This window comes from Nesoenas mayeri, assembly GCF_963082525.1.
Source record: "Nesoenas mayeri genome assembly, chromosome: 23".
Taxonomy (NCBI): domain Eukaryota; kingdom Metazoa; phylum Chordata; class Aves; order Columbiformes; family Columbidae; genus Nesoenas; species Nesoenas mayeri.
In genome coordinates, this window is record NC_137574.1 from 2674080 (window position 1) to 2743972 (window position 69893).

Genomic DNA, 69893 nt, shown 5'->3' on the forward strand with positions numbered 1-69893 from the left:
AGGAGCACCCCAGGCTCCATCCCAGCCCCGCACAGCATTTCTGCACCCAACGATTTATGCACTGCTAACTCACGTATTATACTTCCCTGCTGCATAATTCATACCCTTTTCTTTTTCTTTAGCAGAAGATACAAACTTCACAACTGCTAATGTGCAAGCGTGTATTAACGCGGCGGCTGCCAGACAGAGCCTGGATTTGGAAGGAGCTCTTGAGAAAGAGCCAAAGTCCCTCCTCTGTAAGCAGATTTATACATTTTGAAAGCGATTGCCTGGTCGGTAACAGGCTCCATGCGATTCTCCGGTGTTTGCTGCTTCATCTCAGGACCCCTGAAGAACTTGGAGCACCGCAGAAGCAGAAATAAATAAACAGATGATTTCCTTTATGTGAGGCTGGGCTGGATGTGCTGTATTGTTCATGTTCCACTCCTGCACAGAGCAGTAAACCGAGCACAGAAAGGAGGAGATAAGAGCGTTCATTCCCACGAGGAGCACGGATAGGATGAAAAACAAGTTTTTTAAGTCATGCTTTGTGCAAGGTTGTTTATAATGCCTGTAGCTATTTTTAAACCTGGGAAATGAAGAGCTGCAAGCTGCAGAGAGCCCTTGAGGGTGGGTGCTTTGTGTTATACATCACTGTTGGGTGAACAGGAGCGGACACGCGGTACCCAGCACGGGGACGTCACGACTCCATCCCTCCCCTTCCCCAGCAGGAGCTGTGGGGGTGACCCCAACCTTCACAGGGACAACGTCACTGCAAAAACCCTTTCCAAAGACATTGCTTGGGGAAAATGCATTTCAGGAGCTAAAGAAGGGCTGGACCTGGGACATGGGGATGGGGAGTGTGTGGGAAATGGGAAACGTAGAGATGCTTGGGCTCCTTCAGCAGGTGGAGGGGGGCAGGACAGCCAGCCAGCCCCTTCCCACCTCCCACCCCGTCACCGGCACTCGTTAACACTGGGATGCTGCCAGCAGCTATTTTGAACAGTCTGTGACATGTGGAAAGTGAGAAATCAATTTCCAGAGCATGAATTTCTCTCTCTAGTGTTATGGAGAGATTCGAGGCCAGCCAGGCTCCTGCTGCAGGACATCCCTGTGGTGCCCTGACCGGGCTGTACCTCTGCGGAGAGCCTCCCGCTGCCCCTGCGAGCACCATCCCCGCCACCAAAATCACAGAAGCCTTTCTGTTGGAAGAGATCTTCAAGCTCATTGAGTCCAACCATTCCGCCACATCCCACATCCCTGAGACCCTCATGTCCGTCTGTCCAGCCCTCCAGGGATGGTGACTCCAGCACTGCCCTGGGCAGCCTATTCCAATGCCCCACAGCCCTTTGGGGAAGAAGTTGTTCCTAATCTCCCATCTAAATCTAATCCAATTTAAGTGCAGCACTTTGCCATGGCACAGCTCAGCTCCCTAAGGCTCAGTCCTGGCTTACCTGGGGATCTGCTCTGCCGTTTCCTGGCGGCTTCATATGTGTTCATCAAAGTGAAAGGGATTAAAAAAGAAATGAATGATAAATACCTTAAATGAGTTGGATCTATAACCGCTTCCCTGGTACCACTAGCACACTGTCAATATATATAACATTACCGAAATAATAAGTTAACAACTTTTGCCTGTAAATTAAAATCTTATTGAAATAGATGCTGATTACAAGGCAAACATCTTTGTTCTAATTATCTTAATTACAGGCTTTTAATGGCAAGAAGTTGTAGAAATAAAAACAGATGTAAGTGACAGCTTATAATGGTGATAGCCGCACCTGCTAGCACTTCTGCTGTGTTGTCAGGGTAATTAATGCACTGATTCCTGTTGGAGGCGAGGAGAGCGGAGGGTTTGGAGGCAGGCTGGCCGAGGGGTGTATATGCACACGACTGTCGCGTGAAGTGATGGTGGCAGCTTGGCCAAGCTCAGCATCCCTGTTTATACAGTGCAAGACCTGGAGATTTGCTGCAGCGAGCAGAGAGCGGCTGCTTTGCAGGAACGTGTGCTGGTGCGATCTGCCAGGCAACATGGCACACGGAGTCATAGAATCATTTCTGTTGGAAGAGATCTTCAGGGTCATGGAGTTCAACCATTAACCCACCCCTGGCACTGCCCCATGTCCTGAGAACCTCATGTCCGTCTGTCCAACCCTCCAGGGATGGTGACTCCAGCACTGCCCTGGGCAGCCTGTTCCAATGCCCCACAGCCCTCTGGGGAAGAAATTGTTCCTAAATCCAACCTCAACCTTCCCTGGCACAACTTAAGTCCATTTCCTCTGGTCCCATCAAACGTTGATGTCTCCATAGCCGGTGATCTCCCTGCTCTGCCTGTCTATTTCTACCATCCCCTACGCTCCCCCAAGCAAACACCTCGGACGGAGTCAGATCTGGTGCCCACCGATCCCAAGCAAGACAGGCCAGGTCAGTGCTGCAGCATAATTAGCTAATTAATTCCTCATCATTTTGTCCTACCTGGCAGGAGCGCTGAGGCCAGCGCCGCAGCCCCGTGTGGGGTTTGCCATTGGCAGCTTGCAGGGAGCCCTGTCCGCAGCCCCTGCTCTGACAGAGGCTCAATGAGGCAGAGGGGTCCCCAGCCATGGGTTCCAACCTGTCACCTCCCCGCAGGGACACGGAGCTCAGTCCCCAGGCGCTGGGACGCTGGGCAGAGCAGGGGGACCGGAGCAGGTCTCTGCTTCCCAGCGGACGGGCAGCAGTTCTCTCTTCTGCAAAGAAACACAAAGAAGGAGAATTAATTTCCATTTGCTCTGGTTCAGCACCAGCAATTGCATTCAGCCTTTTGGGCTCACAGCTCCACTCCCATTGCCTGTGCCTGACAGACTAATGAATTTCCTTTGATTACTTGTCTGCGCTGTGCCTGCTACCTTCATTTTATTCTCATTTTAGCTCCTTATCTTTCTTCACACTCTCTTAACTTCAGCCTGTGAATGGCTTCATCCTCTCTAAGTGAGGCTGTGCTGCCTCTCAGGCTCCTTATCATCTCTGAGAGCACAAAAAGTAATTCACCCGCTTCGTCCTATTGCTGGATGCCACGCAGCCCTCTCAGAGAGATGGGATTGAACTCACTGCAGAATAATACCTGGCTGATTAGCGGGTAGAAAAAGCCCTGGCAATGGTGGGCTGATGCCTGCTGGCCTTCCTCGCTGCATCCTCATCCTCAGCCGCTCCGTCCTCGGGGCTCCCGCATCAGGACACGGTGGGTGGGTGGGAGAGTCGTGACATTCACTGCATGGGGAGCTTCTTTTCCAGCGCTGTCCTGGCCCACTTTAGGTTTAGTCTGGAACTACCAAAGATACTTCAAATAATTCAGTCAATCCCAGTGCTACCTGTTTACGCTCAGCTGAAGAGGGACATTATTTTTCCTGGTGAGGTATTTGGGCAGTGCCTGAAATCAAACATACAGAAGGCTACGTCTATTATTAAAAACAAAACCAACCAACCAACCAGAAAACAAACCCAAACCCCATTGTGTTGAAACAAATGCAGCAATAACACTCATGGCCTGGGGAGCCACAGGTTTTGCCCTCAAGATGAATATGACAAACCTTTCAGGAGGTTCCTACAGGTCATTTATCAATGTCACATCCTAGGAAAGAGCTTCCCAGCACTTGTCCTCAAGCTCTTCGGCTGTCGCTGGCAGCAGGAGCAGGACCAGGGCTGGGACACCAGCAGTCGGTACCCACCTGCATTGGGCCATCGTGCCCATGGACCACGTGCTGGTGCCAGCAAGGAGGTGCAATCTGGCCTTTGTCTTTCTTTTCTGTCCATCTGGACATACGGATACAGGACATTTTTGGACACCCTGAAGAGGAAAAGTGCATCCCTTTGAATTCCTAAACCAGCAGCATCTCTAAGAATAGGCTCCGAAGGGAGAGGGAGGATGAGCGACACAAGGAGTTCAGCACCTTTTCTCACTGTGCTGCATCTTGAAATTTAAAAAAGTAAAATACCATGCAGAATGGAGGAGAAGGGGAGCAGCCAGTCACGCTGAGGACATTTGGAGGAGTGTGCTATTATATAAAGCAAGGCAGGGAAAGGTTAGCAAATACCACTCCTTCCCTGGGGAGCCCTTCTCTTGCAGGAGTCATTAGTGCACTGGCAGGATAACAGATCCTCTCCGCTAATTCTCTAGGTCATAAGCAAATTAAGACAGAAAAGCCGATCCGCTATCAATCTACATTAGGCACGGCTGACCAGCTCACCTGTCTGGTAGCCGCTCTTTCACAGAAAGGTTAGGACTGGAAATATCAAAGTCGTGTCCTTAAGCCGAGCAGGTTTTCTGGCAAAGGAGGTGCCAGGGCTGCAGGGTCCGGCTTTGAGAAAGGGTCTCTCTGACAAAGCCCACAGCTCCTGCTCAGCTCCAAAACACGTTGCTGGCTCATGCTGGTGCGGCTTGTGATTTGGAAAAGGACAGAGCAGGAAAATGTCATCCACGGGACAGCAGGAGCTCCGTCCTTGGGCAGGAGCAGCAGAGGGAGGGCGCTGGGGAGGCAGAGGCTGCCCTGGGAGCAGCTGAGTCTCTCCCAGCGTGGGCGCAAAGCGCTTTTAATAACCTAAAACATAAACTGCTCGGTGAGATTAAAGCAACCCACTCCCGGGGAGGATTAAACGCAGGTCTGGGGTCCCGGCGGGGAGGAGGCGCTGGAGAAGCCTCGTGCCGGTGCTTTGCTGCGCGGCTGCTTTTACGAGAAGACGCGTTCTCTTCCAACCTTGGGCTCCACGGTCCATCTCGTGTTGAAGCCGTGGCAGGACAGTGAACCTCACAGAGCCGACTTCAAACAGAAACGCTGCCTGCGAAACCTCCGGAGTCACATTTGCAGCGAACAAAACCCCCCGCCCGCACGCAACACGGCGTTTCAAATCCTGCCTTTAATCTCAGGTTCCAGTAACAACCTTCTCCCCATCCAATTACTTGTCTTACAATTGACATCGCAATATTAAATTCCTGAGAACTAAAGCGCTTTGAAAATATAACCTACTTTAAAGCAGACAAGATTTATAGCGGAGGTATTTACTTTCTAGTCCTTGGCGCTATCAAAGTCGCTGATGCCTGATCAGCAGCCCCTCAAATGAGGACTCAGAACACACGTGGTCCGGTTGGCGTTTGCCTGGCACTGTTTGCAGGCAGCAGCCCCAACAGAGCCGGGCATGAGGCTTCGGTGTTGGGTTTGGCCGGGCTGTGATTTTGGTGCTTGTGAGCAGGTGAATGGCAGAAAATGCCTTTGCTGGTGCAGGAAAAAGAGGTTGATCGGCCATCCCGATCACAGCAAGAGCTGCAGAGGGAGGACAGAGAAGGGAACAGAGCTGCTGAGGGGCTGGAGCACAAGTGTGATGGAGCGGCTGAGGGACCTGGGGGGTTCAGCTGGAGAACAGGAGCTGAGGGGAGACCTTCTGATCTCTGAACTGCCTGAAAGGAGCTTGGAGCCAGGGGGGTCGGGCTCTGCTCCCCAGGAACAAGCGCCAGGAGCAGAGGAAACGGCCTCAAGTTGCGCCAGGGGAGGCTGAGGTTGGATTTAGGAACAATTTCTTCCCCAAAGGGCTGTGGGGCATTGGAACAGGCTGTCCAGGGCGGTGCTGGAGTCACCAGCCCTGGAGGGCTGGACAGACGGACATGAGGTTCTCAGGACATGGGGCAGTGCCAGGGGTGGGGAACGGTTGGACTCCATGATCTTGAGGGTCTCTTCCAACCGAAATGATGCTGTGATTCTGTGACAGCCAAACACGGGGGCACGGGTACAATCAGTTTGCTCAAACTATCTAAAAGTAAAGAACCACCAGCCATACGTTAAAGCTGCCATAGCAGGAGACTTGGCCAGCAGCTCTCGCCACACAGTGACCTGGCCCAGAGGGGTCTCCCTGTGCCGACCCCACCCAGCAGTGACATCCAGCCCCATCTGCTTCTCTGGTGGCACCAGAGCGGGTCCTGAGCCCCGTCACCACATCCCATCTGGCTGTTGGTTCCGGTTGACTCTGTGTGTGCCCTTGACTCCCCTGTCCCGCTGTCACCACTGTCACCTGCAGCCACCGAGGCTGCCGCATGCGGCTTCAGCTCGTTACTACGCAGCTGCAGCAGCCACGAGCAGCTCAGATGTAAAATGGGAAAACCTTTCCAGCAGTGCAGGCAGCAATTCTCAAGGCAGGCAGGCAGGCAGTGGTACTCCTGGTACACGTTTCTGCCTGGCCTCATCTCTAATCATAAATTTCTGCTCTAACCTAAATGGAGAGGCATTAACTTTCGCTCCTGAAACAAGGTGCAATTAGCTGGGCATAAAAGAACACTGAAGTGATGCTAATTACCCTCTAAAAGATGAATAGAATTGAGTCAGAGAAGCAGAAAATTACCTTTGTGGGAAAACAGTTTCAGAGTTTAAACGGAATCAGCGGCGGTGGCTGGATGGGCACCGCAAGGTTCAGCGCTGCTTCTCCTCCTCTTCCTCCTCCCTGGTTCCAGCTGTGCCATGAGCCTCCGCGCCAGCCAGGCAGGACCCTGGGCACCGCAGCAGGGTCTGCATCCCACCTGTGTCACCCTGTGTCCATTGGTTTGGGTCTGCATTCCACCACATCACCTTATGTCCACTGGCTTGGGTCTGCACCCCAACCGTGTCACCCTATGTCCATTGGCTTGGGTCTGCACGCCACCACATCACACTGTGTCCATTGGCTTGGGTCTGCATCCCACCATGTCACCCTATGTCCATTGGCTTGGGTCTGCATCCCACCATGTCACCCTATGTCCATCGGCTGGGGTCTGCATCCCACCATGTCACCCTACGTCCATTGTCTTGGGTCTGCATCCCACCACATCACCCTATGTCCATTGGCTTGGGTCTGCATGCACGTCACCCTGTGGCCACCATCTGGGCCACGAGCACCCGCTGGTGCTGCCCTGGCACAAGGACGAAGGATGTGGGATGCTCTGCAGCTGCTGCTGCGTCAGCTCAACCCCTACGGCGAAGAACTTGTCTTTTAACACCAGCTCGCAAGCACCTTGGCTATCCCATTATGTTTATCCCTGGAAACCCTCCAGGTTTTTAATTAGTCCTTCCCATTTAGCAGTATTCAAGGAATCTATCGTGCTACTTTCACATCCATCCCGCGGGCTCCTCCGCGCTGCCCCGCGGCACTTTGCTGATCGGTAATTGCTTCCAATAACAGCGCATTATTCATCACCGACAAACTCTCCTCCCAGCCTGCTCCAAGATGGGCAGCAGCTCTGCGGATGGGCCAAACCCCCATTATTTGCCCTCCTGCAAAGCTGCGGCTCCTCCAGAGCATCACACCAAACCCCAAGCCCGTGTGGGTTTGCCAAGGTGCTGCCCTGTGCCACTGGGTCCCCAGCACACATGGTGGTGACAGCACTGACACAGCAAACTGGGTTCTGCCGCAGCCACAAGGAATTCTGTCCGTACGCCGCTCGAGTCCAGGCCACTTTCTGACTTTAAATCTTCAGGTTTGCTCCATGGCTGCGTGTGCCCAAAGCAACCGCAGGCTGGAACCCAAACGGCACAGCTGCAGGGCTTTATGCGAGCGACACGTGCGGCAGCGACGTGCCGCGGACAGCCCGGTGACAGCGCCCTGCGCCGGTGCTTGCTCTGACTTCCAGGGCTGAGCGGCCAAGGTGAGGCGATGCTCATGCCCTTCAGATCGCAGCAGCGGGGCTCCCAGCTGCACCCAGCACTGCCGGGGGGCTCCAGTGCTCAGCCCAGACCTCCCTAGTTCATCCCACTCAGGACTGGGTTTCCCCAAGAAAGAGCTGGGGATCGCGGGGGGTTTTATCCATCGCAAAACCACCTGCATCCAAGACCTCAAGGAGCTTCAAGCCCATCTGTTCCACGCAGGCAGGCAGCACGTGGTACCGTGTAGCTCCAGGGACTTTTAATAGTAATTAACAATCTGTTCCACTCAAATCTCGGTGGTGAGGACTCGGGGAAGCCGTTTGCTGGGCTCTGGAGCGAGACACCCACCGGGACGGCTCTGACACAGCTGCAAATGCTCCCAGAGCAGCGAGGGGGACGGCTGACACCTCCTGCTCCGGTTCATACACAGAAAACCTTTATCTTCCCATCAAAGCTACTCCTGGGTTTACACTTATGGGAAAATCTCATGGAATAGGTTGTGGGAAATAAAGATTTTAAAAGGCAATTTGAAAAGGAGTCCGGGAGGCTTCCAGGTACTGCTGCTGCCTGTTCTCCCTGCTGCGCAGGACTCGCTGTACCTGCAGCACAGGCTGGTTGTTCCAGCCCGGATTTGAACACACTTTCCATTTACGAGATGCATTATTTACCAGCTTGACATGCAGCTAATTTAAAAACAAGATTTATCAGCAAAAAAAGTAGCGCTTGCTGTGGCGGCTTCCAACGAGCGCAGTAAAGTGCTTTGCTGGGCTCGTGCTGAGTCTGCAGATTCCCATCCCATCCATCACCCAAGGGCGGCCCTGGCCCCGCAGACCCTGGTGCTTCTCAGCCTTTCCAGCCCCGGGGGTCTCCGCTCACCGTGTCACCGGGACATGGACCATGTTGGCCTCGTGATTCCAACAACCAAACAAGGAGGCTCATGCCAAGGGAATGACCTTCCTGGCATCACAGCAAGTTCAGAGCCAGCAAAGAGCCCGGATTGCACAATCAAACCCTCCTCGGGTAGAGGGATGATGAGCCCAAGGGAACATCAGCCCGTCCTGCTCCAAAGCAGGGGAGCAGCTCGTATCACACAGGACCTGCAGCATCGCAGGTCCTGGGGCTCCCGCGGGGAATTGGGGGGGCAGCGCGGGGTGGTCTCTGCGTGGCCGCCTCGAGGAGAAGCCAAGGAAAGGGATGAGCATTCGCCATGCTGTTACCTGACACGGGAGGGTGTTACAGGACGATACAGGCACAAATCCTGCACCCCAGGAGCACCCCGAACAATGCCGGAGGAGCCGCACGGGCGCCAAGGGATTTTTAGGCAAGCCGTGGGAAGTGTCAGTCGCTGCGCAAAGGTGCGACTGTTCACAGAGCCAAGTGTAACCGGAGCTCATCAGCACATCAATGCCCACCCTGGAAACGGGATATCGGCTCTCAGAGGACCAGTGTCCGCTCCCAATGCGTTCTCTTCCTGGCCAGTGTCCACCACCCCACTCCAGGGACCCGTCGGGCTGTTAATCAGCAGGGGAGGTGTCAGAGGATGGACCAGACTCTGTTCAGTGGTGCCCAGCGCCAGGGTGAGGGGCAACGGGCACAGACTGAAACACAGGAGGCTCCATCTGAACACGAGGAGAAACTTGTTTGCTGGGAGGTGCCAGAGCCTGGCCCAGGCTGCCCAGAGCGGGTGTGGAGTCTCCTTCTCTGAGACATTCAAACCCCCTGGACCCACCTGTGTGATCTGCTCTGTGACCCTGCGTGAGCAGGTGGACTGAGGGATCTACAGAGGTTCTGCAGCCCCAACCACAAACCTGAGCGTGGCCGGGACCTTCCATGTGCCACGGGCACACGGGTGAAGGACACCTGAGCCCGGCTGATAAAACAGCTGAGGGTCTCATTGCCGCCTGACACCCCCGCGCCGCCGCTCCCGGACACGTGGCCCCGCACACGCTGCTCCTGGCACCGCTGCCCCTCCTCTGCAGCCGGAGCAGGAACAGCCTGTAAACAAACATAAATATTTAATGTTCAAAAAGAAAGAGTTTGTGGTGACCCAGATTTGTTTCCCCTAGACGCCCCGCTGGGCCCATAGGGACTGAGTGGGGTAGGAGCACTGCCACGGACATGTGTGACCCCCCCCAGCGCTCAGAGCAGCCCCCAACCCACATAAGCCAGGACAGCACATTTCCCCTGCCTGATGTCCCATCCTCTCAGGGCTCCTCTCTCAGGCAGCTCCACAGGAGCCATAGAATCACAGAATCATTTTGATTGGAAAAGCCCCTCAAGATCATTGAGTCCAACCATAACCCACCCCTGGCACTGCCCCATGTCCTGAGAACCTCATGTCCATCTGTCCAACCCCGGGAGCACCCACCAGCACCGCGGCACCGGCAGGACCAAGGGTGCTGCTCTCCTGCTCCGCACGCAGCAGAGTCACGTCCTCCAAAGGCAGCGCTGCCTTATCAATAATAAAAGGCAATTTCCCCAGACAGAGCCGGGAGATTACGCGGCCCTTTGCGCTCCTCATCTGCCGCTGACGGGATGGGAGGAACTTTAATAAGCCGCGATTTGACAGTAACACAAAACAACAACAGCATTAAGGGAAGAATAATGGCAAAGGCAGCTGTCAAAAACCTCATGTTCTCTAACCAGGAGAAAGAAATCAAAGCTGTCAGGTCCCAAGAGAGGAGCGAAGGGCAGCGGGAAGGGAGGGCGGGCAGGTACCGCGGGAGCTCAGCGCTGGGACGGGGAGGACACGGGAACCACCGCGGCACCAGCGCAGTGGAGACCCCGTATCACCACAGCAGGGTCAGCAATGTACCGGCTCCTGGGGAGGGAGAAGCACCGCGAGCAGCAGGTGCGGGGGCAGCAGGACGCGGTGCCGCGTCCCCGGGCTGCACCGCGCACAGGGAGCCATGACCCCATGGCCCCGGCTGGCTGCGGAGCGGGATGGACATGGGCCAGCTGCTTCTGCGTCAGCCTCCGTGCAGAGGACATCTGATGGCGTTGAAAGATGGAGAAATGAAAGGGATTCAGAGCTGCCGTCCAACCCTCCAGGGATGGTGACTCCAGCACTGCCCTGGGCAGCCTGTTCCAATGCCCCACAGCCCTCTAGGGAAGAAATTGTTCCTAAATCCAACCTCAACCTCCCCTAGTGCAACTTGAGGTCGTTTCCTCTGCTCCTGGTGCTTGTTCCTGGGGAGCAGAGCCCGAACCCCCTGGCTCCAAGCTCCTTTCAGGCAGTTCAGAGATCAGAAGGTCTCCCCATAGCTCCTGTTCTCTGTGCACAAAACCCTGCAAAACCCCTGTCCCCTCTGGAGCCAGGTCCCTGCAGAGGCGACTCTGCTCTGCAGGACAGACGGACACTCCTCTCTCGCGGGCTGGATGCTCCTGCTTCCTCCAGCTGCAGTTTAGCATAAGTCACCGTGGGGTCACGACACTCGTTACACAACCTGCTCATTAATATTGCAGCAGCCGGCAAGGTCGGGCGTTGGGCAGCCAGACTGGCCAGGCAGGTGCTGCATTTTGGGAGCAGCAGAGGGAAAACCGCTCCATAAAATCACGGCCACAGCCTGAACATGGGGAGGGAACCACAGACCTCTGGTGCTGCTCCTGCAGGTAACGAGAACACAGGGAGGAAAAACGCTAAGTAGAAAAGCAACATCCCGCTCAGGGCACCGAGAGCCTCTCACCATCAGATGAGCATCCCGAGGGTGAACAGCTCTCCAAAGCTGCTCCAGATCCAGCGGTGTCGGAGCATCCAAGGGCCTGGACCTGCCCCCCGCCCAAAAGCCGGTCAATAAAAACCAGTGAAGGGTTTGGTAACGTGTGCGCCTGGAAAGACAAACAAACAGGGCTTCATGAAACCTTTATTTTAAAAATATGGTTTTTAATTTAAATGCAAATTGGGTGCTGTGTTATCTGCAGGTCACTTGCACTGACACACTGCTTAATTAGCAGGGATGAGACTCAGGAAGCAAAGGCAGCTAATGGCTGGCCCTTTCCTGGGCATTTGTTTTAAGTTAATTAACATTTTTCGGAAAGGGATCCATCCTGCCCTGCAGAACAGCTCCTCTGTGCTCAGCCAGCCCTTTCCCAAGCCAAGCACACTGCCAGGGACGCTCTCAGCAGGCTATTAGCTATTAATCGAGTAGGGCACATTTATTTCTGCATCCTGAAACCCCCTTTGGCGAGTCACAAATCACAGCCCCACCGTTCGATAGATGCGCCTGCAACATCCAGCGTCAGGGAAAAAGGTATCAACAATAAATCTGAGCAAGGACGTGGGAGATTTTTCTAAACACCGGGGTGAATTACATATATAAGTCTTCAGAAGAGACGTTAAACCTAATGTGAAATTGAACCTTCAAAGTGATGAGCGGAGCAGTTATCCCCGGTGTTACAGGCAAGTTATGCGCAAGAGGATCTCGTTTAGAGAAAATCTGCCTTTGCCAAGAGAGATGAGCTGGAATCGAAGCTGCGATCTGTGCGTCAGCGCTCGGGGGACGGAGCTTTAACCCTTCCCTGGGTCCAGCTCTGCCTTGTGCCGCTGCCGCCCAGCGCACGTGGACCCCGAAATGCTGCTGGTGCTGAACCGCATCTGGGAGGTGTGAAGGGTGGGAGGTGTGAAGGGTGGGAGGTGTGAAGGGTGGGAGGTGTGAAGGGTGGGAGGTGTGAAGGGTGGGAGGTGTGAAGGGTGGGAGGTGTGAAGGGTGGGAGGTGTGAAGGGTGGGAGATGCAGGAGGTGAGAATGGGGGGACAGTGCCAGCCCGGTGGCCACAGTGCTACTCACATGGACCAAACAGGAGCAGCACCAGGATCCTGCTCTGCGACATGAAGGTTCTTCCACTCTGTTTAGAGGGTGGGAGAGTTGGGATGTTCAGCTCCAGGGAGACCTTATTGCGGCCTTTCTATACTTAAAATGGGCTGAGAAGAAAGATGGGGACAGACTTTTGAGCAGGGGCTGTTGTGATGGGACAAGGGGTGATGGTTTTAAACTAAAGGAGGGAGATTCAGGCTGGACATGAGGAAGGAATTGTTGGCCCTGAGGGTGGTGAGAGCCTGGCACAGGTTGGCCAGAGAGCTGGTGGATGAACCATCCCTGGAGACATCCCAGGCCAGGCTGGACGGGGCTCTGAGCACCCTGAGCTGTGCAGATGTCCCTGTCATGGCAGGGGGGACACTGGGGGAGCTGGGAAGGTCCCTCCAATCCAAACTGTTCTGTGATTCTATGGTTCCCCTCTGCGGGATGAAGCAGCTGCCAGCTCACAAGATAAACCCTGATTGAAACATTATCAGCACAAAGTGGCCGTGGATCAGGATGGATCCCGCAGCAGCAGCAGCGGGTCCCCCAGCACACGGCCGCGCGCAGCAGCCGCCAGGGCCTGTCAATAAACGCTCACAGTTTAATCAGCGTATGTCCCTCCAGAGAGCAAATCGATCGCATCTCATTGGGAGAAAATGAGATAAACAGCAGACTTAATAGCGCTCCATTTCCCTGCAAATAGGAACTCCAATGCGGGCCGGCTCCCCGGGCGCAGGGAAAAAAGGCCATTGGTTAAGGACACGCTCCCAGGTTGTCCCTTCTCTGCCAATTTTCTGCGTTTCATCCCGTTTCCCATCCTGATGGGATGAGAACGGGTGGTGGGAGCCCAGGGCCCGGCTCTCGGGGACTGGTCCCCTCTTCTCCCAGGACCTGGTGGGCACCAGCTCCCCCTCCGCATCTCCATCACGCAGGAGGATGCACAACAGGACCTGACCACCACCTCTGCTCACCTGGGGACCCGCAGACAAGAACCACGAGGTGTTCATGTGCTCAGCGCCACCCGTCCCTGCCCTGGGGACCTGCCAATCCCTCATCACTGAGGTCTGGCTGTGGGTGAGGTGACCCAGCACCCTCGCTGCTTTTCCATCAGCTACTTCAGCGCAAAAGCCATAAAAATTAGGATTTAGTTTATTTGGTCCCTATAGTGTCTGCCCACAATAGTTTCATTCTGAAAAAGGGTCCTCTTCAGTTTCCTATGGAGCTCGGGGAGGGCTCAGCGCGGCTGCCCAGGCACCGGAGCCCAAGCCCCACCGAGGACGGGGCTCCCGCAGACCCAGGGACCCTCATCTCTTTCCATCTCCGCTGTTTGCTTATTCCCTCACTAAGCACATACCCTGAAGGACTCGAAACGCCAGGCTCCATTTGGCAGGAGGGAAGGTGGTTTAATGAAGTATCCAGTGTCTCAAACCACCGAAGGATTAAAGCAAGGAAGGGGTTGGAACTTCTGTGAAAACTCAGTCATTAGTGAAGCCTGAGGGTAGATGCAATTGTTTTCTGTTTTTTTCCTCCCTTTGATGACCCAGTTTTTTAATCTCATCAGCACCAGGCTTCAGTGTTAATTTTTAAATATGCTTGGGTAACTGAGAACATTAACTATTCATGATCTTATCTTCAATAGCTGCTGGTTCTCTGACACTGTGCCAGGGTTGAGCTGCACATAATGAACCAGGGAGAGCTGACCTTACCAGGGAAAGCGAGAGCTGGTTTTTCCTGCGCATCTTGTTGAAACCATCCCAGGACGGGGTGGGGTTTCACAACCCTCATGCTCCTGGGTGAATCAAGGCTTGTGGGGCAAGCTCGTCTCACCGCAATTGCGGTGGCTTTACAATATGTAAGAACACACACAAAAAGGTGGGAGTTGGGGATGTCGTGGACACTCCAAGGGCTTTTTTTCCCCTGGGAAAACCCACCAGTCTGTAGGTATGAGGCACATCCCGAGCTGGCTGGAGGTGTGCCCGTCCAGCCAGGTACAGCCTGGTACCAGCACTGGAGGAATCTTAGGTTATCAGGCACATGAGCTGATAAATAGAGGCCAGGAACCTGCACGCAGAGAAAGGGCAGCCCTTCCACTCTTGCTACGAGGGGAGAAAACAGAAGCAACGCCATCTGCTTACAGCCCCGCTTTTGCTTTTTGGATGTTTCAGCAAAGGTCCTACAGACAGGGAGGTGACCCGGGCCACGAGGAATCGGGCAGCGCTGCCGAACACGTCACCTCTTGCTGCAGAAACGCAGGCAGGACCCACGGTGAGGCTGCCAGCGGCTGCCCGGCCGTTCCCCCGGCGCTCAGGAACCGCGTTGCGCTCACTGTCAGCAAGAACAGAGGACGAGGCGGCTACAGGAGCTCAGGTTAACTCGGGAGAAGCTACACAGCGCTGAGAGCTGTCAATAGGTAAAACAGCGAGGCCAACAACACAGAGCACAGGAGAGCAAAGGTGATTAATTATCAGAGCACGAACCAGCACGAGAATACAGTGATAAAACGGAGTAAGTTATTCAAAGGGATAAAACATGCTTTTAGGAACGATAGTACAGGGACACGAGCACACACTCTCGCCAACTCACCTGTGCTGAGTCTATTGCCAGAAAGAAAAGATCCCTTTGGTAGTTCAGAGGATGCGAGTGGCAGGAGGAGAGCGCTGGAGCAGAGCGGTGTGCCAGTCTTCTGGCCCTGAGTCACCGGCACCGGGGGACATGGACCCCATATTTCCAGAAATAGGTGTTTCCTACTGGAAAACTGAAATAAGAATCACAAAATCAGAGAAGGGGTGAGGCTGGGAGGCACCTCTGGAGGACACCGTGTCCAGGGCTCTGCTCAGGCAGGGGCACCTGCAGCCAGTTGCCCAGGAACGTGTTCAGAAAGGAAAGCTCACTGTCTTTTTTTCCCCTATGACAATTAAATATCATAGAAGAAAAAATGAATTATTTAATCTGCAAACTAACAAAATTACACAGGATGCTCAATGTAGATAGCATTTTATTGAATGAAGGTATATTACAATAGACAAATATATTACACATGCTATACAAAATATACATTCGTATGTGAAAAAAATATAAATAGACACTAGGACATAGCAATAGGGAACACGAGCAGCTTTGCTTATGAACCTCTGGAGTTCCTGTACCGTGAGTACTTTGGCATTGATTGAAGAAACAGTTTGTGTTGCTGAGAATAGAAAGGCTGCTCCATCCCACCTGCACCCCTGCAGGGAGGGGGAAAGCAGACACCCCATTTTTCTGTCAGTCTGCCTCGGAAATTTTTGCATGGCAAAGTGTTCAACCGCTCACAGGCTTCAGCTACTTACAACCAGCTTGAAAAATACCACTGCGCATGGAAGGATGCAAGTGTCCTAATTCATAATGGCAGCTCTACAGGCCAATATCTCCCAGAATCAAATGCAGCTTTAGCTCTTCAATGGCTTCAAGAGCAAGCGGTTCAGTTTGTTCTGGTGCAGATGGCGTTACTTTTGAAGCCCTGGTCCTGGTACATCTCACCTACCTATGGGGAATTGAATCTCATCAGGGAGTTGTGCCCAAAGAACATCTGAAGTCTGGACAAAGCTGTACTGGGACAGAGCCGTGCAAGCTCAACTCCACAGAAGGAAAAAGTCACCAGCACTTGCCAAAATGGAGATGGGAGGTAGAGCAGCAGCATCTCCCTGCTCTGCACATACCAAGCAGCACTCGGCCACGGCAGCCGGGGTGAATATTTGGGAACAAGGATGAGATTTGTCTGCTGTAGTTTCCTGTCTTGACCTTCCTCATCTGGATTTAAACTGACAGGACTGGGTTCCTGCAACAGAGAGAACTTTGGATTGAAAATAAGCACCATGTCTTAAATAAGCCTGGAGGAAATAAAACCAGAAAGGAATAAGCTTGAGGTTCTTCTTTTAGAATGTCTGCTATTAAAACACTTCAGAGCCCAAAGAGAGTTTAACACACCTGTGTCTCTCTCTGCCGGACAACTGGATCCTCTCTCTACTAAAGCTGCTGGCTACCAAAGCAACCACAGTGGCTTTGAGAGCACAGTAAGAGCCCTTGATAATATTTGCTCATTTGCATAGATCTGCCTATTGTTCATGCCCAAAGAGCTGTGGGAAAATCATCATTATTCCCACCACTTCCACACTCATTTACTCAATCCATAGTGTCCAAAGTTTCAGCTGTGATTCCGCATGACTGCATCTGATACTCCAGACACACACCCTTCTGTCCAGGAATGGCTCGACGGGAGCTCTCACATACCTCCCTTGGGTTGGTCCAAAAAGGTCTGTCTGTCTTTATAAAAATAACACCACGCAGCTGTTTTTGTTCTACTCCACATCCTACAGCTTGGAAAAAATGCAACAATGACCAGTAAGAAAGCCCCTCGCTCTTTGGCGTGAGTATTCAGCATAATGTCAGAACACCGGCGCTGAGCACATCGTACTGGCTAAAAACCCATCGCTGACGAGTCTTCAACCCCTTCTACACAAAGGTGCGTCTTCCGAGAAGAAAGATCTCTTCAGGAAGTCTTATAATGCTCTTCCTTCCAATTCTGTCAGGCACATTCCACTAACTAATGAAGTTTGCGCTTCCTCTGTTTCAGCAAACACTGGGTTTTCAATATTGAGTGGCTCCCTGCTTATTGTTTCATCTCTCACCTGTCAAATATTTAAACATTTTGGCCACGCTGAGGTCTAGGGAACTATTAAAGAGTTCGATAGGGTAACAATTTTGCCTGATATTTTACAACAGAAAAGAACACAAGTGTTTTAAACTACATATGCTGTGCAGAGGAAACAAATGCAGAGCATTTATCAAATGATCTCACGATTTACCTGACGCTTCTCATCACAACATTCTTTTTCAAAGTTCACTTAACTCGCAGCTGGGAGAAATACACAGACACCTCTGTGCAACATACACGATACAAAGGCTTTTTTAAAGATGAAAGCTCAGATAAGCTTCTGAAACAAAGCACTCAGAACTCCCATCTTGCAGCTATTTTACCAGATGAGCAGAAGGAAATATTTTGTGTACTATTCTTTTTGTTTGCTATTTACAACAAGCTGGATACCCCAGCCTGGAATACAGGTTAATGTGGGTTTGTTGGGCTTTATGCTCCTCCGGGCCAAATGGGAATTAAATAGAGACTGAAGGACACTCTCAACACGGGTCAAAGCGGGAATTCTGCTCACACCATGGAATGGATCAGCCTGCAGTCAGGTCAGCCGGGCTTGACGCGCACAGAGTTGTATGCAACAACAAAATGCATCAATATCACAGTTTCACCACATACCTAGAGTAAATTCACTTCTTTCCAACCCAAAAGACAGCTCTATCCCCTCAGAAACAAGCTTTCAGTCCCACCAAAAAACCCAAACAACCGACAAAAACATATGGCTTGATCCGCAGCTGTCAAGGCTAACAGTATGATACATACTTTGGCATAATAAAAAATATATTTACATTACAGCCAACACATTTATATGCTTAGTGTATACAAAATATTTATAAATGCAAATGTATTTACAACTAGAGTCCATTATTCATAGGAGAAAACAAGCCCCAGAGTTAGACTGGTAACAGACGCCCGCAAACAATCTAAGAACAAAAAGCTGGCCAAGAGTTTTACGCTTACAATCACTGGGGAATTCCACGAGGAGGCCCTGAACACGAGCAGACAATGTGGTGCGAAAACAGCTATGCGTCCTGGAGAGATTTTCAAAGCATGCACCCACACAAAGGCTGCTTCCAACATCAGAAAAATCCACCTTTTAATGCTATTCTTGGGGATATATCATCCATGCGTTCTGTTGCACGTTCCCATGTTCCAATAGATGGAAATCCAAGGAAAAAGGGCACGTGGTACCTCCTCCTGCGGAGTCTGACCCTGTTTGGTCAGCCTGGGATTGCAGACACACGCACACAAGCATCTTTGGCCTTGGGGTTAGTCCTGAGGTAGTAAATACAACAAGTCACTTGATGTGGATTTGCTTTCAAGGCTTCACATTAGCGTCTTACGTGGTTTCGCTATAGTCATGAATGTTCCGTGTCCTATTAAAGTCAAAGTTATGGTCACGTAACCTGTGGCAAGGCCGGGGTGAAGCGGCTTGTTCGCGGTCGCTGTCCATAACGCCCTCGTTGCGCAGAGGCCGCGGGGTCTCACGGGCTGGCTGCTGATGCACAAAGTGGGAGTGAGAGCACGCCAGGTCTTTGCTGACTCCCCATAAAGGGAGCTGGAAAGGTTCTGAGGAAGAAAGATTAGAAAATGAATAGGAGTGACCACACGATAGACACACCAGACAGATCTGAGTTGTGCAACTCAGTAACAGCAGTTTTTACGAGGTCATTTGCCCCGTTTTTGAGAGCGTATTTTACTGGATTCCCGTTTCAGCAATTTGTTAAAGTAACCAGAAAAAACACCCACGGTTTCAGCGTGAATTTATAAAAAGGCTACCTGGAAGAAAGTCAACATAAAACCAATCAATTCACTGAAAAAACATCCTTGAGTTCTTTGAAACTCAGGCCAGCTCAAACAGAAGGGCTACTTGAATTTCCTCCGTGAAGCTTCAACTCTTGGCTAATAAATGTCCTGGAACACATGCAAAGGATCACATTCCACAAGCTTTAAGCAATGAACCACAGATTAAGAAATACCATCTTTTTAACATCACCCTCTTCAACTCTTGGGTGCTGGATGCAAACTGAGGATGGGTGGTTAAATGCAGACCAGTTACTCCACAAACCGCGGTCACTTGAAGAATCAGCTGTGCCAAAAAACCAAGGGCAGCACACGGAAGGCCAGAAGTAACAGGGAATACAAAGCAACAAAAGGGAAAAGGCGACACTCACCATTAATCTGCTGGGAGGAGATTTTCTTTTCGCTTATTTTGTCATGGTTGGTAAGGAAGACAGACATGTCTCTGTCTGCTAGGAGGTTATCGAGAGCACTGGTTTCATGCTGGGTGCGTGCTGGGTACACTTCCTTGGGCACCTGCACCATGAAATTAGGGAGTGTTGGATCCAGAGCGTCCTCTTCTGTGATGTAGGCATAGGGACAGTACTCTCGTGTCCTGGAGTAGATGTTTGCGTTGTCATAACAGTCTGAGCAGATCACCAATGGCGCTGCGGATCCTGCCAAACACAGCGGGAAAATAAAACACCGTCAGAGGATCCTAATTCAGACTCTAGTGCAGTGGGACTACAGACAAGAGTGAATGGAGAACGGGAGAGGTGGGAAGAACTGAAGGATCACTTCTGAAAGCCAGCCTAGATAAGGACTGAATGGCTCTTCAGCATTTGGATGGTAAAGATAGCATCTCTACAGACTCAATGACACAAATATCCTGAAAAGCTTTAGTTATGACTGTAGGAAGTGGACTACACATCTGACAGAGGCAGCAATTCCATGCTAAGGACAAAAGGTACAGCAAGCCGTCTTCCAAGCTAACTTTATTTCCACCTCTAGCGCCCGGGCTCTTGAGACGCCAAAGAAAAGACACGGCATAAAAATCTACCTTGACATTTATCCCAGGAATTCCCTAACGACATCCCCATCATGCTAAACAGAGCACAAACCCAGAAGCCAAAAGCCTCTGCAGGGAACTGCACTGCTCTGGCACCTGAAGGACAGCAGTCACAACATCCCTGTGCAAAGGTACTTGTAGCATATGTGAGCCCACACATTTGCTGGACAAAAGGTTAAACAATGCACACTGAATGCAGAAGCCTTGATAGCAGCATATAAACCCACTAGAAGAAAAGCTGAAGAGGAGGAGATGCCTCAAATGAAGAACGATCGATGGAAATTTTACGATCAACCTCAATTTTTCCTCTAGAAAAAGCCACTTTTGATGTTACTCTGCAGAACTACCCTGAGTTGCACAATACTGCTGCCAGCTGTGAGGACTAAACAGCGCACCGGCGTGTGCTGAAACGCCGGGAACACACAGGAGCGCTTTGCTTACCATCTGCACCTTTATGCACGTAGCTGCCGGCGGGAGGCATGAGCTGCTGGTGGCTCCCGGCCTCTGAGTTACTGTAGCCTTCCTGCGGCTCCGACAGCGTTCCCTGCGAGGAGAGGTAGCTGGGGATGTCCGCAGGTAGGTTCATCTCCTCTGCAAGGCACAATTAACAGCTAAGCGTGAAGATTTCAAGGTAGTACCAACACTATTACTCATATTAACATCATCCAGAATTTCCACTCATATGTTTAGCTTTTTTCTGCCCCAGTGATTATAAATCCGTACAGTTAGTTCCAAACTAACAGCACCAAGAGGGGAATTTACCCACATTATTCCAGGTCCTGAAAACATCTGTAAGTTTTTTCAAACATGTTTCCAACCTTTACAGTTTTTCCTCAATGCAGAACAAATCTGGTGTATAAGGAATAAAATTAACACACTTTTGATACTTATTAAACCCTCTAGAATGAAGGAATTTGAGCAAATCCCTGAGGGTATTTTAGAAAGCAATCTTCAGTTCTTCAATCCTATCCATCTGTTAGAAATCCAGAAATTTTACCGCCGCTCAACAAGCGTTTTGGATCAAAACCAGCGCTGAAGATGGCTGCTTTTGCGCTTTACCTGTGTTAGTGATGCTGTAATCTTCGCTCTTCCTCCGCATGTGATAGATGACGATAACCCACACCAGGGAGGTTCCCACAACACAGCACACCACGACAATAATCACAATTCCCACTGTCGTCCAGCCGTCCTCCTCGTGGACAATGCCGCCCTGGGAAGAGTCACAATTCGGGGAAGCCAGGACGTTTAGGTAAATATGGCCACGCTCGGTGCCCAGCGTGTTGGACATGATGCACGTGTACTTCCCAGCATCTTCTAGGCCGGCGTCCACGATGATAAGGAGTTGATTTGCGGCAGCAAAAAAATGCCGTTCTGTGACGGTCAGAGGGCCGTCGTCTTTGGTCCAGTTGAGGCGAGGGGCAGGGCTGCCGCCCGCGATGCACTGCAGGACGGCGGTTTCACCGCGCGTTACTGTCCTGTCTTCCAGGGGCCGAACGAAGGAAGGAGTTTCTGTGACAGCAGAGGAAAACAAGAATCAAAGTTGTAAGATAATTTTATTGTGCGACACCGGTGCGTGCCCCATGGTATTTATAAAATACCCCCAGGTATTTAAAAATCTGATCTTACAACCTGAAGGTAAAGTTGAGCAATGAAACACGTGATTCAGGAAATCCTATGAGTTCAGCTCTTCCATGGATCACTGCAGCTAATGCAGGTGTAGCAAACACCCCCAGAATTATGCCAGCCAGTTGTCTGCTTTATGTATTCCAATTCTAAATTGGCATATAATGTTATAAGTCAGGGTCTTCAATAAATACTGCACTCCAGAGGGAACTGCCCTTCCGTTATTACTCACATTACCTGCAACTGAATTTGTTCTAATACAATACAAATTATCTATCTAGTTTATACTGCGGGATTGATATAGCTCTCTGTTCTCTTCTGTCAGCACCGTAGCTTGGCTTTTAAAGCTTCGCTGTTCGGAAATGTCTGCATTCAAATGCCCCAAAACCACACAAAGCAGTTAGAGATGCTGCTCCAGAGGCAGCATTCTTAAACGTAACATTTGGAGGAGAGGAGGTGGGGCAACCATGGGGAAAATAAAGTCTTCTCTTGTTCCTTATTGCAGAATACTGTCTGCAGATAGAGGAAAATTACGTTCTTTGCATTTTAACTTCATTCTTTAGCACTTTACTCACAGACAAGCTATGCCACCGCCGCAGAAGTGAAGTGACCCACACGCAAGCACAGATGAACCCACCACTTACCCAACACGGTCAGCGTGGCGTTCGCTGACAAACCACCCGCGATGTTTTGCGCCATGCAGCTATAGATCCCCATGTCTTCGATTTTCACGTTTGCAATGAAGAAGACGTCGTCCTCGGGCATGACGTGCATCCTCCTCTCTCTCGCTGCAGGGAAGTCTGTGCCGCCGTCTTTCTGCCAGGAGATCTGCGGCGGGGGGTGACCCTCTGCAGCGCACTCCAGCCGGGCCATGGCCCCGGTGCGGATGGTGAGATCCATGGGGGTTTTCAGGAAAGAAGGTAATTCTGGATCAAAGGAAAAGTAGTTTCAGTATTTTCAGTACCAGGGAAAAAAGCGACAAAAGCTCCAGAGCACAGAGAATGTCTTGAAACACACAAATCTGAAAGATACCTGTAGCTCTCCCTAAGAGAGAGGCGGATTCTGCTGAAGAACTGCACAAGTTTTCTACAGTCATTTCTAATAAGCCTGGCCTCCAAATTTAAATATGCTATCTATAATGCTCATTTAAGATAATGTGAGGGACATTTCTCATGGAGAAAAAGCAGTAAAAAAAAAAATGTTTAGCCTTCTTCGTAAGCCCTTCATCAGACTTTTTCTTCCTCGGTTACGGTGAAGGTGAATTTCCACCTCACCCATTCAAGTCTGAATTACCTGTCCCAGATAAGCAAAGCAACACGGGCACCTCTGCTCTCAAACACAATGGGGACCAGTGCTCCACTGACTGACGTGAACATCGTCTTCTCACCTTCCTTCCCTCCAGCCAAAAATCAATAGAATCACTATGGCTAAAACCAATTGATATTTCAGAGCTTGTTTCGAGTCTCACCGGTTGTTTTTGGCTGAATCTTCCCTGGCTTTACGAACACATGGGAAAAGTGCTTAGTTCTGAAGAGACAGCAGAGGGAGCTTTTAGTTTAAAAGATCCTACCTCCACTTAACTATATGAACAACTAATTGTGTTATAATGAAAGCATGGGACATATCTGCTCTTTTCAAAAGTGAACAGAAGGCTTTTCACCCACAGAAAAAAAAGAATCACTTCTTCCCTCCTGTATAAAAAAAATGTTGTATACTTCTAAATACCACTGAGACAGCCTCACAGGACTATTTTGGGCCAGCTCTACTGAAAAACAGACTCGTAGCTGTTTCAATAGAGCTTTAGGGTAAAAGTGTTTCTCCTTTATTACCACGATTGCTTACCATTGACAGTCAGCTTGGCTTTGTTGGAATAATTGGAGCCAAAGTGATTGGTGACGATGCACTGATACTTTCCCTCATCGGTGAAGTTCACATTGAAGAGGTGCAGGACAGTGGTATACTCGACCATCTCGCCGCTTTGTTGCTGGTATCTGGCAAAATTCTCGACCTCAGCGTCGTACAACACTTCACTGTCCTTACGCCAGGCGGTGGACATGGGCGAATCGCTGCTGCTCACAGCGCTGCACGTCAGGGTCACGTTCATGCCTCGCAGGGCAACCGTGGTCTCAGGATGCACTCTGATCTGCGGTTTAGGGAAATTATCTGAAAAGAAAAGCACCAAGATTAGTTATTTTCCTCTTCAGCTTGCAATTAATACTCACTCAAAAGACAACATAAGCGGAGAGCTTTGGCAACACGTGTCCTTCTTGAGGTGCACATATTCAGCTGTTTGCAGTTGGAAACCAAGCTGTGAAAGAGGATTAAAACCACCCGTAGGCACACAGCAAGCACTGGGAACACTCAGCGTAGAAGCGTGGTCCTGAGCAATGCCCTGTATTTTGTATAACTGTCTGGAACTTGCTATATTTAGTCCACACACAAAAGCCGTGCTCAGCTGAAGAGCCAGCCTATTTTACAAAGGACTGAGACTTATTCTCAAATAGTTTAGATATCTTTAGGGGCCTTTAAGTTTTACGAATACAAAGCGCAGCAAGCTGGCAGTTCACTCTATCTCATCCCACTTGATGAGAGTTATTTCAATACCTGTTATTTCAGCAAAGACATTCTCAGAGGTGCACACAGCATTCAGTGTCAGGCACCACGGTGGTGATATTAGAATGAAGAAGCAGGTGCTTACGCCCACATGATGATTATTGTAGCTTTTACCACCACGTGAAAGAATTGCGTACACACGAGTAACACTTATCAGACTGCTCATCCACAAAATGAAACAACAGGCTATTTCCAAGCCTGCCACAGACTTCACACGTGACTCTGGGCAAATAGCCTCTCAGTTTTCCATCTCACGGTTACAAAAATAAACAGGCTTAAGTCTGCAACTGTGGTGGCAGAACCAGATAAACATTATGGAGCATCAGAAAATGCGGCAGAGTATTAACTACTCTGGTCTTGCTGGTATGGATAAGAATCAATAAGGCTGTGTCAAACAGCCCTTGCAAAGCTAAAGGGACAATGGAAGCATCATCAGTTCGTAACAGTAACCTAAATGAAAAACAACGTACTCTCACAGAATGATTCCCTCAGGTTAGCAAAAAGAAATAGAATTAAATCCCAAGCTCCAAAGCAGACCCAGTGATGTAGACAGGCCTACACGTGCATCACGGCCAAGACCACCAGCCCCATTTCAGAGAGGCACCTGCGCAGGTTTGTGTCACCGTGTTATTATACCAAAAGTCCTTAACGATACCAACCACAGACGAAGTCGTCGGGGTCCACGCTGAGCAGGCTGTGTCCTGCCAGCCACTCGGGGTGGGCACAGCTGACGTTGAGGGTCTGCAGGCGGCTGTCGCTGAGCCACTGCGGCAGCCACTTCAGCTGGCAGTCACACAGCAAGCTGCTGGTGTTCAAAATGCTGCAGACACAAGGCAAAAAAATCAAAGCTTCCCATTTCACATTCCCACGTGGGATTTCATGCAACAACTTGAAGTGTGTATGTTCAGAAATGGCCAAGATTTACAGCATTCTTTTATGCCTATAGGTATTTATTATAAAATGCTAGCTATATATGCTATATACAGCCCAGAAAAACTTTCCCTCTATGGCAGCATTAAAACCTTAAACCATTTTTATTTCTGAAGAAAATAACCTTGGACTTTTGAGCTTTTATTTACAATTATCCCATCCCTCTTTAAAGTAACTAAAAGGAACATAACACTGCAGAGCAGCTCTATGTCTCAAACTAAACACATTTGCCATTATGAAATTAGTGTAAGCTTCAAGATTCATTTTCATGCCAGCTAATGAATATTTGAGAATGAAAGCAATTTGTTTCATGCAGGTACCTATTGCAGATTGTTTTCTCTGCTCCACAGAAAAACTGTGGTCAGGAAACACAGATGGGTCACCTAAATATTATGTACGAGTATGACTGACTGGAGACAACCCAGCAAGTTAACAAGAAGTGATCTGCTGCCACATAAACCCGGCAGTGGAAGAGGCACACAAGGAAACCAGAATTCCAGCGTCTTGTTTGCTGTACATACCAACAACACCTCACTTTGAAGATACGTTAGACAAGGCGACAAAAGCCTTTAACACCTAAAATGTGTCTCCTCAAACTGGCACATCTTGTGGACTAACAGTCCATCTGGACGAGATTAACTAATGGAATAACAGTTTTAAAACAGATTACACAATATTCAGGGACTTTAACTTGGAGATGACTGACTTACAGTAGGATTAGTCTTGGGTATGAAGGTCACTTCACATTATACTTTAAATGTCTGAAGATCGCAAGAAGCTCCAGCAGCTTAAGCATCTGCTGAGCAAATCAAAATCCTCATCTAGCTGTGAATTTTGAAGTCTTTTCCTTGCCCCCCAAAATGGAAGACAAAATGTAGCATTTGCGACGCCCCTGACAGATTCCTGATGATTTATTTCTTTTGTTCACTGTCTACATGCCACCATGTGCCGAGTTTGCTACAAAACCATAAGATATGAAAAACTTGATGGCTCAGGAAACAGAGGTGCAGATTTTATCAAACCTTAAATCTAAGTACACTACTAACGACTTTGAGTTGACAACTTATCAGTATTGCTTTAAACATCTTATAATGAAAGCAGACACACTTCAGTCAACTTCAGCCAGTCCTATGGTGGCCAAAGGATTCTTTACATGGTAAGACTCGTAAAGAACCTCTAAAATAACTGTAATGAACTTACAGCTCCTTCAGGTGAGTCTGGGCAAAAAAAGCATTTTCTTGGATGGACATTACTGCATTGTTGCTTAAATCTCTGTAAGTTAAGCAAAGAAAACAATAATGGGTAAGTATGATTTCATATGCTACCTTCAGTTAAATTCTTGAGAATGAGAGAGAGAATACAGGACTGAAGTCAACAAATAACCAAAAGCTCTACAAGGCAAAATACTTACAGGTGTTCAAGTCCTTCAAGACCAGAGAATGCTTTTTTGGTAATTGACTTAATCTGGTTTCCCTGCAAGATTCTGAAAGACAAAACCCCCCCAAACCCAGAAACCAGCTTGAATGTCAATATGAATTCAAAAATAAACATCATCGGGAATTTCTTTTGAGTCTTAACTACGTTTTTTTCTAATTGTAGCTGAGCTAAAAGATCAAATACTGGTTTTAGAGCTTAAAAACTCAACTCATTTTCCCAAGAGTTTCTTTTCCATTCTTACTCATGGATTTGGGTTAGAGATGTGTCAGCAGATAATTTAAGTCAGTAGAATAAAACAGGGATAAGTACAACTTGAGAGAAGAGCAATAACTTCCTAATACCAATGTGCTGCAAACACACCCTCCCACCAAGCTAGTTGTTACAAGCAAAGCCTATAGCTCCACAGGATGGAGCTCCCTACAAAGCACATGGCACTGGATGGAAAGTGCATAGTCTAAGGACTGAAAAGCTGGTAATTTAATAGCGTTTCATGGTTGCTCCAAATACTTTGTGGTTTGCTGGTTGGCTGGTTTTGATAAGCAACAACTTTTACCTGCACTAAAGCAGCACAAAAAGTTACAATCGTCACACAGAGGGACTGGGCTATTCAATAATAAATGCAGCCAAATACTTATGCTTAATTTCTTCAAATTGGTGCTGCAAGGTGATCCAGTGCTACGCAGACCCAAACACTCCTGAACATGGAACCCAAGCCTATATCAAGAGGTTGCAGCACAAGTGGAGATACAATGAACACAGCTGCCAGCTGGAAAGGCTTTCTGCCTTGTGTCATTGATTTACAGTTACTTAATATTTTGCACTCTGCGTGCCTGGGAAGTATCGTCATTGCAATGGTTTGTAATACGTACAGTTTATCCAGCCTGCTGAGTCCCACAAACGCTTCATTTGCATCTTCTATGGCCCAGGAGATCTCGTTGTTCCGCAAATCCCTGCAGGAGAGGAGATTTCTTATAAAGAAGACGTATAACATCATCGTGACCCTGCTAGCGGTGAACTGGGGAAGAGACCCGTCTGTGGGACCTGCTGGGGTGTGTGGCACAGCGTCACCTGGAAAGGCTCAAATCTTTTATACCACTAAGCTTGTCAGGAGATGAATTTTTCAGGGAAAATACGACTTGTTCAAGATTAGTGCTGCAGACAGAACCACAAACAAATTCTGCAGTGCAACTTCTTGATGTGGTGTGGAAGGAAAGACCCAGTTTGACGAGCACTTCTCATGTGATGGATTATTTACCAGAAGCTGGGAGAGGCTCCCGAAGCAAGCTGGTTCATGTCAGTGAATTAAACAATACAGTAGCAGCATTAATCTTCCTGAGTAACAGGCTTATAACAGCATTAGCATATTAAGAGATTACACACAGGTTATAGTGTAAGGCTGCCAGGTACAAAGCACGAGATTTTCGGAATGAAGTTGATATTCTGCTCCCAGATCTTGTTACCAGCTAATGGGATTTCTGTTTGACCTCTGCACAGCACTTTGGCCTCTCACGTGGAGGAGCAGTCTCAACAGCAAAGGCAACACAGCAATATGGTTTGCAGAGGATTAAATGCTTTTTAGCAACAAGGTGAAATTAATTCAGTTCATTTTTAGCCGGAATGGAATGGACTGAGCCAGGAGTTTCTGGCAAAACCACCGGTTTTGTCTGTTTTGATACCACGTTGCACAGAAGTCCCTGCAGACCAGAGTGTGTTTAAAGGAAGATACAACAATGAAAAATGGTTTCTATTGCATTTTACCAGGTATTATATGCATTAGCTTGATGGAGCTTCCAAATTAGTCAACTGACACAGGAAGCAGACTACACATTTTCTTATTTTTCTTACTTTAAAATATGGAAGTTTTGTTCTTAACACCATGCAGCAGTCATTGCCACAGTTAATATACATACACTTTAAAGTTTAGGACAAAGAGAAAATAATTCCATGATTCATGCATCACAAGGTCTCAACAAATATGGCCTTGACACTTGGTCATAATAAGTATTTTCCTCTTTGAAAGTTAAGGCACTGGACACGGATGTGATCTAATGAGAAGAATGACGATGAATAATATGCCATTTTTTTCCAAGTTGCTAATTCTTGTGATTTGAGACTTGTTTCTAGAATCATCTCCAGGTCTGCTGCAGGATTTTAGATTGCGAATGCTGGAGTGGTACCAACACCAAGATACTCACAGTATTATGAAGTAAATCATGCAATCAGATGTAAAACTTCAAAACTTCACTGCTATTCTTAGACACACCTTTAATCCTACCTTGCAGTTAACATACAGTTTCTGTAGTTTATTTTCATTAATTAAAGCTACATTGCAGAATAGCGGCAGGAGCTGAACGTACAGAGACATATTTATGTCAGCCTTCACACCGAAACAACCAGTATACAAGCAACAATGGAACTAATCCGACAGCAACACGGTGTTTCCTGTTGTTTGAAGTATTTTTCCACTCCACTACTCAGACCACTTAGCAAAATGAGTGAGCAGCCCAAAAGAAAAGCCCCTCATTGTGTGAGCTGAGGAGTTGGCTCCTCACGCTTGGCTGCGCTCGAATGCTTGGAGCCTGTTAATCACCCCGGCCCTCGGCCGCACATTCCAACCCCGAGCGAACGTCCAGTCTCTGCGCCGGCCGTGCCTCTGAGGAGCCCAGCAAAACCGACTAATTAATCTGCTCTTGTTCTTTTCAATGCTACTCTAAATCTAAGAAATTAGTTTTAATTATTTCATTAAAAGGTTGCATTAAGGTTAACAGAATATGACTGCTTACATAAATCTCTCTGGTGAGTTTGCTTATTTAAGCATTTATTTAATGAACTGACAGAGGGGTTATAAACTTTCACTCCTTTCTCAACTGGCTTTGTTTAGGAAGATTACAACTGTTCAGATCTACTTGGGACCCTTTTTTTTTTGTCGTTGTTGTTTAAAGAGCCAGGATTGAGTCTTTTCTTGTCAGGAATATCCAACAGTTGCAGCTCCTAGGAAAGGTCCTGGCTCTGACAGCAAGACCTGATCCCACACCCGACCTCAGCACAGAGCAGCGTAGGCTAAACCCGACCTGCCGCAACCAAAAGGGTTCGCTGCCTGGTTTCTGAGGTTCCAACCTCAACTACAGCACCTGGAATACTGGAATAAAGAGAGAGCCAGGCCAACCGTTCCCTCCACAAAGCGCATTTACACAAGCTGACTACCCACCCCTTCCCAGAACCGGTGTGATGGGCAACTGGGCATCCAAGGTCACCAAGTCACTGTTTTTTGTCACCACTAAAAATTAAGTGGTTGGTTTTGGTTAGCTGGCCCAGAATCCTGTTATCTTTGCAGACCAAAAAGATGATCAGCTCCATCACAACTGCAGGCAGGACAGCACATGAAAACAACAAGACACTGATCTCAGGCTTGCACAGTGCAATATTCATTGTCTTCACTCCCCAAAAGCTTCACTGCTTTAAACTGAGATTTCAACTACAAGGTTTGTGTACTTACAATGTTCGAAGGTTTGTCAGGCCTCTGAACACACCATCAGCAATGTGACTAATGCGATTGTCACCCAGGTTGAGTTTCTCCAATAAACCAAGTCCCACAAAGGCAGACTCCTTGAGGCGAGTTAGCTGGTTGTACGACAAGTCTCTAGAAACATTGAACATGCACTTTAAAAGGTAAGTAGGGGGATTAATTATAAAGATAATATCAAACTTGATTTACTATTGCACTTTGTTTAATTTCTCTAACAGAACACTTACAAAAATCAGTTAAACACACAGCATTACCATTGGCCTAACAAGGCAATGGAGTGCTTGCTTTGGTAATTCACTCTTGCTACGTATGTGCGATCCAATCTGTTATTGCAACACTCCAAAATCCCCAATGAAGAGCAGCCCACGACTTACAGCTCAGAAAGTCTTTGGCAGAACTCCCACGCATCTGGACTGATCCTGTTAATGGCGTTCTGGCTAACATAGAGTTGTTGCAATGTCCGCAGACCATAGAGCCAGCCCTTGTTTACTTCTGTTAAATTATTATGTTCCAGTTCCCTAAGGAATTAGAAGGAAAAACCATTTGCCAAACAGATCATCAATGAAACATATTTACAAAATTTCACCTTGTGGATCTCAAAATTATTTACAAACATTAAACCTTAGGCAGCCTGAAATGTACAATTATATTCATTCCACTGAAACCAAAAGAGCCAGCTGAAGTATATGAAGAACTGAGTAACAAAACAGCTGCAGCGATCCAGTGGCAGAAGCAAAACTGTAATCTCTTTTCTCAAAGACTATTTCTTCTTTTTGAAAACTCTCTTGCTAACACTGCATGGCACAGCCCTGTACTATCTGTGTCAAAACAGTCACACCACAAAGAACCATCCCATGTTAGGGAGAGTGCAAATGAAAAGCAACCTGCGGAGTCAGAGCATTCTTGATCAGCACACAGGAAGAGGTTGGGGAGAGAGTTAATATCTTTCCACCTCTGAAGTAACCAGACACAATATCAAAACAACAGGAAAATACAGATCTGGAAACTGATTTCCTGTGATGCTCATCAATATCTCGGCATGGCCTCGATGTAAGGGAAGCCACACAGGACACAACCCTCCACAGCCAGAGTCCTTAAAAGAAATTCCACAACTAGGCATACTCACAATTCTTCTATATTACCCAGGCCAAAGAATGCTCCGTCCATCAGTCGGCTAAGCCCGTTGCGCTGCATTTTCAAGGATTTTAAGGATTCTAGTCCTTGGAATGTAAGACTTTCCACTATTTTAATCCGGTTCCTTTTGAGTTCCCTTTCATAAAAATGACATTCAAATATTAAGACACCTTCCGATAACCACAATCTTGTGAAAGTCAACTCAGACTGAGATGATACCGCGTTTTTAAGCTTTCAAGGCTGCTACTTACAGAAACTGCACGTGAGGCAATTTGAAGATCTTTGGGGGAATCACACTAATCCTATTTCTGTTCAGCTTTACCACCATTAGTGAGCTAGATAAGTTATCCAGACAGCCTGCTTCTAGAGTAGTTATTCTGTTGTTACTCAGATTCCTAGGGAAAGAAAAAAGAAGCCTTTCACATCATGAAGAATTTTATGGACAAAACCACACAAGCACTTCAGAGTGACCACTTCAGTAACATATAATCTATGATAATCTAATCAATGAGGTTTCCAAGATTATTGCTGGACAGCCAGGGATGCCAGACAGAACAAGTCACTCGTACTTACAGGTACTTGAGCTGCATCCGTGGAAAAGAAGAAGCCTTAATTTCCGAGATAAGATTAGAACTGAGATCTAGATTTTCCAATGAAAGGTAAACTTGGAGTTGCTCAGCATTTATTTCTGGGATGGTATTGTGTACCCTGAAAAATACCAGCAACAAATACGATTACCAAAACACGCCATCCTTTCGAGTTGCACAGCTGAAACAGCTACAGGATTCTGCGCACCGTTATTAGTGCACCTCTCAAATGGAACATGTAGCACACACTTCAGAGTGTTAATTCCTAAAGCAATACTCTGAAAATCCAAGAGCTATTTGCCACCTTGACATAGGAAAAGATTCCAACTCCAGGGCCTGTAGTTGGGCTGTTCCTTGTGGGAACCCTCATTCCTGGCCTGAATCCCTCCCCTTCAGAGCTGCCTGCCTTGGTTGACTGCATTTCATTGGTAATTTAGGGTGACTTGATTGTCTAACTGATTTGTATTTCTTTAAAGAGCGCTTACATATTCCCTAAAGCACTTTAGAGGAGCAGTATTTCAAGACAAAAGAAGCTGTTTTCCTACAACTTGATAGCCGAACTCTTAACACAATTCTCCCGTTTGTTAAAGGAGAAAAAGGCAGACAAGTTATTACTTACAAGGAGAGAAGAGTTATGTTCGAAGTTGTTTCTCCAAAATATGGAATTTCACTTAGCTCATTGTAATTCATTTTCCTTCAAAACAGAACAAACAAACAAGATTACTGGCACTTCAAAGAGATAAAATACCCTTCTGTACACAGCAGAAATCATTCGTATCACAGAACACATTTAACAATTATGTTAGTAGTTGTAGCTGACAAAAAAAATCCCCTCAAGCTTAAATACTAATAATTTGAACAATTTAATAATGAACCACACCAGTTATCACCATTTTCATGGATACTGTTACCGTAACTTATCATCAACTACAGTCAAAACAAGCATGTCTCATTTATTTTTAAAAATATTTGTTTTCTAATATTTTATGAAAACGTTTTCTGCTCACAAAGCATCAGTTTTATACTTTAGAGTTTATCCTCACAAAAAAGCAACTTACACTTCTTGTAGTGTATGAACAGACAAATCAATGCTCCAGTTGGATGACAATAAATGATTATGACTTAAATCCCTAGAAAACAAAGAGAAAAAAAAGCTTATAGAAAGTGTGTGCTTCCGTGCCCGCTGGTCTTGCTTATAGGGAACAGCCACGGGAGTTGGATTGTTTCAATGGGCAAGAGAGTTGTTCAATCTGGTTTTAATGCCCGTACTAGATGTTGATGCTATTTCTATTGCTTTAACTTTAAAGCAGCGCTTTACTTTTGCTTTAGACTTGGTGTATAAAATGTTACATGGAACAAAACCCAAGCTCGCACCAAATGGGTGCACTTCTGAGAGCTCTTTAAGCACGGACTCTCTCTGTTTTGCGACATGAGCCAAAGCATAACCAAGAAAAATCAAGTTTGTGATGGAAACCTGGTTCTACCCATAACAAGGACAGACAGACATCGCTCCAAACTGTGAAACCACCTCATCTTTTTGAAGCCTTTCTGGTGTGAGTCCAGAACAGAAACAAATGCCCAAACTTCGTGCCGACAGCGCTGTGTGTTTGACAAGCCTGACACCGCGACTGATACCCTCAGCACAGCCAGAATCCTGAGCAGATAGCACTGAACGCTGCCTGTGAAATCAAATGTATATATAGGTGCATATATATCTGAACACTGCCCATGAAATCAGAAAGTTGCTGGTTGTGCCTGCCCATCAGCGAGACACCGCGCTTCTCACTTCATTTCCGACACAGAGATCATTCAATCACACAGCAAAGGTTTCCGCTCTCACGCAGAACCCGATATCATTCCCTTGCTCTGAAAAAGCCAAAACCAAAGAACCTGTCATTTCAGAAACACATTTTTACTGTGAGGCCCATATTATGCAAGATACAAAGCAAACATGCAAAATTCGTATTTTCGAGATTCATCTGGTATTGTGTATAAAATCATCTAAACACTCGTGTTGAGCCAAAGTGGTATTCATTCCTCGAGGAAATAAAACAGAACGCACACACCAAATTGATTACCGTACACTTATTCCTGGAAAATTGTTGTAATCCTGCCCAAGTGAGCACACCCGCTGCCTCCCTGGGGCTCTGCGGGTGCAGCTCATTCCAGCTGCAAATGCACCAGCTCACCCAAAACACCTGTTGTGAATGGAACCAGCTGAACTAATTAACTGATACCTAATCTCCTTTTACTCATCATGTCCCTAGTTACCAGGAAATACAAACACTTTCAGGACTGGAAGGCAGCGACCACCAGCATTGCGCTACCTTTTCCCCCCACCCTATGAGCAGGATTTGTGTTCCTTGTTCTGAAGAACGCGGTATTAAGATGCAGCCTTATAAAAATCTCTCTCTTTGATTTCCCTACCCTTTTCATCACCTGCCAGGTAATCCACAAAACACATGTAGTTCAGCAGGAAACATGAAGTTACAGTTGCCTGAATACTTCCGTCATGAAAAAGAGTTCGGAAGGTGCTCTCCTGGCCTTATTAAAAACAGCAAAAAAACAACAACAACCAACAAAACCCCAAGAAATATAACCAACAACAACAAAAAACCAAACAAATCCCCCCACACAAAAAACCCACCCAACCCCACACACGCACTGGCAGCATCACCTGCGAGTAGTTTGAAAGAATTAGGAAAAACAAGAATGTTTAGTCCTCAAAATCAGGTGAACTGAGAAGGGAAAGCACATCAGGGACTTTTTCATGTGAGAGAAATTAAGCTTTGATTAATTTTAAACAGCTTGCGTGCATTACAGCTCATTTAGATTCAGAACAGCTAGAGTAGTCCTAGGGAAGAAAAAATGTCACCCCCCACACACACATACTTCATGTGCCAAAATCCTGAAAGCCACAACAGAGAAAATACACTTAATTGTTGTTTGCAGCATATGTCCGATTGCGCAATGCAGCGCCAGCACTGCTCCTTCCCATCGCGGTTTGTGCCAAGCAGCTGGAAACGCACCCTCCGTCAGCGTGGGGACAGACACGAGTGTTTGTTGAAGCTTGAAAACCTGCTCCCCAAACAGCATGGGTATCATTCTGCTTATCAGCCACCTGAGGAACCTCCAGCTCACTTTTCCAGGCACTGACACCCTTCCTGACAAGTGCTAATGTTAAGATACCCTCGTACCTTTCTAAACAGGAAAGGTTTCACAGACTGGTTAGTTGTATTTCTGTGCAGAAATACACGTTTTCTCTGAATCGTTTCCAATAGGAAGAGAATTATAGAACCACGAAGGGGTAAGAAGGTGACAAGCTTCCTTACACATGCCCAGTTTTTAACACAGATCAGACTGTTGAGTCCTTCTAGAGGAATTCCTGGCCTTAACCGAACATCGGTTTGTATGTTTATACTGTCTCCCAAACAGGCTTTTTTTGCCTTGATCTGGAATACTGTTATTTCTATCAACCAAGAAACACGATTACTCCAAAAGATCCTAAGAATTCCTCTGCATGCAAAGGTGGGGTTTGATATCCTTCATATTTCAGCACCTCTTCCAGCCCAGTCCCCTGCAGCCAAAGATGACACACGCAAAGGTGACAGTGACATTAACGACCAAGGAAGGATAAAGGCAAACAGGGCTCAACCCAGTGTGAACGCTATTTAGCACACTCTCTAATTAAACTCTTGGGAGCAAAGACCGAGGGTGGCTCTTAATTGTGCTGTGGGTTTTTTTTTTTGGAAAAAACAATGGCAGCAAATGTCAAGGGGAGCCCACAATGGTTTTCCTGAGGGAAAAGGAGGGAGTCGCTGAGCAGGGGAATCAGCAGCTGGAGAAACCGCCACTGAGCAGGGGAATCAGCAGCTGGAGAAACCGTCACAGCACACAGCTGGACTCGGGGGCTGGAAAGGATATTTCCACGCACAAACACAAGGGATTGTGTCCTACAGCCTGACCTGCAAAGAACGTTAAGTCCTGGCTTGAGTAGCATTATCAAAACCTTACTATAGCCACAACTTCACACTCATTTCAAACGCTTTCTCATTTTTGTGACCCAAAGACGGAGCCTCCTCCGGGCTGCTGCGTGTGCAGCGGTGCCGGTCCTCCCGCTCACGGGAGACGGGCTCCGAACCGGCGGCCGCTCCCCCCGCAGCACCCGACCGAGCGCTCCGGGCCCTGAGAACCCGCGCACACCGCGCACCAGCCGCCACCGCGCCCGCCCCAGAGCCCGCTCAGGCCCCGGCCCCACACACACCCCCCGCCCGTTAGGCCGCGGCCTCCGCACAGCCCGCCGCCCGCGAGGCCCCGCGGCCTCCCCGCGCCCCGCGCTCACTCACAGGCCCGTGGTGCCGGCGGGCAGCGGCGGGATCCTCCGCGGGCCCGGCCCGCCGGGCAGGCGGTGCCGGCTGCAGTCCAGCAGGCCGCGGCGGCAGGAGCAGGGCGCGCCGCAGGGCTCGGCGGCCGCCCGCGCCCACAGCGCCGCCGTCGCCAGCAGCAGCAGCAGCACCAGCAGGGTCCGCGGCAGCGCCCCGCGGGCGGCCCGCACGCCCGGCCCCGCTCCCCGCATCCCCCGGCCCAGCGCGGCCCTGCCCGGCCCCGCGCCGCCCGCCCGGCCCGGCCGCCGCGCCCCGCCCCGCTACGTCACGTTACGTCACGTCAGCGCGCAGGCGGTGAGGGGCGGGACCGCGCAGGGGGGCGTGGCTGTGAAGGGCGTGGTCGGGGGGGTGGGCATACGGGAGCCCCGCCTCCTGGCCGCCGCGGAGCCGCCGCGGAGCCGCCGCGGTGTCGCCGGTTGTGGTTTCGCACCCGTCGGGTCGTTCCGTGACCCGCCGGCCCCCAGCCCCGCCCTGGGTTTGCTCTGTGCTCCTGGGCAGCCGCAGCGACCCTTGCCTTCTCTGGCAGCCCTGGGGCCTGCGGTGCCTTGTGAGCCAAGTGCTGTCAGAGAATCATAGGATCGTTTTGGTTGGAAGAGACCCTCAAGATCGTTGAGTCCAACTGTTAACCCACCCCTGGCACTGCCCCATGTCCTGAGAACCTCATCTCCGTCTGTCCAACCCTCCAGGGATGGTGACTCCAGCACTGCCCTGGGCAGCCTGTTCCAATGCCCCACAGCCCTTTGGGGAAGAAATTGTTCCCAAGATCCAACCTCAACCTCCCCTGGCACAACTGCTTCCCCCGACAGCAGCAGCTCCCATGGTACCAGTGGTTGCTGGTGTGCAGCCAATGCCAGCGACCAGCCCCATGTACCAACACCTGCTGGGAACCTGCAGCAGCCAAACCGCCAGGTACCTGCAGTCTGACACTGCGTCCCCTCTGCAACCCGTCTGTCCTTTTCACATCCCGCTGAGGAGCTTGAGCTACCCCAAGCCCCACTGCTGGAGATGGCAGCTCACTGCAATGGCCACGGTTCCACGCCATCGCTCTGAGGATGGCCGAGGGCTCCAGGGAGCAGAACCACAGGCATTCAGTGGGTGCACCCCGAGATCTGGTGGGAAGCCATGTGGCTGTTCCCAGGAGGTCTGAGGGGGTCCCTGTGCCTGGGTTGATGCTGTTCACACGCTGCCACCTCGTGGTCCTGGCCCCGGCTGGGAAGGGACACATGTGCAGGGTGGCCCTGCTCTCCTAGGGTCTGCTGCCCACTCGCAGCGGGTTTTGGGTGAGCCAGACATGGGCACTGCGCTCCCACAGCAGCCTCTGGTGCTGCAGCGGGCTGGTAACCAGTGGCAAACCCAGCTCACGCTGTGGGCATGGAGCTGCTGAGGAGAAAACATTCCCGGCTCAGGAGAAAACATTCCCCCTCCACTCAAGTCGGGATCTGCGGCTCAGCAGTGCCTGTGAGCAGGACAAGCCGGTGCTGGCGCTTGCAGCGCCTGCGGTCCTGGGCCAGCCCCAGCTTCTCTGGGTGGCCCGCGGCGAGGCTGGGCAGCAGCTAGGTCCTGCTGCAGGCGAGTCTGGCTGCCTGGGGAAGACACACCAAGGGAGCAGCTCGGGGCATGGCTTCAGCTGCAGAAACTGGAATCAGATACTAGTGGCAGGTGGAAGGAGGTTCCCACGGAAGAGGGAGGCTGGACCGCCCTGCCTGTTGCTGCTGGCACGTCACGTCGGCATCTGTGCAAACAGGCCTGAGCTCCGCGCGGGGCCAGGGGCAGCGCAGTGATGCTGGCGCTTGGGGAAGATGCTGCCTGTGTGACAGTGGCCTCTGGCAACGCTGGTCCTGGCTACCCAGGACCCAAAGCTCCGGGGGAGGTCAATTAGGAACATCTGCTCAGACAAAGTCCAGGGCCCAGCACTGGTCTCTTCAACAATGGTTCCCACTGCAATTTGCATGTATAAGAATATTGCCATGGCAGCAGAAATTTGCATATTAATAGAAGCTAGTCTTAATTGTTGAGCTGCTCCTGATGTCTGGGAGCAGAAAGGAGCCTGCTGTGTTTTACCAAGCTGCAACTGCCGCTGCCAGGGGCCCTGCCTTCCCAGCCAAGTTCCTCAAAGCTCTCCCTGCTCCTCCCTCTCCAGCCCCAGTCCCGCATGGAATCCCGTGAGATCTGCAGTTGCCCACAGCATCAATTTAGGAGTCAAAGCCCGGGCTCCTATCCTGCCTGCTGGGAGCCATCTGCATGTGCACCACTGATGCTGTACGTACCTCCTGCACACCCAGGATCACCTGTATTTCCCTTTGGGCACCCCAAGGCCCAGCCCTGCTGACTGTGCTGAAGTGGGTACAAGCCCTTGCGGAACAGGCAGAAGTGGCATGGCTGGTACCAACCAAAATGGTCCAGGGGCTCACCGGGGGAAGAATTGCATGGCTGTCCATTCCCGAGGTGTGGAGTCTCCCATCTCCTCTGCACAAGTTGCTCCCAGACCCTCATGGCAACGGCAGGAGACTCCTCTGAGCACCCCAGGGAGCGACCTGGGCTCCTGGAGCAGCATCTGCCGGAGCCCGCAGCTCTGCCAGGTGCAGCCCGGACGGTGCTGGGGGCTCAGCGCGTCCCCTTGTCCCGCAGCCTCTGCCGAGGATCCTCCCCGGGGAGACGCTCCGCAGGTTCCAGCCCAGCCTGGCTCCCTCCTTCCCGGCGCTGAGCTGCGGCCGGGCCTTCGCCACTGGATGGCACACGAACCCCGGCGGAGGAGCCCGGGTGGTCCCGGGTTGCTGCGCAAACCCCCGGCTGCTCCGGGGAGGTGCCGGGGGATTCCGGGAGGTGCTGCGAGGTGCTGGGAGGTGCTGGAGGATGCCAGGGTGTGCTGGGGGATGCTAGGGATGCCTTGGGGGGTGCTGGGAGGTGTTGGGAGGTGCTGGGGGATGCTGGGGATGCCGGGAGGTGCTGGGAGGTATCGGGAGTTGATGGGGGGTCCCGCGAGGTGCCAGGGGATGCCGGGGGTTCCTGGCAGGTGCTGGAGGATGCTGGGGGGTCCCGGGAGGTGCCGATAACTGACAATAAAAACCCCTCTCTCCTCCGACTCCCTGACCAGCCCCTTCTCCCACATCTGCCCTAGTCCTCTGTTCAGCCCCATTCCTCTGGCTCCAGGGGCTCCTCACCAGCACAGAGGTACCTCTGCATCCCTCCCCTCACTGGGATGGCTCCCAGCAGCACCCAGGCCATGCAAAGTGGCTCCATGCTGCAGGATGCCTGATGCTGCGCTGCTGGGACGGGGCAGCACCGCACTGCCCAGGCTGCAGGTCCTGGCTGCGATCAGGCTGCCCTGGCTTCACCCTGGTGCTGCCACCTCGTCGGCTGTGCCGCAGGTCACTGGGTGCCCTTGGTCTCTGGGTGCCCTGGCTGTGCCTGGGAAGGTGAGCAGGCGGCCAGGGGAAGGGGCAGGGAGTCTCTCTGCTGCCCTTGGCGCCATTGTTCTCCCATGTCAACAACAGTTGGGAGAGGAAATGGGGGCTAGGGCCATGCCAAGACACCCACTGCTAAAGGGAAGATAAGGAGGGAGGGGGCATTTACTGCTTTTCCAGGGGTGGCGGATGCAGCAGTGTCCCCTGCAGCGCGGGACAGGAGGGCGTTGTGTCCCCAGCCAGCCTGCCATGCTGTCACACAGGCGTCCGATAGTGACTGGGGATCCATGGGATGGTCAGGCAGTAATTTATTCAGGACAACGTGGAGATCAAATACTGTGATAAACTCCACAATAAAATAAAGCTGTTATTTTACAACCTTTAAGTTATATTTAAACTAAATGGAAATTAATCTTTTTAAAAGTCTGAATTTATTCAGATTTACGTTTTCATCATCAGACTAGATCAAAGGATTTCCTGGGGAAGTTTATTTTAGGAACCTTTTTGGGACGTACACCTGCGATGTTGCTGTATTTAGGGCACTCAGACTACAACAGACCAGTCACAGCTTTTCCTTGTTGCCACCCAGCATTACTTCCAGTGACAGAATAGGAATCGACCTGCGATCTGCTCTCTGGGGTGGTCAAGTGCCGGATCCAGGAAAGGAGACCAATGACATTCCAGCATCTCCGGCTGCCCACCACATCCCACTCACCCTGGCTGGGGTGCCCGGTTCAGGGGGAGGTGTCACACGAAAGGCTCTGCAAAGCCACCTTCTGGTCTCTTCACAGAATCCCAGGCTGGTTGGGGTTGCAGGAGCTCTGTAGATCCCCCAGCCCAGCCCTGCTAATGCAGGGTCACCAGAGCAGATCACACAGGTGGGTCCAGGGGGTTTGAATGTCTCAGAGGAGGAGACTCCACACCCGCTCTGGGCAGCCTGGGCCAGGCTCTGGCACCTCCCAGCAAAGAAGTTTCTCCTCGTGTTCAGATGGAACCTCCTGTGTTTCAGTCTGTGCCCGTTGCCCCTCACCCTGGCGTTGGGCACTACTGAACAGAGTCTGGTCCATCCTCTGACACCCACCATGGAGATATTGATCCCATTGATCAGATCCATCTCAGCTTCTCTTCTCCAGCTCAACAGCCCCAGCTCTCTCAGCCTTTCCTTGTCAGAAAGATGCTCCAGACCCCATGCTGCTGGCAGGTCCTGCTCAGAGGACACAGGGACCGATCTCGTCCAGGAGCCACAGTTGTGCAGCCATGCGAGCACCGACACTTCACCGATCACCCCACAGCCATGTCCTGCCCAGCGCCACTGGCACCGTGGCCATGGGAGCTCATGCAGCCGGCATGGGATCCAAAGAGCAGGCTGACATCAGAGCCAGGGCAAAGTCTGGTGGGATGCAGAGAGGTGTGAAAAGCAAAGCGCCGTCACGTGTGCCCAATACACGTGATAGCCGGTGGGCCACCAACACCCGTGCTGCCTGCCTGGCGCTCTGCTCTGCCCCAGCTGCATCCCAGCACAGGCAGCAGGATGAGAGCAGGGCCAGGACAGGGATGTGTCCCATCGTGCGTGTCTCCTGGAGCAGGGAGGAGCATCCCATCTTGTGCCTGCTTATGGTGGCCTTCTGTTCATGGTGGCCTTCTGCTGGTGGTGGCCTTCTGCCGGCAGGGTGCGGGGACAAGTGGGTGCGTGTGAGGGTGCTGCACACCTCGGCCAGGGCATCGCCTTTCATGGGGCTTTGTCCACACCATCATTAATAATATCAAGGTGTTCTGCCAAGTTCTTTCCAGTAAACCTGTGACTTCATTCAAAGTGACAGGGGACCTGATTTATTATACTAATGAGCTGGCGATAAATAAACATGACCTGAGAGAATCCCAATCCCACAATTCCATTCTTGTTCGGCTCCTTGAGGGAGATGAAAGGTTTCCTGCAATTTCCCAGTGCTACCCAGAAGCTCCTCTACTTGATCTGCCAAAGCTTTCTCCTGCTGTCGAGCCTGGCATTTGATTGAATTGACAGAAGCGGCTTATTAATTGTACTAATGAGGGGCTCAGCAATATGGAGCGGTGGAGAGAGTCCAGTGTGGCTAATAAAACGCTCAGAGCTGAGCAGAGCATAAGGTCACCCTGTTGCCAGGCTACTGGCTAAGCTGCCTGGAAAACGAATATGTGAACCAGTAGGTGACTCTGGGAAAAATATTGCTCCATAATTAATAGGACAGTGATGCTTTCTTTTCTTCGGAAGAATATACGGTAGGGAGGGTGTGAGCGCGCAGGCGTTGCAGCCGTCCCCGCTCGGCTGCGGGCAGGGGATGGGTGGCTGGAGCGGCTGCGGGAGCTGTGCCGCGGTTGGGATGATGGGTCTGAGCACAGCAGGCTGTGCCAGGGGCTCCTGTCACCTGGTCCTTTCCCGGCAGCATCCCTGGAGCAGCCGATTTGCTCCCCGTGAGCGCCAGGCTGCGGGACAAGGGGCGAGAAGGTGTCCGCGCCACCATGGTGTGGCCCGAAGGGAGATTTTGGGTATCGAGTAACAATGAGGGAACTGGCCCGTGTTTGACCTGTGCTCGTTTCCCAAATATCGCTGCAGGGAGAGATAAACAAGGTTGATTAGAGCCACCAGTAACTGTAAATTTGGCAAGGGGATGTTCTGGAGATCTCTGATCTCCTGAGACAGTCATTCCCACTGGGAGTTTACCATACAGCCCCCAGGGGTTTATAGCAATAAACAGCAGTATTTTTGCTTTAGTAGGAAGGAAAAAGGAAAAAAAAAAGGACAAATAGTGATCTTAATCTCTTTCTTTGCAACCTGTTTTGGAGCTCCCATTCAAGTTCTCCAAATTGCACCTCACCAGGGGAGCTTATTCTCATACCAAGACTGTTATCGGAATGAAGCCCTGGAGCATGAGCCCTCTGTTTTGCAGTGGTGGCTCTGCCTACAGCAAACACTGTAAAAAAAGGCCATTAATCTTTCAGGGTCCTCTGGGTCTTGGAGCCGTGGCACTGGGGGCTCCCGCGTACCCCTCTGCCTGGTACCCGTGCTGCGTGTCACTGTCCACCCCCTGAGCTCTGCACTGGGAGTGCTGGTGGGATTCCTGCACAGGGAGTCACCTACAGCGGTCTGGGCTGTCCCCAGCTCTGTGCATGGAGGTACCGACGTCTTTCCTGCTCCATCGGCAGGAGCGACCTCGCAGCCTGCGAGGCGCAGCCATCGGATGGGCTTGATTTGCTTTTGGAGAAACGCACTGGCGTGGCCGCGGTGGCCGGCAAGCAGCAGCGGCCGAGCCACGGGAACAAAGCTCAGAGGACTTGGTGGGAAGGTCTCCTTACAAAACTCACCACGTTAACGTCAGCGGAATGAAGTGATGCAACAGAAATGGCCTTGCCTGCACATGGGACCATGGAGGCTTTATCCATCCAAGTAGGGAGGCAATGAGGCAGCAGTGGGTGGCCAGAGCCCTTTGCCTCTGACTGCTGTCACTGTCACTGTCTGTGCAGGGCTGGACCCTGGCCCTATTCCCAACCCCACGCTGGCTCCTGGGGAGATGCTGGTTGCTCCGTGCTGGCTGGGGATGAGCCGGTTGCTGTTCTGCACTGCAGCTGGGGGTCAGGGCAGGCAGGAGGGGATGGTGCCCCAGCCCCATGGCCCTGGGTAGCCGGTGGCACATGCCTCAGCAGCCGGGCAGGGGTGGTGGGGAGGGAGCTGGGGCGGAAGGGCAGGCGGGAGGCAGGGAGGAAGGGCAGCCGGTCTCCATGCTGCGCCTCACCCCTGGGGCTGCCGAACAATGGCAGGGAAAGCGGTGGGGAGCTAGGAAGTGTTGGGACAACAACAGGACACGCTCCGGTCGCCTGCACCCTGCTCCTGCCAGCGCCCAGCAGCCTCCCTCCTGCTGGCACTCGTCTCCCAGCCACAGCCCCATCCCTGGTCCCACAGCTCCCTGCCCCACGGCTCCCTCCCATCCTCCGTCCTCAACCCTCTCCTCCCCTCCCAAAGCTTTTGTTTCCATTCTCTGGAGGGAAATGAATCTGAGGCTCAGGTTTCCAAGGTGGAAAAGCAATTTCTTCCCTTGCAAATTGCCCTCATTTTGTTCTGCTGCCTGATCCCCACTGACTCTTCTCGCTGGGTACAGGGGCCCTGGTTGCTCCCAGGGCCACCCTGGTGGCCCATGGGTCCCCTGGGGGCTCTGCCCACGGCTCCGTGGCTGCACAGCTGGGTGCAGGAGACAGAGGCTTTTCCAGGGGTGCTGTCTGCATCCCTGGGCTCAGTGAGTGCAAACTGGGCCAGCACGAAGCTGCAGCTGCAGAGCAGACTCCTGCACAGCACCAGGGCTCTGCAGAGCTCTGCTCCAGAGAGGCAGGTCCGTGAACTCTGCTCCGTGTGTGGAAGTCTCAGCTCTATTCCCTCCGCAGCTGAGGTGAAACTCAAAGTTTCCTGACGTGAGGGCTCCGTCCTGCTGCCTGGGGTCTCCTGGGCAGGGCCGACCACGCCGCAGCATCCTGCCCTCGCCCCCGCTCCTCCCGCGCTGAGGATGCTGAGGGCCCCCTGCCAAATTCCCTCTGCCCAGCTCCTCTCACCGGCTTGAAATTCGCTTGGGAAAAAGAGAAAAAAACAAAACAAAACAAACCCACTTAGACTAACAAATAACAAACCTGGCAGCCGGCCAGTGATTCAAAGGCTCCAAAAATGAAGCCGAAATTTGCAGCTGGCCACGCTCCCTGCCTGGTTTGGCAGCAGCGCTGGTGTCTGAACACCTGCCAGGGCCAGGAGCGACTGCGGTGCAGGCAGCGGAGTGCGCCGAGCCGGCCGCGGGGCATCGTGCGTGCCCTGGCACCGCTGCCGGGGCCGGGACTGCTGGTGCACCCGGGCCCCGGGCTTTATTCTCACAGAAAGGGATATGCTGGCTGCAGGGAGCAGCTGCTGGGACAAGGAAAATGCCTTGGAAAACTGTTTGCAAACAACTGTGCTGCTGCGGGAGGCAGGGTGTGCGCCGGGCTCTCCGCACAGCCGGGTTAACAGGACGGCATCGCACGGTTCTCCTGTGTCCCGCAGACATTCCGGGCGGCCAGATTGGCTCTGTCCCCATCCCAAGGACGGTGTCATTGCCCCCTGAACAGGGTCTGGTGCTGTGGGGACGGTGAGGGAGCACAAGGCTGGGCAGGGAGGTCAGCGCGGTGCTGGGGAGCACGCAGCCGGGCGAGAAAACACAACAGAGCTGGGCAGAGGGTCGGGGCTCCCGCGGGGTAACGCAAACTTTGTTAATCTTAAATGACACGGAGGCAAAGAGGTACAGGGGAGTGGAGGAGCTGAGCGTGCAGCTGATGGAGGGGCAGGACATGGGGCTGTGGCCCCCCAGCCTCCCCATGCCCTGGAAGGGGTGTCATGCGGAAGGGTAATTGGATCCCAGGATTTACTGAATGATACCGTGGATTATTTCACAGCCATCATGTCACAGGGTAATCTTGTTACGGCATTACGCGGCCACGTGCGTGCACAGCCCCGGTGTGCCCATGACTGGTGACACACGAGGACCTGCCTGGGACATCCCTTTGCTGAGGGTTGGTCTGAGAACAGACGGCAGAGAGGGGGTTGGTTACTCAAGGGCGGTTGGCACCATTTGGGACCTGGGGCTGTCTGGGGTACTCAAGAGCCTGGGACCTTTTGGGGAGCTTTGTGGCAGGACACAGAGCTCTAGGGCTGTGAGTAGCCTTGGCAGTGTGGCCATTCCTGCTCCGGTGGCATTGGGAATGGGGTCTTTCCCCAGGGATGGGGGTTTTAGCAGAGCCCAGACCCAGGAGTGCCCGTTCTGGGAGACCTGAGCCCTGTATTTCCCAGGGGAGCACAAGCAGGGTGTCCCACAGAGGCGGGGGGGGCTGGTGGCTGGGATGCTGCATGGGACTTGGAAGGGGGGTCTGCGCCTGCTACTGGCCCCATAACAAATGTCCCCCATGAGACCAGACCACATGCATCCCCCTCCCTGCAACACAGCCAGGTGCTTTTCTGAGGCATAACAGAGGCAACTCCTGTCTCTGAGACAGAGTAAATACGGCTCACCCCCACAAAGTGTGTAAGAATAGCAGACGAACCAGGGCAGAAAAACAGCCGCGACCGCAGCTTCCTGCCACGGCCCCACAGCCACAAGGAGATGGAGGTGATGGAGATGACGGAGACGGGTGCCTGGAGCCACACGGGTGTTTGGCAGTGCTGTCAGGAGTGAGAGACCCCATGCCACCCTGGCCAGTGCCCGGATCCCCCAGCCCCGGGCTGCTGGAGGGCAGTAGGAAACCTCAGCATCCTCCTCCTTCTCCTTCCTCCCTCCAGTTTGGGATGGGGAAGTGGAAAGTGGAGGCAGTGCTGCCCAGCCCCACAAAAGCTGCTGCCAGTTGAGCCGCGGCACTGAGCACAAAGTCTGTGTTTTACCAGGGATTAATGAACTTTGGTACTTGTGCCCCAATGAACTTCCACCCAGAAAATAAGTATTTGTACCCGGCAGCAGCGAGTTCCATCAAAAACCAGCTTTTATAGTGTTTTTTGGGTTTGTTTGTGACCAGCTGAAACGGTGAAATCCGAAACATTGCAGATGCAGCCAACTCTCCCACGGTAGCTTTCCAGCAGGTTAACTTTGGACTGGGATGATAACGAATTATCTGCTAAACACACATGTGAAGGAAGCTTAACGCCAGCATGTTTGACTTGTCTTTAGCTGCTCCCACTCTAATTTTCTCTGGCTTTATACATTTCGTTCTTTTAAGTCTGCAGAGCAGGGAAAGGCTAGCAGTGACTTTATCCTAAGATGGTGCGTGACCTCCTGCTTAAAAACAAGGGCTGGCTTTATTTATCCCAAAGCTGGGCTTGGGGAATAACAGAAATGTTTATTGTCCCACAAAAGACTAACTTATCAGCTATTATTAGAGCAGTGATGATAATTCAGAATGAGCAGCTTATTAGGCACATTTAACCCCGTTCTTTGTTTATGGAAGACCTGGGATTTGTTTAGATGGTAACTGTGGTTGCTATAAGGGTTTTCTTCTGAGGCTCTTTGGAGACAGAACGTGCACGCACCCTGTGCCGGCATTTATGCCACGGGCTGTTGTGCCGCCGTGGTGGGTAGGTAGGGCAAAAGACAATTCACAGGGCACCTGCCCGGATGAGGAAGCAGTTCTGGCTTGTACGTAAGACTCATTAAATTGCTTTATGCAACTCGTCCTGCCTGTACAGCTCAGCCACCAGAGTTTGTTTGAGGCAAACGCAAAAAGCGCATGAAGAAAGCAGAACTGAATTTGCCAGCGAGAGCTGGTTTTGACGGATGCTTTGCTGGGGATCTTTCCTCCAAAGAAGCACAGTTGAACAAAGTCGGGGGGAGACGGAGGCTTTCCTGACATTGTCAGTGCTGGGGACGGAACAAGTGGGGTTTTGGAACAAGCAACACAAATGTGTGTTTACATGTAGACACAATAGGTTGTGTGCTCACCAGTGCTGAATGGGAGCAAACTGTGGCTGTCCTGCTGCTGGATCCTGCCAGGAACGGAAAGACTGAGACAGCAGCACCGACAAACTCAGCCATGAACAAACTGGCAGCGTGCAGAGCACTGTTTGCTTTCCTCTCACCCGTGCTCACCTCCATGCAGCCTGCAGGGCTGTGTGTAAATGGCAGCGTGTTTAAAAAATGCACCTGCATTTCAGCAGCCTCACTGCCACTGCGAGCTGTGCTTTACTGTCCTCTGTGCCCGATAAACTTGGGGACACAGATCACAGCAGCACTCAGCACCAGCGTGCCCTGGGACTCACTGCCAGGAAAGCAGTGCTGCAGAGATGGGGACAGTGCTGCAGAGACAGGGACAGGCAGCCGCTCTGGCTGGGGTGGTGCTGGCACTTCTTTCACCACCCTTTCCAGGAATAAACTTTTCCTAATATTCAACATCAACCTCCCCTGGCGCAACTTGAGGCTGCTTCCTCTGCTCCTGGCGCTTGTTCCTGGGGAGCAGAGCCCGACCCCCCTGGCTCCAAGCTCCTTTCAGGCAATTCAGAGATCAGAAGGTCTCCCCTCAGCTCCTGTTCTCCAGCTGAACCCCCCAGGTCCTTCAGCCGCTCCCATCACACTTGTGCTCCAGCCCTTCCCCAGCTCTGTTCCCTTCTCTCAACACGCTCCAGCACCTCCAAGGCTTTTTCTTGGTGTGAAGGGCCCAAAACTGAACACAGGATCTGAGGTGCTCGGGCTCTGCTCCTGTGCTGGTCTGGCAGAGGGTCTGCTCTGCCCATGGGTTCCTCCCCAAGCTCCTGCCAGCTCCACCATCCCGGTTCAGCCCTGCGCTGGCCCTCAGGGCTTCCCAGGTGGAGCAGCAGGAGCGGGCTCCTTGTTCTCCTTGCCATCCACGACCTGTGTGCTCAAGCCAGGAAATCCCAGCCCTCTGGCACTTGCCGGGCTCCAGGTTTAAAAATACTTAAGGAAAATAATCCTCCAGTCTCACCGAGGCCAAAGTAATTCTGGGCAGGTTTCAGAACAAATACTGAGGGTTGTGTTTTGTCTGTTCTCGGCAGGCGCTTGGCTCAGCACTTGCTGCCTCCCTGGGGACTCGCGCAGCCGTGATGTCTTGGCGTTCGTCCTTGGCCACGTCGCGGTTCAGGAGGGGACCATGCCAGGCAAGACATCGCTGTGGGAGTGCTTGGCCTCGCTTATCAGCCAGGAGTGGCCCGATGACAGCTAAGGTGCCCACGAGGTTTGGGAGTGCAGCGCTTCATGCCCGGGTCCATGGCACTCGCCCAGGTCTATGGCACTTACCCTGGCCAGTGCTCAGCCTCCTCCTCCTTAAGTGGTGCGTGGCAGAGTCCAGGGTTCTGCTGGCCCCGCTGCCCTGCCCCATGGCTCTCCAGCCTCCACAACATCCATGTGCCAAAGCACCGAGTGCTCTGGGCCTCCCCGGTGACCCCCCAGTGCTGCAAAACAGGACCAGAGCTGGAGAGCAGCTTGGAGCTCCAGCTTACCCCCATGGTGATGCTACCCTGAGATCACTGAAGGTGCCATCCTCCCAGAAGCAGCCCAGTCACCAAACCCACCAGCAGTGGAAACCGATCCTAAACATGCGTCATGTGGAGAGGGAGGGGTGCTGCAGCCTGTTGGAAGGTCAAGACACTTGGCCATGGATGCCACCAGCCTCTGACAGCTGGGGATCATGCTGAGCAGGCTACAAAACAAGGTGGAAGCAGGTTCTCTGGACAAGGATACAAGGGAGGGTAAAATGCAGGTGAGGTGGTGTTATTGACACGCAAAGTTATTTGGTGCAGGATATGGTTAAATTTTTTGCAGAGCCCCCACCTTTTCCTTCCCACCCCAAGAACAGGAATAGAGTCACTAAAACGGCATGTTCTGGGACAGTGAGAATCCCAGGGGAGGGCTGGAGGCGGTGGGAAATACACCCACCCCTGCGGCCTGACCCGTCCCCCTGCCTCTTCCTCAGGGGTCCCAAAGTCTGCCAGAAAGCTTTTGGAGGAAGGCGATCCCAGCATTTGGTGTATGTAGCAGAACAGGATCTTGTGCTGGTCAGACTGGTTTGGGTGACCCCAGCTCAAAGAGGACAGCAGTGCGGCTGGGCTGCGGTTGGGCATTCATCCACCAGCATCGTTCTGAAGATGGGGCCTCCGTGTCACCTACAGCACATGGTGATGTCCCATCCTGGCAGTCTGCATGCTTGCAAAGGTGCAGTCACTCCCTGGGGTGAGATTCGGCTCCATCCAGATGATCGAAGTCCTCCTGACAGCACCTGCTATAGATCCTATAGGATGGGCTGCTTACTTGAGCTGGGGATCAGTGCTGCCAAGATGTGTTTGTCAGGCAGCCAGCACTTGAGAAACGAGGAAAGGGAGTGTGGAAGGAACGAGTCAGTGTGCTGGGAACATATGGGATGGCAATCTGTGGCAAAGGACAGCAGCCCCCACGCTCCCTGAAGAGCGAGCAGAGACCCTCACATTAGCATTGGAAAGAACATTGAACGGCATCACTTTCCTCTGGCTCCGGGGACAGCAAGGGAGGAGGAACACAGATACTGTTTCTTGTGCCAGATAAGCTCCTTGGCAAATGGCAACAGGCTGGTGTACGCTGCAGCATGAGGGGCCCGCGGAAAGGAGCCAGAGAGCGCTCGTCCCAGAGGATGGAGAAGAGGCACAGTGTGAGGGCCAAGAGAGGACCACAGCGTATGTGTGGTGTCTCTCAACATCTGCTATGTGGTCTCCATGTGGTCTTGGATCCCTTATTTCTAGGCAGGCTCGCCAAGGAGAGGATCCTTACCCTGGCAGCAAAGATCAGGAGCAACAGCTGTGGGGATGTGGGCAGGAGCCAGGCAGTCAGCACGGTGCAGCCTTGTCTGTCCTGGGCAGGATGCAGAAAAGTTGAGCCAACGCAAATAAAGCAGGCAAAGTTACACACCATGCCCCTACAACCGATTTTGATAAGAAATTACCTCTGCTATCATTGGGTAACATGTATTTGGTGCAATTAGTGCGCTGAGTGTAAGAAAAAACTTAACTCCTCCTTATGTTGGTGGATGCAGGTTTCTCTGACATGGTCACTAGTGGACATGGACCCAGAGGACTTGGGACCTCTTTGCGGAGACACAACCTTGCTAAAGGACGGTCTGTGTCCCCAGGGGGATGTGTGTGTGAGTCTGAGGGCAGGCGGAACACAGAGCAATGAAAAGAGCCCAAATAGGTGAGAAGTGTCAATCTAAATGAGCCTAAAGATAGCCACAACTGCAAAGGTATTCTGTGGTGTATTAGTGGCCATTTTGAACACCTTATCAGCAGACGCTTTCTTCCTAAACCAGATTATTTTCTAAACAATGACAGAGGGTGTTACAGCAACACACCCCTGAAGAATGTCAGTGTCTTTATCAGCCCATGGAAGCAGAACCTGAGCGTTCCCCGAGGACAACACTCCAACGCCTTCTCTTCCCCATCCATTGTCACGGCGTTGCTATGATGGGTAAACTCAAAGCCTGGAAGCTCAGTTGAAGTGAAATGTGAACCCAAAAGTTCAGAAGACCTTTTCCCAAAGCCTAGTCAGGAAACTAGAATGAATATCTCAGAAAGAACAGACTTTCCCAAGAGATTTCCAGTAATTCCTGGATTTGGACTCATGTTGTTACCTTTCTTATCAAGCAGGACACGCATATTCATGGCAGATGAGAGGGCTAGACATTTACACCTGCTAAAGACATTACCTCCAACAGAAGGCAGAGCTCGTGATTATATATTAAGATTACTAGAGGTTATTAGTGTTTACAACAGGGCACAGAAAATCTGAACTTGAATGGCTCTGCCGTGGCCTCTCTCGCACTCTGGAAGACTTTAAACTCGATTAGTGTCCACAAGAAATGCAGTCAGTAGCAAGAGTGCAAGGCTGCTTAAGAGTTGCTGTTCAAGGACAGCTTTGTTGCCCAATATCCTGAAACAATATCCTGTTTTCATCACAAGAAAAAAATTCCTAATGGGATTAATGTTAAATCCGACTTTTAAAGGAAACAAAAATGCAGCAGCACAGAACAGGAAGAACTCCTTTCCACCTCCTACGAGACGGAGAAACAGGAGCAGCAGCAGCGCTGTCCTATGGCTTCTCGCTGCCATTCCAGTCCGTTGCTGATCTGGTAACCCTTTGCTCACTTGTTTTATGCCGTCCCTGGCCTCTTTTTTTCTGCATTTTTCTAAAACACAGCCATGCTCAGGGCATCGTGCAGCACAGCCAGGGAAAGGACACACTCTCCGGCTGTCGTACAGCTTCATTCATCCCAGCAGCGCTGGAGCTCCTCAAAGGACACTGGAAGCTTGAGCCCAAGCAGCGCTGAGCACTTGATCCTCGTTAGGATGTTAAAGCATGGCAAAGCTAAGTGGCACTTTGAGTTTGATCCAAAATTCCCCTTTTAAATGATTATTCATCTTGTTGTCAAAGCAAAACAGAGGGCAGACCTCTCCCTTCTAAGTCACACAGAAGTAGATGTATCAAGAAAACCTCCCACCCACTCGCTCTTTGGTTTACGCTGCCTTGCCTCAGAAGTGGGTGAATGAGTTTGTTGTAGTCCCTGCTCTTTTATCGAGCGCACCTGGCCCATTAAGTGCCTTGACATGCACAGAGCACACCCGTAAACACGCTCGCTAGGACTGCGAGGAGCGGTGGTTTCCTTTGATATGAAAGGGCTCGCACCTCCTCTGCAGCTGCTGCCGTCTCCATCTGCGCAGTGTCACTGCTTCTCCCCTCTCTTGGCTCCGATCTGAACTACACCGCACTTCTTTCAGCTCTAAAACAAATTAGAGCATTAGACATGCGACCTAGAAGACAATTAGTGTCATTAGGCTGTGGGAGATGGCTGCTCAAGAAAAACATTCGCAGGTAATCAAATGTGGCCACCCTTTTGTGCAGCATTTGGTAATGAATGAAAAGAACTTGATGCATCGGTGCTACAGATGGTTTTGCATCTAGAGGTTGATGAGCTCTGCTTGGGATGTAGACACGCTCCAGCATGGGCCTCTCCGCATGATGAGGCGTCGGGCACACTGAGCCCAACCAAAATAAAGGGTGAGGGGAACGCCAAGGGCATCCAGCTCATCCCCAGCCCTTGGCTGCTTGGGGCACCAAGCAGTAGCCATGTCTAGCAGAGGCTGCTTGGGGCTTGCTCTGGCTGAAATAATCTCAGATACACCAGAAACATCCCCCCCAGGCAGCGCACGTCACCGCCTTGGTGGAAAAGCAGGCTGCCAGCTCAGGCTAGCAACAGTCAGAAATTTGGTGGTGAAGACGTGAACACCGTAGTCAGGCAACAGAAGAGCTGATGGTTTTTAATACTGATCCTCCACCCCAAGTGAGTCCTCCCAAGCAGGACGAGAACCCCCTAAGAGCGGGAGTGAGTTGGGACTGGGGGCGTGAGGAGGTGACCCCGGCCCAGCTGAGGCTGGACGCGGGGGGGACACCCCCTTCCTGCCCCACGGCTCCCACGGGTGGGACCCGCGTGCGGAGACACTCTCGCGGGACAAGTTAGGAGAAGTCCCCGAGATGATGCTGCGCGGTGCCGAGTCCCGGCCGCATCCGGCCCGGCCTTCCGCCCGCCGCCGGCGGAACGAGCCGCCAACCCCGCTTCGCGCCGCCGCCAAGGGGACCGGGACCCGCGCGGGGGGGTGAGGAGCGGCCGAGGGCAGCGGTGGCCGCCGGGCCGGCTGCGCTCCCGGTCGCCGCCGCGTTCTCCCCCTCGGCGGCCCGGCGGGGCGGTACGTGCCGGGGCGCACGGCTCGGGGGCCGGGGCGGCGGAGGGGGGGGGTGTGGGATGGGGGGTGCCCACGGAGCGGAGTGGCGGCGCGGGCCGGCGCGCACGTGGCGCGGCGGGGGGCGGTGCTCGGCGCCGGCCCGACCCGCTTCTCCGCCCTCTCCGGTGCGGCCCCTCCGCCCTTATAGCGGCGGGGGCGGGGGCGGCGGCACTCGGCCGGCGGCGGCACGCGCAGGTAGGGCCCGGCGCGGCGGCCCACGTGGCGGGCGGGATGAGAACGGGACGGACGGGGGTGCGGGGTCCAGCCAGGCCGCGGCCACCGGCTCCGGGAGGTTCCCCGCGCTCCGGCGGCTCCGCGCATCCCAGAGCCGCCGCTCTCGGTCCGATACGGGGAGGGTCCCGGGAACACGGGGTTACGGCGGGGCTCGGCTCGGCGCCTGCGGCTGGCCACGCGTGGGCGCAGCCGGCGCCATCGGTGGGCCGCGGGGTTCCTCGCTGGCGGGTCTGGTCTGGCCGGGCCGGTGCCGCCGCTGGCGGTGTCTCCGGTGCGCGCGGGCCCGCGTTCCGTTAACGCTCGAGGCGGCCGCGTGCGCGAGGGTCGCGTACGTTGGGGTCGCGTGCGCGCGCCCCGGCCAGAGCGGGCCCGACTCGCTGAGGAGACAACGGCCCCTCAGGCCGCCCCGGACACCGCGTCCCGGAGCCGAGTCCCGCCGCACACAGCGCTGATCGCCCCGTGCCCTTGTCCCGGTGACCTCCCTCGGTGGATCCGACGGGGCGCGGGGCCCTGGGGGTTGTGCTCGGCCGGGGAACAGTTGGTGGCCTTTGGGGTCCGGGTGGCTTCAGGGCCGAGAGGGTGAGTGGGCTCTGTGGGGTGTCCGGCCCTGTTGGGCTCCTCGTCCCTCCACGGTGGTCGTTGCCCGGTGAGTCTTGTCCCTGGCGAGGCTGGAGGGGGCCGGTCTGCTTTAGGGTCCGTCGCAGCGTGCTGCGGGCCCCGATAGCCGTGGGGTGCAGGGGAACCGAGTCTCTGGCACCGATAAGAGAAGGGGAGCTCTGAGGAGGCCACTCCGGCCCAAGTCTCCAGGAGCTGCGTGGGAAGCGGATCCGTGGTCCTGGGGGTGTGAGGGACTGTTCATGTAGAGCAAATGCCTGGGGACAGCACTGAGATGCTGCTCCCTGCTCCGATCCTCGCACGGGCCCTCGGATGTTTCCTCTCAGCAGGCGCTTGGGCCTTGGGCACTTGAAGTCACTTGGGTGGGTGAGTTGCTGAAGCCCTTCCAAGTGTTGTGATCTGCTGCTGGGGTCGGGATTTGCTGCTCTGGAGGAGCCTGTATGACTGTGCTCAAGCCCCAGGAGAGACGCCTTTTAATGCAGGTTGTTGCATCACTCATTGAGGAGGCTCCACGCACCGAGGACCCCAACAGCAGTGCGTGTGTGCCACGGTGTACACTTGCCCTCAGGTGCGTAGGCAGGAGGTCACCCCGCCGATGAGGTGTTGCAGTGACTGGCAGCGGGAAGCTGGGACTGTTGGAGCTTGCTGGCAGCTGGTGTGTTCTCGCTCTTGGCCATGAGGGGCTGATTAAATGCTCGTGGAGCTCATGGCTCCTGCAAAGTGCTTCCCAGCCCCTGTGACTGGTCATAGTGGGAGCTTGCTGGGGTCTTAGGGACTGCTCTGTGCAGAGCCTGGTGGCTTGTGGCAGGTTTTTGTTAGCACTGGGGGAGATGCTTGGGGAGCCGAGCGGGGCCAGGTGGCAGCCAGGCTCTTGTGGAGGGTGAGTGGCTCCAGTGGACACCCAGACCTGATGCTGGGGTTTTTCATCCTGGCTCGGGCTGGGGTCCCATGGGCAAGTGATGTGCAAGCATGTCATGATAAGATGAGCAGTGATTGTGGGGTTGGAAGTTGATCTGAGGATGAACTGGAGGATCCCAAGGAAATGGTGGATAGATGACCTGTAGCAGTACTGGGAGAGGTGAGATTTGTCTGTCCCTGTGACAGCAAATGCTGCTTATGCTGGGTTCCCACCCTGCCCTGTGAGGCTTGCTGATGTTCTTGGGCTTTGCATTTCTTCAGGGGAAAAAAAAAAATGGGGTTTTTTTAGTTACATCACAAGAAACCTGAAATCTACTGTCTTTGTGCTGTTCCATGAGCCCTAAGCCTTTTTGTGGTGCACAAGCATCCTATTTTCATGCTAAGTGAGGTATTTTAGTGCTGGCTGATTCTCCTGGGTGTCTTTGCTCTGAAGTTTTCTTGGCTGTGTCTAAAAGAAGGGTTGAGAAATGGGCCAGGACACAGAGTCGCTGGTGTGTACTGGTGCTGGGGGATGGACTTGGGCTCCAGATGTAGACAAACCCCCAGAACTCCTGTTGGGTGGCTTTGTGAATGATCACTGTGGTGATGAATCTCTTAATTACAAACAAGTGGTTTGCAGTGTATTACAAACCTCCCTGCCCCAAAGTCACAGTATGCCCTGTTCTGTGGGAAGGTGTGAAGCATCCTCCTCTTCCAGGAGGTGGCTTCTGAAAAACGTGCGAATGGGTGCTTTCTGTTGGCTCCTATCTCACACAATTGGCCTGATTTATCTGGCAGCTAAGGTGGAAAATACCCAGTGACTTGCATGCTATTATTTTATATATCCTTTATGAGGAGTTGAAAAGCCGCACGTAGGCTAAGGGGGTGAGTAGCACTCATTAAGCACTATAGTGCTAATCTCATTGTTGCACTTTTATGGCTTTTCCTCTTTCCTTCTGTGGAATCAGCTTGTGACTTTGGGAAAGTGGGAGCCTCTCAACGGTACTGTCTGTATGACTCACTTTCAAATGTGCCCTTAAAGCTGCTGCAGTGTAGTTGTACTGTAGCCAAAGAAAATTCATGCCGGGCTGTAGTTAATTCCTGAAACTGCAGTTACCTGAGTGCTGCTGGGTTGTTGGTGAGAGTCTCCCATCTTGGTTCCTGTGCTGCCTTGGCCCTGGTTTGGGGGATTTAATGAAGTGATAATATGGCGGTGCTGGGAGCAAAGGCAGCTCAGGCTCTTGCTCTTAGGAGAGAGACCAGCAGTTACTTTTTTACTGCAACGCCTGTGGCTTTCTGAGGTTTTGCAGCCTCCTGCTACCCTGCTCTGCCATGAAACCTGGAGTCCTGGCTGTCCCTGGCTGGTGGTGCGGGTGTCTAACGAAAGAATGTCGACGCTATTCGGTACCACATTTTTCTCATTCTGAGGATTTCCTGGCGGGCATGGGGTGTCCTGGGAGCGTTCCTGAGCACCACTGGTGCGGGGAGGATCAGCTCTGCTTCCTCGCACAGCACAGCTTGTGCTGGGGGTGGGATTGTGAAACCTTGCACAGGAGCTGAGAGTCCACTGTCCCCCCCCACCGAGATTGGGGGGCTCAGCTGGCTGCGGGGGCAAACAGCCAGTGCTGTGGGAAGCCCTTTCCATAGGGATGGGGGCATGAGCAGAGTCTGGGGCTGTGTCACTAGCAGTACCTTTGCTGCGTCCCCAGTACATCTGAGCTGGAGGAACGGTACCTTGTACTGTAAGGGCTGCACTTTTTGAGCTTGTGTGTTTTGGGTGAGTCCCTTCAAACCTGGCTCTGAAATGCTCTGCAGCCCTGCAGCTCCAGAGGTGAAGCCATCATCTCGTGGGACTGGTTAGAGAGCGGGTTCTGGGTGCTGCGCCTGGGCTTGAAGCTGATGTGGGCTCAGAGGATGCCTGTGAGAGCTGCTTTGTGTAACCTTTTTGTAACCTGCCTGCAAGCCCCTCTGAGTCTGCCCGCAGAGTTTTGGGTGAGAGGGCTCTGGGAGAGCAATGGCCAGAGAAATAAGTCAGGGTTTCTGTTTTGGTCTTGTTGATAGCTCACTTAAGCATGACTTCACGCATTCTCACACCAGTAAGGCACTTGATCCTTGCTCAGACAGGCTGAGTCTCGCTGATACTAATAACTGGACACAGCAGCTCAGGATGGGAGCTTATGTGGTATCTGTCTGGTCAGCAGAAATCACTGCCCATCTCTCCGTTTGGTTGCTTGTTGCCTTCAAAGCTCCTGACAAACCATCCAGTCATCCCACTTCAAGGTGGCTCGCAGCTTTTCACAGCCTGTGCACCACGGCTGCCGTGCCGGGAGCTGTCCTTGGGTGGCAGGGGGCTCTGTGTGCCGCAGAGGTGGGTGTCTGGGGAAGGCGTTGGTCCCTGCCCGGGGCTCACGGGTTGCTCCATGCCGCTGCACGCCAGGGCTCGCACCAGTGGTGTGGTGAGGAGGGTGGCTGGCTCTGCCGGTGCGGCTGCTGTGCCCCGTGGCGTCTGCCTGTCTGCGTGCCCGGGTTAGCTCACCGGGCTGGCAGACCGGGGCATGTATGAGGGTGCGCTGGCTGTCCCCAGGGGGAGAGATGCTGATCGGGCCGGGCCGCTTCTGGCAAAAACCTTGAGCTTGCCCATGTGAGCTGTTGGCCTTGAGCAAACCCTGCCCACACTGCTGACCTCGCCTCACCCCACCAGTGAATGCTGCGGCTGAGCAGGACCTCAATTGACTATTGTCTTGGTGCAGCGCCCTTGTGAGTGCAAGGGTGTCACGTAGGCCATGTACCGCCAGGTTAAACCCCAGCTATGGGTGCTCACTGGAATTACAGCTCCATGCTTAATGCTATAAACCCACTTAAAACTGGTGAAGGTAATGTCTCGTTAACTCATAACAATCTCTATTTCATCTTGCTTCTGGCCGGAAAAAGGGCAAATTCAAAGCTGTAAAGCGTTATTTGCTGTAAAAAGCTCATGATTGCCAGCGCTTCCATTTCCCCAGCAGTAAGAAAGATATCTCAGTTTTGTTTCGTGGAGCAGAAGTGGTGGATCAATCAATCATAGAATACCAGGTTGGAAGAGACCTCAGGTGTCATCTGGTCCAACCTTTTGCTTGGGGTCTGCTGGCTCCTGACACGGACAAATGTCCCAGGGGGTGTGTAAAGCCATGTACTATCTCAGGGTGTGTTGAGCAGTGAAAGAGCTCATTGCTGTGAACTTGAGAGTTTGGGGAGGCTGGGATGGAGGGTGTGATTGTTGTGTTTCCAGCTCTGGTTTGGAAAATGCTTCAGCACGGGGATGGAGGGAACGGGTGCTCACCAGGCAGGTAAACTTATGCCCAGAGTAGGAAAGCCTTGAGCTGGAGGGATGTGTGAGGGTAGGGAGAGGTGTGAAGTACCCTGCATGGGCGGGGGATGTCCGTCTTCCTCTGACCTCAAAAAGCAGCAGTGCGAGGACACTTTCATAAAGGGTTTGCCCCAGAAATATTTTGTGGCATTTGCAGTGCCTTATAAATGTGAGCCTCTGTCTTTCCACTCTGGAGTCCCGCCAATCTGGGGCTTTTAAAAGCGCAGCAATTTGCCGCATTATGTAACTAAAAGTCTTGAAATCTTCCTGTTCCAGGCCACTCCAGAGAACGGATGACAGTGTTTGTGCATGGGACCTAGGAGATGAAAAGGATCTTAGTCTTCTACAGGATCTGTTTTGAGATGATACAGTCCTCACTGCCTAAGAAGCCTCAATTTCTGTTCTCCATTGCTGTGCAGAGGAGGGTTGCTGTAGGCTACCCATTCCTGCGGATTAGTCGAGACATTTACGGGGAGCAGATGTGATACTTGCAGTCATTACTTGGTCTCATCACTCTTAATTACTGCAAATATGGTTATTTTATTTCCTAATAGGGCAAACTCTAGCTGGCTGCCTGGCAGCTGTGAGTTTGATTTCCAAACACGTCTTACACGTTGCAGCTCTTCCAAAACAGAGCTGTAAGTGTCATAACTAAGTTCTGGGTGGGTTTTTTTCCTTTTTGCAAAGGGGAGGGAAGCTTTCCAGTTGAACTGGCTGCTGCCTTACATGTGCTTTTTTTTCCATTCTTGTTTGAAACTACTTCTGTGTAGGGGCAAGGAGGAAATCAGCAAGAAGCCTTAATGCGGTTGAAGGCAGAGCTTTCTAAAACTGGTCTTTCTTAATAAGGATTTTCAATGAGTCAGGGAAAAATGTTGTGGCATGCAGAACTCATCATGTAAACCCTCTGGCGTCAGGTTTTGGGAAGCTTGCTTCATGGTCTCAAACCTTGTGCAGTTCAAGGCTTTTCACTGTGCCTCAGCAATGCAAGAGAGGTCATGTCTAACCCGCCAAAAGTCTTTTATTTCATAGAGAGATGCCACCTGAACAGGAGGAGAAATGCTGCTCACAGGGAAAGAACAAATAGATGAACCACACCACAGTAATTTTGGTGCAGTCGAGCTTCTTGGGAGTGGTGGAGGAATAAAACCTGTGTGTGTCTCGGGAGCAAAAGAAAAAAATCCCCAGTGCCTCATCAGCACCCCTTAGCTTTTGCTTTGGATAGCTTTTATTGCTAGTAGTTTTAATTAGTGCTAACAAGTAGACTGTATTCCTTGCTGATAGGTTTTTATTGCCAGCACTGGGTAGTCTGATATTTTAAAAATATTTCAGACAAATCAGTGTAGTTAGATGATGTTCACTGAATGCTGTGAAAGCTCAGTATGACTCAAAGCAAGAGGTGGCTGGAAACTCCAGTGTGCAGGAAGGTGATGTGAAGCAAAACCTGGTGTGCATACCGGCGTTTCAGAAAGAGCGTGATGGGCGGGTGGGCCTTGCACCGAGAGGCCAGAGGTACCTGAGGAGCCTCTGCCGAGCCTGACACCTTCCTCTCCAGCTGCTGGGGAGCCAGACCTGCCAGTGTGGGCTCGGCCCGATGTCCAACCAGCTGCTCAGCACAGCTGTGGTCCCAGGATCCAAGAGAGGAAATCAGCTCCTCTGGCTCCTGGGCAGAGTTCAGCCGCGGACGTGCCCGGGGCAGCGTCTTGTAAGTGATTCCTTTGTTGGAGTGGCAGGGTGGCTCAGATCTGCTCGTGGTGGTCATGTGTCACACTGGCTGGGACACAGGAAAATACCCTGCCAGCAACAAAATCGGTGTCTGGGTTGTGCTAAACCAGTCTTAGTAGCTTACAGAGACTGGCCTCCCGTGCTTTGCTTCTTCTTGCCCTGTGTGGGTCTGAGGCATCACCTGCGTGTTTCCAGGTGTCGGGTGGCCCTGGCAAACCCGCTGCCATATCGGGTGACATGGGCAGTGCCTCCGGTGCCAGGTGGGAGCGGGGGCTCCCTGCAGCTTGGGGCCACCGGCTGCGCTTCAGCCGGGACATCTGGATCCCAGCTTCAGCTGTGCACCAATGTGACACGGAGCAGGAGGAAACAAGGCGGGTGCACACGGTACTGTGTGGCGTGCCGAGGGCACGGGGGGACATGCCAGGTAGATGCTGGCACGTCAGCAGCCGCAGATGAGATGGTAATTGCCATGAGCCTGAATGGATGCGTGCTATAAATAGGAGGCTGCACCTTTCTGAGCCAGCAGGCTCCTTTGAAGTTGTCGCTGTGCCTGGTGTGACCTGGGGAGCTCTGGAGAAAGCTCCTGCTCAAGGGTGGCTTTTTTTTCAAGTGGAAACCTGAGCAGCAGAGCCAGAGACCTGCAGAGTGAGAGGTGGGCTCTGGTGAAGGAGCCCCATGTCTCCCACCTTGGCTGATGGTGCTTGATATGGGCTGGGGCTCTCTGCCTGTGAGGCCAGGGGGGCCATGTGGCATCAGAAAGTGACTTCTGAAATCTACGGGGGCAAATGGGAGTTCTGAGACCATAACAAACTGTGTTGCTTTGCATATTGTAAACCACATTTTTGAGCAGCTGCTTGCGTTGTGTTTCCTCTCTGAGATGGCTTGTGCTGCTCTCTGCTGCCTGAAGCAGCCTTATTTTCTGACTACCCACAGCTCCAGGGTGCAGCAGTGGGAAGGTGTGAACAGCCCGACCCTGTCGGTCTCCAGATTGCTCTGAATTTGCCTCTCTGAAGGGATTCCCCATTGGGTGACACTTCCCCATTTATTTTGTTTTCCAGTCCCTTCTGGTTTTGAGATTTTTAAGGTAAATTGTTTTTACACTTGGGTGCCCTTGTGAGACCCTCAGTAGCTTTTTCAGTAGGGGTGGAAGGGTTTGCCACAGCTGGGTTGGACCTGCCTCCCTCCCTGGCAGCTTCTGGAGTCGTTCCTGCTCACTGCTTGGGCTAAGTTTAGCCACAGCCTGTGACCTTCAGAGCTGGCCAGGCTGGCAGGCATGCTGTGGCCCTGCCTGCTCTTTCTTTGCAGAAGTGGAGGTGTCCTGGCTCGCATGTGTGGTCTTATTTCCCCTGCTGTGTCTGCATTTAATAACCTGGGGTGTGCTGCTCCTGCTCTGTGTGGCTTGAGGCTTTCTGAGATTTTGTGGTGTGCTGGGAAAGCTGCCCTGGTAAGCACTCCTCAGATCCAGGCCCGTGCTGCTGGTACCCCATCTGTTTCACCACAGTGCCCTGGCTGCTGCTGACAAGGACATTGCTTGCCCTTTTCAGCTTAGGACACAGTATCATGTCTTAAATTTGTTGCTTATAAATACCTGCTGGGCTGGGCCTGTAAAGGCCAGCCACAATATGAGCATGTGTTTTGGGATGGCCTTACGAGGCCAGTGTGCTGGTGAGCTCTGAGTGCTCACCTCTCAGATCAGCTCTCCCACAGCTGGTCTGGGGCACTGGGGCCATGCCAGACTCATGAGTGGGGCTATAGCTGTGCCATTGCACACCAGGGAGCGGGGATGCAGCTGTCTGTTTTCAGCAGAGGTAATGCTTTGTCCTTTGCAGATCTTTGAACTCCAACTGAGTCATTGTCAACTTGGTTCAAGATGCCACCGGCCATTGGAGGCCCTGTGGGGTACACGCCTCCCGAAGGAGGATGGGGATGGGCCGTGGTCGTCGGAGCCTTCATCTCCATTGGGTTTTCCTATGCCTTCCCCAAGTCCATCACTGTGTTCTTCAAAGAGATTGAGGTCATCTTCAATGCGTCCAGCAGCAAAGTCTCCTGGATCTCCTCCATCATGCTGGCTGTTATGTATGCAGGAGGTAAGTGGACTGGCAGCAGTACATGTGCTTGGGTCTGATGATTTGCACTTGCTGTGGTGACAAAAGCCAAAATTTTGCTCAAAGTTGGAGTTTTCTCCTTATGTGAGAGGAAAACTTCCCTTAGCAAGTTTGCTTGAAGGAGGTTGCTCAAAAACTTCTATTTAATGCCCAGAATGCAAAAACCAGGTTAATCTGTCCTCCTCTGCAAAGCTGTAAGTAAAATCTTTCCGGGGAATTACAACTTGTATAATTCTGCCCTTGTCCTTGTTACAGTGTGCTGTGGATGCTGTGTCTGCTTCCAGCACGCACCCGAAGGCCGAGGAGCTGCTGTGCCACGCATAGGAGCCCTGCTCATGGGGTCTCTTCCTTTTAGATAAGATACTGATTTTTAATTTTGTGGTTTTTTTAATCCAGCAAACAGTGCCCATATCTAGGGATGTGTCCCTGGTTTCTGGCCAGCTCTAACAGCTCAGCTTTCTTCTGGAATGCACTGAAACCTGGTGCTGAGCAGTGCTGTAGGCAGCTTGTGCTGTTTGAGGATGGCAGGATGTTCTGGAAGTACGGAGACATGAGCAGAATAAAGCAAAACTACTTAAACTGAAGCAGCTCCTCTCCCCCATCCTTCAGAAACTGCTTCTTGGAGTCTTTTAATCCCCAGGCTGTGTGCTTTACACTGTCTTTAACTGGTGAGGAGCATGCAGAGTGCTTCTGTGGGGCAATGTGCTCCCAGCCCTTGCCTCACCAGTGTCCAAACCTTGGTGTCTTGTACCCGCCTGCAAACGCAGCTTTGCACTGGGTCGTGCGGCTGAAAGAAACTCTTATTGGGAGCCTGCCGTTATGTCCACTTCTGAGGCAAATCGGAGCTTGTACTGCTGCCATCCCCACCTGGCAAACTGCCCGTGTCCTCGTTGCTTTTGTACATCTAAAGGAGCTGACGTAAGTGCCCGGCTAAGCACGAGGCTTTTCCTTTGGGGAAACAGGCTCTGCTTTGTCCTCGCTCAGCTAGTGAAGCGACCAGCACAGTTCCCTGCTCCCGTGTTATAACAAGCTTGTAAACCGTGTAACTGCCTTAATGAGACTCAATCTGGGCCATTCCTCTTCTGCTAATAGCTCAGAAGCGGTTCCTCAGGGCGCCCTGGGGGCAGCACTGCCTGGAGCTGCCTGGCAGCTGGAGTGAGACTCCCCTCCTCCAGTCCTGGGGTTGTTCCCCTGTCCCCCTCCCTCCACACTGACACCACTCCTGCTCCCCTTGAGCTGTTACTATTAAGTTCCAGCAGCTCACTGGTGTCGAATCTCTTGCCTGTAAGCTGATGGCAGGGTTGCTGGAGCTACCCCAGACCTCCCCAGCTGCCTCCCTGGCTGCTGGAGCATGGGAATGTGCTGCTCTGCTCACTCCTTCCAGGGTTCCTGCAGACACTCTGCAGAGTGTAGATTGTGCTGGAGTGGTCACCGTGTGCATCCTTGTCTTCGAGGGCACCTTCCTGTGTGAACTGTGCGATCGCTTGGAAGCAGAAAAAGTAGCTTGTGCTCTGGCAAAATGTTCTGTGCTGATGGTATCATGCAGAGCTGGGGTAGCTCCTGTCCTGGGCAGGGCTGGGATGGTGGAACAGTGTGTCCTGCAGGCTAATGCAGCCCCCCTGTGCAGACACCGTCAGGTTATGTGGATGTTATCACCTCAAATGCCTTTCTCGGCTCCAAATTAGCGTTAGGGAGGACTCTGGTTCCATTACTTACATGTTTTTCACAACACAAATAGTTAAAATAGATCAGCTGTCATTTGGTCAGAAATGCTTCATGTGAGTCTATTAAGACAGGAGTGGGTGTGAATCCTTCTTTTTTTGATTTTAATTGAAAAAAGAAGAGGGGGCAGGGATTTTTCAGCAGAGTACACAGTGCTGCCCGGCTGGGCAGATTCCTGCCGGCTGCCCTTGGATCTTGCTGCTCCAGGCTGGATTTCCCGGAGGAAAGGCGGCTGCTGCCTTTAGGCTCTGTCCAGGGGCATCACGTTTGCTGAGTTCAAGGTTCGATTTTGCAAAGTGCTGTGCGCTCTGAGGGGAAGCATGTAGGGCTTGGGGTGATGTGCGGCCTCCGAGTGCTGCTGCCACCTCTCATGGGACCAAGGACACAGCCCCTTCCCAACTACTGGTGGTGTGGGGTTGGAGCTGCTGGCATGTATGTAGGCATGGAGCTGGCTGTGCAGAGCGGGATGCTGGGGGTAGTCTCTGTGTCAACAGGGCTCCTGTAACCTCCAAGCTTTGTTTAAACTGGGCAAAAAGGTCAAGTAGGGTCTGAGGACTCATTAATAACATGTTGACAACCTTGCTATCTGTTAATGGCAAAACTAGGTCTGTTAATATTCAATGGATGTTCATTGAGTTTATTTAAATACATTTCAGTATCTGTAGAGCATGCTTCACAGCTTCTAATCACTGTTTGCTTTGGATTAAAGCTCCCGATAATGAAGCACTTAAAAGGTGTGTGTGCAGAGCAATTGGGCTCTTCCTACTGTAGGAGTAGTAGTGAAAACAGAAGCATCCCTGCTCTCTGGGGTGTCACGGTGCCCCTCCTCCTGGGGAGCTTTGCCTGTGCCCATTCCCAGCTTTGGTTTCCATCAGAAACCTCTTGCTGGAGATGAACAGTTGCTCCGCACTTGCTTTCCTGATGAGACTCCAGCAGAGTCACACCTTTCTGAAGCCATAAACAGCCTCTGGTACTCAGCAGAAGCCACAACGTGCCAGCCCTGGCCAGACACTCACTTCTCTGGCTGCAGCTCCTGTGTGTGTTCTAACCAGATGTCACTCTTATCTCCAGCTGCCTCTGAACCTTCTGTCCTTTCCCCTTACCCCAATTCCCTCTCTGGATGAAGTGTCACTGTGTGAAAGCTGGAAGCCTGTGGCAATAAACCTCCTGTGTGCTTGCGTGCATCTGCCTTGTGCAAAGATAACTTATCTCTGGGCATATCTCCTTCAACTTCTAGGTCCCATCAGCAGCATCCTGGTGAACAAATATGGCAGCCGGCCCATCATGATCGCTGGCGGCTGCCTCTCCGGCTCCGGGTTGATTGCAGCCTCTTTCTGCAACACTGTGGAGGAGCTCTACTTCTGCGTTGGGGTCGTAGGGGGTAAGTGATGGCTCTGCCCTAACAGGGCTGCAACGGAGGTAAGTCCTCTCCTGAGGCTACCAGAAGAGCAACTTAAACCCAGTGATTATTAGGAAATGTCTGTGATGAATTTGCATAAATCTCAATTCCTGCTACATATTCTAATAAGAGGTGGCCCTGGTGGCATAATGTAGTGAGACTGACTGTACTAGTGACTGTACAGAATTCCTGTGTGTGGCTTTGCTGCTGCCCTAGTGCCTCCTCCCAGGTTGGCGGCAGGGGCCAAGTGCTGCTCGTGCAATCGGGAAGTTAAAACAGCCAAAACGGAGCTGTGATTTCCTCCGAGAGCTGAAACCCCGCTCTCCTGCTCATCCCGCCAGCCCTTCTGCTGCTGGCTCGTGGGCATGGCTGAGCTCTGAGCTCCTCTTTTCTCCTCTCCTTCAGGCCTTGGACTCGCGTTTAACTTGAACCCAGCCTTAACCATGATCGGCAAGTACTTCTTCAAGAGGCGTCCCCTGGCTAATGGGCTGGCGATGGCAGGCAGCCCTGTGTTCCTGTCCACCCTGGCACCCCTGAACCAGCAGTTCTTTGGCATGTTTGGCTGGCGTGGCAGCTTCCTCATCCTCGGTGGTCTCTTGCTGAACTGCTGCGTTGCTGGATCCCTGATGCGGCCCATAGGTCCCAAGCCGGATCAGGCGAAGAAAGAAGCCTCTAAGGAGGTGCTGCAGGAAGCTGGAAAGGTGGTGAAAAAGGATGATAGTGACACCAGTGCAGACCTCATTGGGAAGACCAAGAAAGAGAAAACCTCGCTTTTCCAGACGATGAACAAGTTCTTGGACCTGTCCCTGTTCAAACACAGGGGCTTCCTGCTCTATCTGTCAGGCAACATGATCATGTTCTTTGGGCTGTTCACTCCCTTGGTCTTCCTGAGCAATTATGCAAAGAGCAAGAAGATTGCTAATGAGTCTGCAGCCTTCCTGCTCTCCATCCTGGCCTTTGTAGACATGGTGGCCAGACCTTCCATGGGACTGGTGGCAAACACTAAATGGATCAGACCCAGAATCCAGTATTTCTTTGCCGTCGCTGTGATCTACAACGGAGTATGCCACGTCTTGGTCCCCATGTCCACTAGCTATGTTGGCTTCTGCATTTACGCTGGCTTCTTTGGCTTTGCCTTTGGCTGGCTGAGCTCAGTCCTCTTTGAGACCCTGATGGACCTGGTGGGAGCACAGCGGTTCTCCAGCGCCGTCGGCCTGGTGACCATCGTGGAGTGCTGCCCCGTGCTGCTGGGACCCCCTCTGCTAGGTGAGTGCACTGTGCCTGGGGTGCTCTGTCTGTCCTGCCCAGCTTTGATGAGCAGTAGTGGGTCCCTCGTGAGCCATGGGCAGCCCCCAGCACTGGGACAGGGGTTAGGGAGGCGAGCAGTGGCCCTGAGGCCACCCCAGGATCTGAGGGATGGCTGAGAAAGTGGGGGCTGAGCCCCTGGCATCGGGTCGGGAAGCAGGGACTGGAGGAATAAAGACCTGAAGCTCAGGGTGATGGGCTTATCATAGAATGTCCTGAGTTGGGAGAGACCCACAAGGATCATCAGGTCTACCTCCTGTCCCTGCAAAGGACAACCTCAGTTCACACCATGTGTCTGAGGGTGCTGTCCGATGGCTTCTTGAACACTATCAGGCGTGGTGCTGTGATACCTCCCTGGGAAGCCTGTTCCACTGCTCCAGCACCCTCTGGGTGAAGAACCTTTACCTAATGTCCAACCTGAGCCTCCCCTTGCACATCTTCCTGGGCTTGGGCTGCCCTTGGGAACAGCTCTACAACCTGGAGCAGTTCTGGGGGATATCTTGCTAAGCTGTCCCTCTCTGTCCCTCAGGGAAGCTCAATGACATGTACGGTGACTACAAGTACACGTACTGGGCCTGTGGGATCATCCTCATCGTTGCTGGGATCTACCTCTTCATTGGGATGGGCATCAACTACCGCCTGGTGGCAAAGGAGCAGCAGGCAGCGGAGAAATCGAAGAAGGAAGGGAAGGAGGAAGAGACCAATGTCGACGAAGCTGCAAAGCAGAAAGAGGCAAACAACGACGTGGCCCCTGCGCCTCAGAAGAGTGCGGAGGATGGTGTCAAAGAGGAGGAGAGCCGCATGTGAGGGACCTGTCTGCATCCCGGAGTGTCGGGGAAGCGCCGTTGCCCTGGCGCAGGGCTGGGGCAGTGCTCTGCCAGTGCTGGGCAGCTGTGAGAAGTGTTTAAACCAGGTGTTCATTTTTAACCGGGCTCTGAACTGTCTTTCCATCTGTGTTCAACAAAGGTAACAGGGCTGCACACACAGTATCCTTGTGTGTTGGGGGGCAGGGGGGCTTTTTATAGTCTGGCTTTTTAACAGTAACATGAATTTACTAATATGTGCCTTACAGTCTTCATATCTGCTGAATTTGAATGAGCCTTAACTAAACTGTGCTTTAGCTCTGTATTCTGCTTGGGGTGGGGGTGGGTGGGTGTGTTTGCGTGTGTTTGGGGGGAGTTTTGTTGTTAAAAAGCCATAAAAAGCAGGATACTGGATTTGTTGAAGCACGATGGGCTTCAGGGCCAGCCCCAGATGAATACTGCTTCACACGCTTCTTACCGCAGGCCCTCGTTGGAGAGGAGGCACGGGGCAGGGTTGTCCTCTGCCCCCATGCTGGGTGCCTCCTGGCTCTGTAGGTGTTTTTTAGGTATGTTTTGAAACAGTTTAGCTCCTGTAGTTCTTTAAAAGTTCCTCTTTTCTAGTTGTACTCTCACGGGATATTTGGATTGGAGAAGGATGGCTGTGGTTCAGATTGGACAGTATCTCCCGCTCCGGGGCTGTAGCAGCCCCTGTGTGCCCAGCCCCTGCAGCTGAGTCCCCATGGGTTGGGCTGGTGTCCCCCCTTCCCCCCTGACTCTGCCCTGGCTGTGCCTTTTTTTCAGCCCATTGCTGGGTGATATGAAATTGGTGCCAACGTGGGGGCTTGGCTGCCAATGCTGGGTTGGGGTGCTGCCTTCGGTCCCCCAATGGGGTGGGTTTGCACCGGCACATCCCTGTGCTGATCAGTCCCACGGCAATGGGTGTTTCAGGTGCCTGATGCTGGGCAGAGCTGAGGGGCTGGGTGGGATGGGTGGAAACGGTGCATCCCTGAGACAGGCCGTCTGCTTTCGCTCTTTTATCTCTTAGAGAAACCTCTTTTACTTCTGTTCAACTGAGATCTTAAGGCGGTGGATGCCTAACCACTCACATCCTAGGACATGTAAGGGGGAGGAAAGAGTTTGTATGTATTTATTTTTTATTTTTTAGTGCTGGAAAATATCCCAATGTACGTGGAGCAGGTTAAAGGCTCTCAAGTTCCAGTTAATGTTGATCAGAAATTGTTTAAGAGGCTGAGGTGGGTTTTTTTTTTTTGGTTGTTTTTTTTTTGGTTTTTTTTTTCGAATAAACTTGTTTTTTTACAGTTTATCTGTCAAATGTTGAACTTCTTTCCTAGATTCACACTTCTGCGTGCCAAATGGCATATTTTGGGTCCGTTTTGGAGAGAGATGTGTGGGGCTATGGCAGAGCCTGGCACTGATGATGGCTGAAGCCAAGTTAGGGGGGTAAATGAAGGTCTCGGTACCTGCGCTGCCATGGGTTCACAGAGCCCCTGGTGGGGTCAGGCCCTGCACTGTGGCTACTCTCCTTGTGCTCCTTCAGTTGTGGGAACATTTCAGGCTTCATTTTGGTCCAAATCTCACAGAAAGCAGGCCCAGGGGGGCTTTATACTGTAGAGTAACTTTATAACACCAAGAGAATATTTTGTACAAAAGGGTTTTGTTGTACAGCACTGAGCTGTAATACTGTAAAGCCGAGGAACTGTATTTTCATAAACAGCCTGTCTGCTGTAGCTGCAGTAGCAGGTTCAGGTTGCAATAAATCAACCCCGAGGTGCTGCCCCTGCTGCCCTTGGTTTTGTAAGCACGGATGAGCTGCCAGCCCTGCTCTGCTCCCGTCCCGTGTGGGTTGGTGTCCACCACCACAGCCGACACAGGTGTTCCCGATACCAGCACTGCAGCCACAGCAGGTGCCAACACCTCTCCTAAGGAAAAAAGTAGTTTAAATAATTCCCTGCTGCTTGGACTTGGCTGGGACCACTGCAGCGATAAATCCTCAATTGTTTTCTAAGGGTTGGCTCCTGGGACTACGGCTGTGGCAGTGCGGGTGATGGAGCCAGGCATGCCTGGCTTCAGGAGGAGAAACTTTCTCTTGCCCTGTATTAGGCTATAAAGTGACTCAGGCTACAAGTTGTATAATCACCTGGCTTGCCCGTGCAGAGCACGGGGTCCCTGGCTGCATGCCGTGGTGGGGCTGACACTGTGGTGCGGCACAGACTCTGCCCCATAGCAATCCTCCCCTCCCATGGCAGCCATGCTGGGCACAGCCTGTCTCTTTGCCATGTTCCTCTGTCATGGCTCAGCTCACAGAACAACCGGCCTATATTTAGTCACATTATTTCTGTGAGCAAAGTGCTCTGCAGTGCTGGGAAGCACAAGGGTGGCTAGGACTTGCTAATGCCTCTGTGAAGAGCCACAAAAAGCCTCCTCAGGCCAAGAGGTCCTGGTTGCAGTGGGCGAGTGGTGTTGGGCATCGACGGCTGGTCCCTGCTGACTGCAGCTCCTGAGTTATTGCACAGATTTCCTTCCACGCCACCTTCCTTCCTCCTGGGGGTAGCAAAATAAAATTCTCTTCATAGCGGGTAGAATTGAGGAAATACTTGGGAGCTAATTCCCGTGCAGTTTGTTTTCCCAAACATCTGAGGTTGCTGGCCAGAAACGCTCGGCAATGACTGCGGGGGCTGTGGAGCTGCTGCCCTGGTGTTGGGGCATCACCCACCCACTGCCTTTCTGGAGGCTGCCCAAGTGGACCCCAGCCCCACAGGTGCATGGGGCCCATTCCCTGTTGCTGTGGGTTAGGAAGCTCCTGCCGTGGTGCCTATCAGGGTGAGAGCAGCCCTCCTGACACACAGAGATGCCCTCG

The 69893-nt window shown here is 51.9% G+C and overlaps 2 protein-coding genes across 8 annotated transcripts in view; one reads left to right on the forward strand and one right to left on the reverse strand.

The window, feature by feature from the left end:
• Positions 1–15039: 15039 nt before the first annotated feature.
• LRIG2 (leucine rich repeats and immunoglobulin like domains 2) lies at positions 15040–36410 on the reverse strand. Of its 6 annotated transcripts, none has more exons than XR_013923174.1 (20): positions 36143–36410; positions 32855–32926; positions 32416–32490; positions 31783–31917; positions 31461–31604; positions 31202–31345; positions 30450–30593; positions 30046–30189; positions 27419–27499; positions 26524–26595; positions 26313–26384; positions 24842–25002; positions 23412–23732; positions 22214–22495; positions 21006–21455; positions 20388–20537; positions 19273–19554; positions 18059–18667; positions 15741–16228; positions 15040–15169 (listed from the first exon to the last, which is right to left on the reverse strand). XR_013923174.1 is itself a non-coding variant. In XM_080358106.1 (18 exons), the coding sequence occupies exons 1-18, from the start codon at positions 36370–36372 to the stop codon at positions 18438–18440; spliced, it is 3189 nt and encodes a 1062-aa protein (XP_080214232.1). In that variant the 5' UTR covers positions 36373–36410; the 3' UTR covers positions 16568–18437. The 6 variants fall into 6 exon arrangements, 1 of the variants encoding a protein (XP_080214232.1); XR_013923175.1 differs by lacking the exon at positions 15040–15169 and having other exon boundaries at positions 15552–16228; positions 18059–18373; positions 18505–18667; XR_013923176.1 differs by lacking the exon at positions 15040–15169 and having other exon boundaries at positions 15552–15934; positions 16110–16228.
• A 16591-nt stretch (positions 36411–53001) lies between these two features.
• SLC16A1 (solute carrier family 16 member 1) overlaps positions 53002–69893 on the forward strand; it is a 19846-nt gene continuing 2954 nt past the window's right edge. The window contains exons 1-5 of one of the 2 annotated variants that reach the window (XR_013923192.1): positions 53002–53062; positions 61511–61768; positions 64746–64889; positions 65313–66173; positions 66742–67178. Coding sequence is in view for 1 of the 2 variants with exons in the window: in XM_080358156.1 (XP_080214282.1) it covers positions 61552–61768; positions 64746–64889; positions 65313–66173; positions 66742–67019 (1500 nt within the window). In the remaining variant the exon portion in view is untranslated. Of the gene's footprint in view, positions 53063–61510; positions 61769–64745; positions 64890–65312; positions 66174–66741; positions 67333–69893 lie in introns of those variants that run through there. The other variant, XM_080358156.1, reaches the window with a different exon arrangement.

Bases quoted from the DNA above. Each gene is read 5' to 3' on its own strand.
- LRIG2 (XM_080358106.1), bottom strand. From the start codon at position 36,372: ATGCGGGGAGCGGGGCCGGGCGTGCGGGCCGCCCGCGGGGCGCTGCCG. The intron at 32,491-32,854 runs GTAAGTTGCTTT...TCTGTTTTGAAG, and splicing joins GTTCATACACTACAAGAAGT to GAAAATGAATTACAATGAGC. The intron at 22,496-23,411 runs GTAAGCAATCGT...CCTTTGATCCAG, and splicing joins AGCCAAGCTGACTGTCAATG to AATTACCTTCTTTCCTGAAA.